We start from the raw sequence: 72089 nt of genomic DNA, 5'->3' as shown, positions 1-72089 counted from the left end.
ATAGAAGAAAATGTGAAATATCTTGTTAGAAAAAACATCTGACTTAGAAAATAGATTTAGAGGAGATAATTTAAGAATTTTTGGACTACTAGAAAGCCATCATAAAAAAAGACCTAGACCTTATCTTTCAAGAAATTATCAAGTAAAACTTCCCTAATATCCTAGAACCAAAGGGAAAAATAGTAATTGAAAGAATTTTCCAATCACTTTCTGAAAGAGATCCCTAAATAAAAATTTCCAAGAATACTATAGACAAGTTCCAGAAAAATCAGGTTAAGGTGAAAATACAGCAAGAAGCCATCACATTAAGGATTAGAAGGTTTGGACTATGATATTCTGGAAGGCAATGAAGCTTGGAATACAATCAAAAATTACCTGCCCAGCAAAACTGAGCTTAATGCTTCAGGGAGAAAATGCACATTCAATGGAGACCTTTCATGAATTCTTCATGAAAAGACCAGAGTAAAACAAAATATTTGACTTTTAGATATAAGACTCACTAGAAGCACAGTTAGGAGAGCAAGTTAGAGAAAACATAAGGGATACAATAAGGTTAAACTGTTTACATTCCTACATGGGAGGATATTTGTTTGTATGTTGTTACTTGCATTGTCTCCCCATTAGACTGTGACCTCCTTGAGGGCATGAATAATTTTTGCCTTTCTTTGTATTACAGCATTTAGCACAGCGTCTGGCCCATGTTGTTGAATTGCTTTTCAGTTATGTCCAATTCTTCGTGACCCATTATTGGGATTTTGGGGGTCAAAAATCCTAAATTAAGGGATGAGAGAGCATTACACTGGAAAAAGAGAAAGGAAAGGGAGAATGGGGCAAATTCATCATTTGACAACTAATATGCTATACTAATAGAATAATAAGGGGCAGCAAGGTGGCATGGTGGAGTCAGGCTGTGGAGTCAGGAGGACCTAAGTTCAAATCCAGTCTCAGACACATAATAATTACCTAACTATATGACCTTGGACAAGTCACTTAACCCCATTGCCTTGCAAAAAAAGGGATAATAATTGTGCCATTTTATTCATTTAAATAATAGTATTGGTCTTTAAGTTAGGAAGATCTGAGTTCAAATCCTGCTTCAGATATTTGTTTGTGACATTGGGCAAGTTATTTAACCTCTTTCTCATCTTCATTTTTTATCTTTAAAATGTGGATAATAATAGCACTTACTTCACAGAGTCATTTTGAGGATAAAATGAAATAATATTTGTAAAGCATTTTTGCAAACATTCTTGATTAGTCACTTCAGGCACATTCAACTTTTCATGACCCCATTTAGGGTTTTCTGGGCAAATATGTTGGAGTGGTTTTATCATTTTCTTTTCTAGCCCATTTTACAAATGAGGAACTGAGTCACACAGCTAGTAAGTATCTGGTGCCGAATTTGAATTCGGGTCTTCCTGATTTCAGGCTGGGTACTCTATCCATTGCATCACCTAGCTACCCTTTTAACCACCACAAACTCCAAGACAACCCCCAAAAAGGATTATGAAGAGTAGGACATTACTCAAGATGACTGAATAACAACAGTGTTTAGAGTACTAACCTGGAGTCAGGAAGACTTGAGTTCAAATCTAGGCTCAGACACTTTTTAGCTATCTTACACTGTTATCCTCACTTTCCTAGGGATAATAATAGAAACTGCTTCCTGGAATTGGGATTCCTGGAATTGCTGTGAAGATCAATTCAGAAAACTTTAAATCACTTAAGACAGTGCTTGGAACTTAGTACATACTATGTAAATGTTAGGCATCATTATCTTTTGTTATTATGTTGTTATTGTCATAGCATAGTTCTGCTGTCAATGTGAAATCTAGTTTTTACTACCAATTCTCTTATTATTTCACTTTGTGAATTGGTCCAATTGCATAACATCCTTGGGCCTCAGTTCCTTCCTTTGTAAAACTAGGAGATTAGATTAGAGGAGCTTTATTCAATTTATCAGCTAGATCATTGATCTTAGTGCAATGTGAGGGCTGGAAAGGACCTTAGGATCATTTAGTACAACCCCTTCATTTGATAGAGAAGCAAAGTGAGGCTTAGAGAGAAAAAGTGGTTGTATATTTTTTAGCTCCTTTCAGCCTTAACACTGTTATTCTATAAAATAGTGTGAATAAGAATGACCAAATTCTTCCCAATATGTAACCTAAGGTCCTTCCTAACAATTTTTCTTTTACCCCAGAGAGTTGAAAACAGTAGTTTGGGCATTGTAGAGTATCACAGCATTATCACTGGTATCCTCCTCCTCCTCCTCTTCCTCCTCCTCCTCCTCCTCCTCCTTCTCTTCCTCATCAGGTACTTTAAGGTTTGCAAAGTGCTTCACACATGTTGTCTCAGTTGATCCTCATGTTAATTCTGGGAGGTAGGTTCTTTTAGTATAATATTTTTTATAGATCAGGAAACTGAGGCCAAGAGAGGCTAAATGACTTACCCATGGTCTTTACACAAGTAGGTATCTGATGAGGCAGGTTTTGAATTCCTATCTTCATGGCTCCAAGTTCAGGACTCTCTACATTGAACTACCTATCTTTATCAACTATTTCTTTCCTAGCCTAAATAAACCTGGGGTCAAGTGTAAAGTTCTGTAAATAAAAATGTTAAATAATTGATTAATTTTTAAAAATTAAAAATAAAGTCATGGTAAATCAAACATAGAATTTCCAATCCCTTCCTTCCCTCCCTTCTCAACACTGGAAAGCATCCTTCTCTTCTGCCACTGGGGCATAACATTCAGCCCATGTGGGTAAGTCTTCTGTTAATATAACCTTCTGTTTCCTGGTGTCTTGTAATTTTGGATTTATTTGACTGACTTTGGTCATGGTCAATTGTGTAGAGAAACTAAGTAGATTTGTTCCCTATAATCTGTTAACTCTCCTTTCTTTTCTCATATGGAAGGCAAAATATCACAGCCATTAGCAATGAACAGTGAGAGCCCCATTTTGTCTTTTTATGTTAACTGAAAATTTAGCCAGTTGTTTAAAGGTGTGCTTTATGCTACAAGCGAAGGTTTCACTTAATGTGAGTGTGAACAAATGTGTGTGTATGCATGCATTTAGCCAGAAGTCTTACCACTGTCATCACTAAGCATAGTCTATCTCCTTCCAGCAGCTGGAATGTCTGGTTAATATTTGAATCACTACCCAGGGCTTCACAGATGGCTTCTTCATTGCAGAAACCCTTGAAAAAAAAGACTTCAATATTCTGTTTTTAATGGGCTAAATTGCCTTAGTTAGACTATTGTATGCTGTTATATTTTGGACCTTTGTTCAAGGATAATGAGCCTGATTCTTCCACCCCAGTGGTGAGCATGGGTTTATAGAAACACTTGGGTTCCCCAATGCCTATTTACACAGTAGGGAAAGAATCGCTTCCCACTCTGTACATATCTAGCCTAGCATGTGCAGAAACAATAAGCAGAATGGTTTAGACTATGTCAGAAGATAGAACTAATAAGCACAACCCCCTCTATAATTCTCTGGTTTACCTAGGCTAACTAAATTGGACTTCTGGGTAGAAGGATAGGGCACAGTACTGAAGGGATTTTCCTAAGGTGTAGATCTGACCTCCCCTCAAAAATAAATAAAATAAATAAAAGTGACTTCCTATACCTCCAGGATCAAATAAAAATATTATTGTTGATATTGTAGATTCTTTAAACCTGCCCCCTTTTTATATTTCTGGTCTTCTTAAGAGTTGACTCTTCCATGTACTCTATGATCCAGCAATATTGAGTTCTTGTTATTCCTTGTACATGTTACTCTAACTCCAGGAGTTTTTACTAGTTGTCTCCCTATGTTTAGAATGTTTTCCTACTTCACCTCCATCTCATTCCCTGGCCCCTACCCCACCCCCCAGTTTTCTTCAAAATTCATTTCAAATCCTACCTTGTACAGGATAAAGGTACAGTTCTCTGACTGCTAGAGGCTTCCTTCTGAGATTATCTCTAATTAATTTTGAAAATTACTTGTTTGTACATTGTTGCTTGCGTATTGTCTCCCCATTAGACTGTGACCTCCTTGAGGGCATGAATGGTTTTTGCCTTTCTTTATATTACAGCATTTAGCATAATGTCTGGCCCATGTTGTTTAATTGCTTTTCAGTCACGTCCAATTCTTCATGACCCATTATTGGGATTTTAGCGGACAAAAATCCTAGTTTTCCTTTTCCAGCTTATTTTTTCAGAACTGAGGCAAATCGGGTTAAGCTAGTAAATATCTGGTCAGATTTTAAACTCAGGAAACTAAGACTTTCTGATTCTAAGCCCAGTACTCAACTTTTTCCATTAAGGTAGGAAAGCCACACTACGGTTAGTAAAATAGCAAAGAGTGAGGAGATGAGTGTGGTGTCTGAGGAACAGTAAGAAGATTTACTGTTAAACAAAGTACGTTTGGCATAATGTGATCTAATGAACCCATACTTGCTCCTAGTGATCACTATTAATTTTTTCCAATTGCTTTTATTATAATGTAGCTCTCTGCTCTTGCAGTCAAGTTGATGAGTTGAAAAGTATTACAATCAGGTTCAGGGTCAAAACCAGAAAGCTGCAAGGTGTGTGGTATGTACTGTGGTGCAGTGTGTGTGTGTGTGTGTGTGTGTGTGTGTGTGTGTATGTGTGTGTTTGGTGTGTTTTAGAGAATATACTATTTTAAGTTCAGATTTGAGTTTCAGATTGCAAGTATTCAATGCTGGATAGTAGATAAGGAATTGAGGTAGACAAGAAAGTAACTTTGTTATGCAGTTGAGGGTGTCAGGGTTCAGTGCTAAGTTAAGTCTGACCATGTGCATATCAGCTTCAGCAACAGATTTTCCTCAAATTTTTGTCAACTAGAGATTTCCTTGTGCCAATATTGTTTTCATTTACTTCCATAGAATCTGTGGGACAGAAGACAATTTACTACTTTCATTCAGGCACTTGACTTCTGGAAAACTGCCAAGGGGATGGAATTTGAGTGTTCCTAAGAGATTCAGAGGTATTGTGACATTTTGTGCATTTCAGTGTATGTGGGAGGGAGTGGGATGAGGTCAGTAAAAGGAGTACAGGATGACAGGAAATTAAGTTTCTGCTCAATGAATGATTCTGCTAGTATCATGTGTTTGGCAGTAGGTGGATCACTGACCATGGTACTGAACCAACTGAGCTCCCTGGGCTTTGATGAAAATGAATTTCAGTGTGTTTTCTCTCTCCATGAGTTCCCCATCTCCCCCCTTGAATCATCTACAAAACTCAGCAAAGGCTTCTAACTCTTTTATGGTCATTATTAATGTTCGCACTACCTCCCTGTGCTTAGGAATTTTCTCCATAATAGCAGAGTCATAACCCACCAAAGCAGAGAGCCAACATGCTAGGGTTGAATCAGTATCCAGGCAAATTCCTCAAAGCCTTGTTGACACAAGGGTTTCATCAGAGTACCAAAATCCAAGCAGTAGAGAAGAAAGCATTGCTGTAGTAGAATCAGGAGAGGAGGTCAATCCCAAATCAGGAGATGAGGTATCATGTGTATAGGCCACTCAAGCTATCTAACTTTTCATCTTTTCCATTTTTTTGGTGATTGTATGATCTCTGAACTAATGTGTGGTTATGATCATGGACTGAGTGCGTTATTCTCTACTTCCCTAGCTATACTATTAAAATTATGAGCTGATAAGAATTCCCTCACAATTCTTTCTTGAACTTAAAGGCTGGGTTTCTTAGCATTGGAAAAATCCTCTAGCAATTTCAGAGCTAGAATTTTGTATGTTCTCACCTTTGTCCTTACTTTAGGCCTATGACCTTGTCAAACATTTGTTGTTGTCCATCTTTTGTTTCCAAGAAGGACCAAAGACTTCACCGAGTGATAACTTATCCCTGGATTGTTCAAAAATGTGTATTATATGTATAGTTCTTAGATAACCTTAAAATGTAAAGTGAATGTTTGCTATTTTGTCATCTTCATCAACATTTTAATATAAAATTGTAGAGTTGTTGCTGGTGTTGTTGGCCCTTTATTTGCAAAGAGGACCAAATGATATCACATGTCTTGACTTGCAGGGGAATTGGATTTAACTGAGGTAGAGGTGCACAAAGTCATCAGTCTCTCTCTTCCAAAGTCCAGTGACAAGACAAAAATCAAGATTATTGATGTTGGCCTAGATTGCAGTGGATAACCTTGGCATCATCAATGTCTAACAAAACTCTAAGCATTCCACAGAATCTGTTTCAGTTGTCTTCATGATCACTTGTACAAATTATTCTCATCCACCCATTCCACTAGGAGAAGTCTTTACACACTTGGAGTAGACAATCCTCCTAACTCAATGACAGTTTTGAGATCTGTTGCTTACCCTCAATATGGTTTAGCCTGTCTGCTGAAATGTTTGTGCTTTTTTTTAAACTGGGGTATGACTGCTGTACATGTTATAGCTTCTTGGAGTCACAGTTGAGAGTTGAATGATAGCTGGACCACAAAGGTGAAGAGGTAGTCCTGAAAAGGACTTGGGTAAGCCCTTAAACCAGAACTACTAATCCTTCCAGAACACTTCATATACCCTGTGAGTCCATTAGGAGCTGGAGAAAATTGTGTTCATAAGCTAAGGAAATCCTAAAATATATTTTAAAAATTACTGATGATCTTAAATCCTACAATGGCAGCTCCATCCATTTTAATAGATATATGAGCACTTGCTACATTGTGAGCAAGAGAAATAAACTACCCCTCCTTAAAAAAACTAACCCCCAAACAAAACCACAAATATAGGTAAATATGTGTGTATTCATTTTGTTTTGGACTGAGCTTGTGGTTTCATTTATATAGGGAATTTGAAATAAGGGATTTTCCTCCAGCAACAGAGATTGACATCTGTTATATAACTTATAATTTTAGCAAATTGCCTGGAGCAGTGGTTTCCAAGCTTTTTCATTGTGAACTAATATTCTTCTTCTTATTCCTATTTTATAGATGAGAAAATCGAGGTTGTCAATAAAGAAAGGAGAGGAGACTGAATGACTTATATGGTCACAGATTTGAAGAGTCAGTAGAAGACTTGAACCCTGACCTTTCTAAAGTCAACAAGCATTTATTTTTATTTAACTTTTATTTAACAAGCCTACTATGTGCCAGGCATTGTACTATGTGCCAGGCATTGTCCTATGTACCAAGGATACCCCTCCCAAAGACAATGAAAACAATTCCCTATTCTCAAAGGATTCAAATCCAAGACTATTCCTACATTGCCTCTACAAAACAGTATGCATGCATAGGGTGTTCAGGGAGGACTTGCACCTCTAGTGAGTGGTTTTGCCAAGCCCTTTTCAGGGCTGCTTATTCACTTTGGTTTCCACCTATCACCCAATTCTTTGCTGTAGCTGCAAGAAGCTGTAGCATGAAGAGCAGCCATCCCCTCTTAAAACCTCCACAGAGGCTAAACCAGGTTGGGGGGTAACTAACAGGTCCAATCTCTCAATGAATTAAGGGGATGTCAACCCCAAGCACATGAAAACTTTTCCCAGTGAAATGGGTCAATAGAACAATTTGTTCCAATGTCCAATGTCTGATGAAGGCAGCTGAAGCAGGCTCTTGGGGAATGTTTAGAGTTTGGTTAGACACCAGTAATGCCAAGATGAAACATTGAATCCTAAAGGGCCTTTGCTAGTCATGCCACCGAACTTTGTCTAGACACTGGATTTTGATGAAACTGGAAGAGAGAGTGAGGCCAATGAGACTCTGTGCAACTCTGCCTCACAAATCCAATTATCCTGCAAGTCAAGATATCACTAAATATGATGCCACTCTTTGAAAATAAAGGACCCAAAACAGCAATAAGCCTTTACATTACACTTACAGTAATTATCCCATTTGATTCCTACAACAATCCTGTGATGTGGGTATTATTATCTCCATTTTAGATATGAGGAAACTGAGGTTTCACAAATGTCAAATGATTTACAAATGGTTATAGGGTCATGGTCATAAAACTTGTAAGTATCAGAGGTGAGACTCAAACTCAGGTCCTTCTAACTGTTAGTCCAAGACTGTTTCTTCTGAACTCTTCTGCCTCTTGCTTCATAGACAAATATGCATTCCCTAATTTTACCTATTTATATCTTGTATAATATTTTACTCTAATGGCTTAGTTTTTTTCCTTACTCCTGAGGACCACAAGCATCATAATTCTAGATTATTATTGATTTATAAAAGAAAAAGCCCTGATACTGCCAGGACCCTGGATTACTGCTCTGTAATTATATTATGTTACATAATTGTTCTGTTGCAGGAATATTTATCCAATTCCATCACACTTGATTATTTCCTCCTATTGCCTTATAAATTGGATAAAGCTGTTATCAGTATTCACTCAGCCTTGGAAAATGGCCTGAGTTTTGCAGACACTCACATCATATTTAAAAGAGAACATAAGAGCATCTAAAAAAAGAGGCGCCTCTATGGCATTCGTAGATATCCTTTATAAAATCGGTACCCTTGTGACCAAATTACCCGCAGGCATAGGTACCTAAGAATAATAATGAATGAAAATACATAAAACAGGAGCAACAATGACTGACATATATTAGAATCAACAAAGCATCAAACTGAAAATGCCTGGGGGTCTAGCAGCCAAAGTCTCTGCTTATTGCTGGTAAGCAAAAAGTCCCACCAATCAGGGGTTTCAGTGGAAAGGGCTCAATTTTAGAATGAATTGAGCAATTGCTGCCTGCTAGATCTCCTTTAGAGCTGTGGAGTACTTTAAAGATTACAAAGTGCCTTACACATCTCATATCTGATCTCCCAACTCACTCATTCTTGGGCCTTCCCCACTATGCCTCAGCTGCTTCTCTCATTGGTGAGTCATTCCCAGAATCTCCATTTTGGTGAAGGACCCAGATCAGTTATCCATTCCTCATTCTTTGTACTTCACCACCATACCTTTGCCATAGCTCTTCCCTCTCCCCTTTTTAACTTCCTTTTTAAGTGTTGTCTTTCCCTTAGAATTTAAGCTCCTTGATTATTTTTCCTTCTTCTAGTATTAGTATTCCATAGTAAGTGCTTGCTAAATGAATCTTGATGGGCAGTTAAGTAGCGCGGTGGATAGAGCAATGAACCTGGAGCTATGAAAACCTGCGTTCAAATCCAGCCTCAGACATTTTCTAGCTATGTAACCCTGGTCAAATCATGTAAGCATTTGCCTCACTTTCCCCATCTGTCAAATGAGCTGGAGAAGGAATGGTAAACCATTCAAACAAAACCCCAAAATGGGGGTCACAGAGAGGCAGACATGACTCAACAACAATAAACATGTTTCTTCCTCCTTCTTTGTTTTCCTTTCATTTTTTTCCACCTTCCATTTGCCCCCTCCCTAGGGGCATCGTTATCCTTGTTGATTTGATCACCCTGTCAAGAGGATGAAGCATTAACATTTCTATTTTTACATTTGAGGAAACTAAAAGTTGAGGATGTTTAAATGACTCACTGAATGACAGCATTTCAATAAGAGCAAGAAAAGACACTAGATTTGGAATGAGAAGACCTGGATTCTAATCCAGGCTTTGTTGCTTACTATCTGTGTACCTTGAATGGAGTAGTTTCTCTCTATGTGTCTCAGTTATAAGAGGAGGATCTGAATGTAATCTCTAAAGTACCTTACAATTAATCTTGTGATGACATAAATCAAGACTTGAATTATCTGATAACAAGGCCATTCGTATCTTATTAGAATCCACATAGTAGAGTGGTCTAAGCTCTGCACTTGATGGATGAGGTCAGATAATTAATTGAACCTCTCTGAGCCTCAGTTTCCTAATCTTACAAATGGAAATGCTGACAATCATAACTCTTATAAGGTTGCTGTGAGGAACAAAAGAGATAATGTATATAAAGTGATCCTTAAACCTTGAAGGGCTATGTACACCCGAACAGCTGCTATTCAGCTGAATATTTAGAATTGGACTTGGAAACAGATAGCCAGATCCTACAGTGGGGAGTTGGTTAAAGGATGGTGACCAAATATTTATTAAGTCCCCATTATGTGCCAAGTATACTGCTAATTGCTTTACAGAGATTATTTCATTTGATCCTCAAAGTAATCTAGAATGTAGGCTTAATATCAGTACATATTACAGATGAAGAAATTAAGGCAAGCAAAAATTAAATGACTTGCCTAGGTTAATTATGGATTTGAACTCAGGTCTTCTGACTCCAGGTGAAGCAATCTTATCTACTGAACCATTTTGTTGCCTCTAAAAAGCAACTTCCCAATGGAGAACATCATGTATCTGTTGACTTGTGTAAACTGTGGCCGTGAAGAAAGTCCTATAAAGGGAACTAGAGCCTTGTGCCAAAGAGTGGTGCTATGATCTTACTCGTGTACATACACCTTTCTTTGATGCAGATTATAGCCCACCCTTGCCTACCTGTCTTGGGTAACTCTCTCCAAGTCTTTCCATGAATCTACCACATTAGCCTCCATGCAAGGAAATAGAGGCTTTCCTTGAGTTCTCTTGATGTTTTATAGTATTGTAAACTTAATAATTTAGGGTTAAAATAAAATGACCTAAATATAAGAAAGGACTTGAAACCTATGGGTGGAGACCTTTTAGAACAATTAATAATAGGAGAGATAGAAATTCTAAACTTATAACTCTTAGTTACAGATTTGAGAATTTAGACTCTGATCAGTAGTAAAAATATTAATTTTGTTAATATTAATGAACTGTGTGGGTTATCTATTAGTTATCCCTTCCTTTTTACTAACTGGAGAGCCTTTTCCATTTTCAATAATACCTTCTCTGGTATTATGTTTCTGCTTGCTTATTCTTCCTTTTTATTTTGTTGTAACCTGCTCAGGCACTTTTCTTTGGATTATCCTCAGCCACATATACTTTCAGACACCAATACAGCTAAGCATGAAGAGGCTTATAATCGTACACTGGTCTATTGATTATCATTTCTTTGGTTACGTCAACCATAAAACTGAAAGAAAATTCAATGACAAAAAACAAGAAAGCATAATTTAAGTTTTAAAACACCTTATTGTCTACTTTAGCAAAAGCCTATTGTATTTCAGAAATGATCCAGTAGACTTCTTTTAGAGTGTCACTAACATCACATTAATAACATTAATAGTTTCTAAATATGTAGCAATTCTGTAAGTTCCCCTTTGCTCATCTCACTATTTTCTCTTTATCACATTTAACTTACTATATAATGAAAATTTACTCATTGCTTTAAAATGGGGGACATATTTATTTATCTATCTTTGTCATACTATGTCCTTTCTCTTAGCAACACTACTGTTGCCCCTTCCCTCCTCCCCAACCTCCACCTGCACCCATCCATACCAATTATAGGCCTTTGGGTACCATATATATCTCATATATTTCAGCAGATATTCCCTGTATGGTCTATTAAAGATATCAGTACACTCTGTTCTCCCCCTCTCCCAGTGTTTTTCAATATAAGCTTATTTGAAAGCAATTACTCAAGCAATACTACAAAGATTTTGACAAACATGTGAATACTTCAAGGCTACCAATCTTCTATGACAGGAAGAGACAGTTGGAGAACAAAAGACCTTGCAGTATTAGATTTCATTCTTCCTTCTTTTAAGTTTAATTTATCAAAGAGCTAACCTGACAGGGTCAGAGTCACTTCAGCCAAAGCAGGGCACATGAGGCTGAAGGAGTTCATCTTTTTTCTGTAGACTTCAGAAGGACTTGTTTTGAGATCAGTCCTGCCAGTATGAATTTTCTTTAAAATGGGAATTCTGCTATGTGTTTTGGTGCATGCTTGAAATTCTTGTTATTAGGGAATCTGAGTCTGGTGACTTCTGTGCTTGGACATTCTGAACTACAGTGGAACTAAAGCAGATTGAGTAGCTATACTGTCTGGCTCCACCAGTGTGATGAATTGCTGGGGGCCACCACAGTGCCTAAGTGGGACAAACCAGCCCAGGTGGGAAATGATCAGCAGTGGAATTGGGCCTCTGAGAAACTGATACAGGCTGGGAGATATAGGGAGAAGAGAGGAGAGAGAGAAGGGAAGGAGGCAGGAAGAGGAGAAACAGAGATAGAGACAGTCAGACAGACACAGAAGGAAAGAGAAACAGAGATGGACAGAGACAGAGGCAGAGAGAAACAGAAAACAGAGACAGCAACAGCAACAGAGAAGATGGAGGAATCTGCTGGATATCTTTAGCATCTCTCTTAATCCTTAATCACTGGTTAGTGGATCTTTCCTCTTGTACACAGTTGGCTCAGGCACATGAAGTAAGACCACTTCTTAGGTGATTGTGATTCTCTGTCCTGATGCAAGCTCAGAACCTGCCTCACCATATATCCTTTATTTTTCTGCATGCTGATTTTTGTAGGTGAATTCATGATATTTCTCTGAGTTTGCATTTTTTTTAAAGAAAAGATGAATTTCTCAAGTTCTCTTACCTTTTAAAATTTCTACATTTGTTAGCAAATGTTCTTCCCAGTGAATGATTTTGTAGTAAATCCGTGTCCATTCTAAGGAAAAGGAGAGACATGCAAAACTTTTATATACAAATAAGACTTATTGAAGGATTTTATTTATAGTCAAAGCAAACAGGAGCTAAAGCCTATCTCCAAATTTGCTTCAGCCATCAAGAATGTGTTTGTGGAGGAGTGGCTGGTGGGAAAGGAAGAGTTGAAATTTCAAAGATGGCTTTCTAGGTTTTCCCCTTTGTATAATTAAGGTAATTGGTGGAGAAACAAAATACACTCTGTTAACCTTCCCTCCCAGGTAAATAATTTGGGATCTTTAAGTATTGCATTTGGCCCTTGGGGTGAAAATGGAGAAAGGAAAATTGGGGAAAGTCTGATAGCTTCTGTGGCTGTCTTTAGATCTCTGATAGAGACAAGGAGTTGTTTTATGTCTTTGTCTAGATTCTGAGAAATTATCCCAGTGTGCAAGAACTGATTTTTCACACAGGTAGAAAGCCATTAATTCATAATAGGCCTTTTGATAAAAGAACAACAAAAAAAGAATTTCATTAAGTTTGTTGATGACTTGAATTTTTGATTAAATCAAAATTCCTTTGATTTATCTATCTATTCTAAGGCATGCTATGTGTGCTGCAAGGAGTCTAATATTCATTCAGAGTTCATTACTTATCCCTGGACAAAAGGTGACTGGCTTGCACATAGGATATTGTCCAATGGCATTGGTTAGAATAGATCCTAATACAATTGGATCTTCTTGGAGGAAGTGACTAAACAAGAAGCATTCTCTTATTCTGACCCAACTTCTCTTTTTTACTTTTCTTTCTTTTATTCCAATCTTCCCTTCTGATTTATACTGTTTATTTACTTGGGTGCTCAAAGCAAACTAATAAACTAGACCACTGCAAGTATATGAATTGGATAAGAAGTGACTTACAGATAACTTTCAGGATATTTGTTTGGGAAATGTCTTCCAATAGGGCAAAAATGGGTGTCAAAGTAAAAGGTGAAATGAACTAAGTCAACAAGTCTAAAAGTAATTTTTAGATCCTTACTTCTTGCCAGAAATTGTGCTAAGAATATAAATATAAAAGAAAGGAAATTCCTATCTTCAAGGAGCTTAATGGGGAAAAACATCACATAACTGGAAATTGAAAAGTTGCTGTTTATGGGGGTGGTGAAGAAATTCCTGGGCAGGGAGGTCTACAGGACTCTTGCAGATGGTAAGCTTTGAAATGAGACTTGGAGCAAGCAATTTGGAGATAAAGAAGGGTATTCTAGGTACAGAGGACAGCCAATGGAAATGCCTGAAGTCAAGAGATAAAGTATCTTGTTTGGAGAACATAATAGGAAGGGAACCACTTTCTACATGGAGGGGAATAATGGATAAAAAACTGGAAAAGTAGGCAGGGAACAGGATATAAAGAAGCACTGAACGTCACACAGAAAATTTCACACTTGACCCTGGAAATAATGGGAAGACATTGGAATTTACTGTATGGAAGATGACATGGAAAAACCTTCACTTTAGGAAAATCATCTTGTTAACTGAATGGAGGATGGACTAGACTATAGCCTTGAGTCATGAAGACCAATTAAGGCTGTTTGTAATTCTAGACATGAAGTGATGAGTACCTGCCCTAATATAGTAACAATACCAGAGGAGAGGGCATATAAGAGATGTTAAAAAATTTTATGTTCAGTGACATATTCTTTGATAAAATATTTAATTGCTCTTATGCAGAGCTAAGAACAGAGGATTTTTTTGAAAGTTACCAGATCCACTAGTATTCTGATGTCTTTCTCTTAGTTACCATATTTTTTTTCTCCATCTATCTTTCTGCAAAGTACCAAGGTGTACCATATACAATCTCTGCAATAGGAAGGGATGATCGAATGCTCAATGTTCGGGAAAATGGGTATTTAAGTGAATGACTTACTAAGTTACTTCAGTAATGCTACAGTTTTAAATACCATTAGCAACTCAAATAGGCCTACTGAATGCCTGTCTCTGCACAGCATGATGGTGTAGAAAAAGCAGTGGCTTAGAAATAAGGAGACCTGGTTGATAACACCTTTAACTCCTCAAGGAATGGCACAAGTGGTATTTTAAACTAAGAAATAGCTCCTGGATGAATTTGTGTTAAGGGAGACTAGCATAAGCAATGAATAATATAATGGAACTCCCTTATAAAAATAATGTTGATACTCAGGTCCAATACATGTTACTTGGTTGTTAAACTTTTCCTGTGCTGATATTGTGGGACATGTTATTTAAACTACATTAAAATATATAAAGTTATTTATAATATATATATATATAATATATTCCATTAAATACTAGACCATATTAACATGAATCTTCCTAATATTTAAATTTCATGAAATATCTAGATTCTCTTGAAACATCTAGAAAATTCTAGAAAATTATTTTATTTGATATCTTCTAATCTAGTTGTTTATTTTTTATGTCTACCTTATGTCCCCCCCCCCCCCCAGAAGCCTTGCTTTTGGCAGCATTGAGGGCAACATATCTTGTGTTCCTAATAGCTTTCTAGAATCTTCCAAATAGAATGGTTTTACATGTAAAACAAATTTGACTCATGTGGGCCAATGCTCATGTCTTGTATATGTAATTCAGGGAGATTAGAAATCTTGATTCTTTTTATTAAGAATGAAAGAATCCGGGCGGCTAGGTGGCACAGGAGTACCTGGGTTCAAATCTGGTCTCAGACACTTAATAATTACCTAGCTGTGTGGCCTTGGGCAAGCCACTTAACCCCATTTGCCTTACAAAAACCTAAAAAAAAAAGAATGAAAGAAAGAATCCTATTTTCACTTTTGTGTGTGTTTTTTCTTTTGTTCTGTTGCTTTTTAATAGCATGACTAACATGGAAATATGTTTTACATGATTGTACATATATAACCTATCAAATTGCTTACTTGTTTGAGGGAGGGAGGGAGAGTGGCAAGAAGAAAATCTATATTAAAAATTTTATAAAAAATGAATGTTAAAATGTTTTTCAAATGTAATTGGAAACATTAAAAAAATCTTTCAAAAAAAAGAATGAAAGAAAAACTGCAAAAATCAAACTTTGTCCTAAAGAAGAGACATTTAAAAACACTTCTTTCCAAAACTTTCCACTCTTTGGCAGAGGTAGATGACTTTGAGTGGGGGGGAAGGTAGAACAATTTATATATTATTATTATTATTATTTTTTCTTTGTATTTATTTTGCTGACTTTTTCTTTTTCAAAAATTTTTTTTGTTAAAGGGTAGGGCTTTCTAGAAGAGAGGAAGGATATGGGGAAAATTTAGGTCATATAAAAACAAAAGATCAATAAAATTGATTTAAAGAAAGAATGGAGAGTGGAGAAAGCATGGTCAAAACATTGCTTTTAGGTTATAGATTTAAATGTCTAATTTGCTCTAAAAATTAAGATTATTTTGGAGGGGATCACTTTGCTCCCTATACATGGTGTATTGTATTAAAAAGGCATAGTATCAACTTGTTTATGTTGTTTTTTGATTTGCATTGTAGTTTATCTCATAGTATCTATATAACAAGTAGATAGTAAAAATACTATTATTCCTTCCCTATGGAAATGAAGAGATCCAGGAACCTGTTCAAGGTCTCACGGGGAAGTCATCTATTTGGGATTTAAACTCAGGTCAATAGAATCTCCAATCTAGAACTCTTTCTACCACCCCAAACTTCCTCCCTCAGGAATAACCAGGAGGATTTTCAGGTCTTTTTGGCTGACATGTATACTTTTATTTATTTTGAGATATTTAACTTTCTTTTCTTTTCTGAGTCCTCAACATTTTGGTAACAAGAACTGCACAGGCAAAGTAGCTCTCCACGATCTATTGGGAGAGAGTAAAGGGTATTGTTTAAAAGGATTTACAAGGTGATATATGAGAGCAGTGATGTCAAGTAGAAAAGGTAAGTGTTTGATATAGGACTTTGATAGAGGAATGGAGTACTTCTGAAAATTAAATAATTAATGTAAATAAGAGAACAACAGAGAAATGGAATTTCTCTATATTTCCCTCACCTCCCTTTCCAAAAAACACATACTGTTCAAGTATAAAATTAACAACTCAAGAAGACCTGAAGAAAATGTTTCATTCATTTCATTCATTCACACCATCAATCATTCTTTGTTTTTTCTTAGAACTTAGGTATAAGATCCAGATGACTTTTGTTTCTTTGTGGCTGAACCGAAGACCAATTTTCAAGAGGTAAACAATAAATAACTCAAGCATCATCACCTTTACTTTTTGCTCTTATTAATAAGAGCAAACAAAACAAAAAACAAAATTGTTTGTTTTTAATTAGTCTTTTCTGCCACGATTAGTTCTTCCCTAGTCATTTATCATTCATTCATGTACCATTTTCTGGTACTGTATTTATTGAAAGAAAGTTTCAGGCTATTAAGGAGTAATTGTTGGTGCTGATAGATAGGGATGAGAGGAAATAAAAGACTATCCATACTATCAGAGTATGGTGCACACAGAGGAAGGCACTCAAATAATAGCCTGAAACTTTCCTTGAACCTATCCAAGCCTTTTTTTTTCTTTATTTAAGGCAATGGGGTTAAGTAACTTTCCCAAGGTCACACAACTAGGCAATTATTAGGTGTCTAAGGCCAAATTTGAACTCATGTCCTCCTGATCCACTGCGCCATCTAGCTGCCCCAAGGTTTTTCTTCCTGTTGTGATTCTTCTCCATTTCTTGTTGAAGACCACTGGATCATAGGAAGTCATTCACTTACAACCAGAAGGGACCTGAGAAACCATCTGAGACATATCCTAATTTTCAGGAGAAGAACCTCATGAAAACAACTGTGGTTCAATGGCTTGCCAAGGGTCATAGATCATAAAATTCAGATCTGAACCAATGTATTTTTGACTCTAAGAGCAGTTAAGTGGTATAGTGGAAAGACTACTGGATCTGGATTCAGGAAGACCCAACTTTCTGAGTTCAAAGCTGGCCTCAGATACTTACTAGCTGTGACCCTGGGAAGCTAGCTCAACCCTATTTGTCTCAGTCTCCTCACCTATAAAATGAGTTAGAGAAGGAAGAGGCAAACAAAGAAAATCTTAAATGGGGTCACAAAGAGTTTGACACGATTGAAAAAATAGTTGAACAACAACAAACTTCTGACTCAAAAATCTATCACTGTACAACTAGACTGTATCCCCACTCAATTTGATACATTTGAAGACTTTAAAATGGGGGAAATTTTAACTGCAATAACACATTTATTTTGCTTTACAAAATAACAAATGACAGTTCTCTGATTATATAGAGTGTATTAGTAGCTTCACTGGAGTTACCATGATTCAACTAAACTCCATGCTTTAGGAGAGGAGCACAGGAAGAGAAAGGTAAGAAGGCAGGTAAAATTAGAATTTAAGAATGTTAGAAAAGGAGAAATAATAAAGTCCAAGTCTCGAATAGCTTGTAGCAGTTCCCAGTTGAGGCAATTAGGTAGCACAGTACAGTCTTGGGTCTGGAATTAGGAAGACGTAAATTCAAATCTTGTTCAGATACAATGTGTGACTGGACAAGTCACTTAAACTGTCTGTTTCAGTTTTCTCAATGTCAGTATAGGTATTATAACAGTACTGATCTTCTAGGGTTGTTATGAGAATAAAAGAAATAATATTTGTAAAGGCCTTAATATCAAACCTGCCAGAATAAGCACTTAATGTTTGTTCTCCACACACAGTCCCATTTGTCTGTCCCTGGGTCTATTTAGGGCATGTAAGGATATATCCCAACAATGGTATGAAAATTTGGTGGTGCAAACTATCTCATTTGTGTGAAAGAAGTTTTATGAAATAGATATATCTATGAGAATCTGTATATGAGAATGAGTTGAAATGAAAAGTTGAAATGAAATATAAAATGTTGGAAAGTGGTATCTGTGAAAGAATATTTGAAGGTTTGGGACTCCAGATTAGGGATCTATTCAAAGGACTTTGTCCTAGAGTGAGTGCATGAGTATCAGGGGTTGTGGAAGGAAGTCTTTTTTTATTTTAAAATATTTATTTCATTATATTTTCATTATATATATATTTTAATACATATTTAAATATTTATTTCATGTATATATAATTACATTATTAATTGTACATTTTAAAATATGTTATATATATATTTATTTTATTTTTAAATTTTTTAACATTTGTTTTTAAAATGTTGACTTTCAAATTCCTTCCTCCCTGCCTTGAGAAGGCTAGCAATTTAATGTAGGTAGTACATGTGCAGTCATGCAAAACATTTCCATCTCAATCATGTTGTGAAAGAAAACACAGATTTTTAAAAAGCCAAGAAGAATAAAGTAAAAAAGTATGTTTCAATCTATATTCAGACTACCATCAATTTTTTCTCTGAAGCTGGATGACATTTTTCAGCATAAGACCTTAAATTGTCTTACATCATTATCTTGATAGGAGTCACTAAATTATTTACAATTGCTCATCATACAATGTTACATTTCTATGTACAATGCTCCCCTGGTTCTGCTCACTTCACTCCTCATCAGTTCAGGTTAAGTCTTTCCAGGTTATTCTGAAAGCATCTTGCTTATCATTTCTTATGGCACAATAGTATGGCATCACAATCACACACAGCAACTTGTTTCACAAATGATCAACATCCCCTCAATTTCCAATTATAGGGCTTGATATTTATTCTGAATATGTTTCATCTTACTATGTTTTCTCCAATGTTTTGTCAAGATCTTTCATATTGTCAGTCATTAAACATGTATTAAGTGTATTTTGTCTCAGACAATGTGCATAGAAAGGTAAAAGACTTTTCTACTCTGTAGAAGGAGTTCACATAGGGACATATAAACAACTATGAAAATAAAACACAATCTATATACAAGATAATTTGGAAATAATAGAAAAAAGGAAGCACTGGAATTAAGAGAAATAGGGAAATATTTCCTGTAAAAGGTGAGATTTTAAGTGAAAATTGAAAGAAGCCAACAAAAATCAAGAAGTAAGCATAAGTACAGAGAACATTTTAGTTATAGAGGACAGACAATAGAGAGTCTGGAGATGGAATGTCTTGTTTAAGGAACAGCAAAAGAGACCAGTGTGACTAGATAACAAAATGGAGCTACATGTGGAGAAGGTTTTAGAAGATAATAAAACTGTATGTGAGGGAACTTGCCTTTATTTGAGTATCAGTAAGGAATATAGAGATTTCAGTTGCTCATTACTAGGGAGCAGGATGCTATTATTGTTCTCATTTTACATGTGAGGAAACTGAGTTAAGTGATTTATCCAGGGTCACACAGTTAGGCAGGATGTAAATTCAGGTCTTCCTATCTCTAGACTCAGTAGTCTTTTCCAGCAAATCATCTAGCATCCTTTAATACAGGGGCAAGGAAAGTTTGAGCTGCCAGTCTTATAAGACCCACAAAATCATTTTGTCTAGCAACTGAAATTGCCAAAGCAACTGAAGGTGGGACTTGAAATTCAATAGATCTAGGAGGTTTTGAGGGGTGAATTAACTAAATGTCTGACCAACTAAAGCAGGCTAATTTTTAAGTTGATAATTTTGTATGGCCCTAGGAGGATGTTATAAATATTCAATTGACCCTTGACAGAAAAAAAATTCTCCATCCCTGCTCTAGTACTAAGACTTATATGAATGTTTAGGGGATTTTAGTGACCATCTGTTTCAATTTGTTTATTTTATGTTAACAGATATGAACATTAAGAAAGTTTAAGTCATTTGCTTAGAATTATTTATCAAGTTAGTGATAGAACCAGGGTTAAAACCTGGGTCTCTTAGTTCAGGGTTTATTCAATTATATTATTATTGATGGGATCTGGGGTAACTAGATAAGCATAGGAATTTGGGGGCTACTGAAAAGCAAAATAATTTGTGAACTCTCTGGGATGCTAAAACTGTTCAGGATTTTATTACAGCAAATTATTACAAATATACAGGTTAAAACTCTAGAAAAGCAGTAACCACTTTAAGTTTGAGAGAGAGAGAGAGAGAGAGAGAGAGAGAGAGAGAGAGAGAGAGAGAGAGAGAAGGGCAGGCAGCCATGAGACTTGGCTTAGTCTGACTATATGGCATGGGGGAGGTCCATGGTGCTCCATGTTGCCTAAGAAAGAGTGTGAGAAAAACTCATCCTGCTAGAGTAGAGTCAAAAAATAAGGGGGAAAAAAGGAAAGAAGTGGTGGTGTTTGCTGTTATATATATATATATATATATATGTATACACACACACACACACACACACTCTTCCATGATAGGTTGGGCAAGGGTTGGCACTTGGGGAATGGTCTTACACCTTGGGCCAGGTATCTACTGGTCCTTTCTGTCCCAAGATGCTTGATCCCCAAGTTCAACATGTCATTTCCTATCATTCCAGCCTACAACCAAGGTTAGGTGAAGGAGAAAATGGGGGACAAGATACAAATAGCAGGGTCAAGTGGAGACAAGATACAATCAACAGGGGTCAGTTTACATCTCAGGAGCAAACAACCTTCCACAATTAATAAGATTTTAACAGCATTAAAGCTACACTCATAATTCTCTATATCAATATCACTGCCTCTTATATGTAGAATTTAATATTAATATTGTTTCATGACAGTATTAATTTAGACACCATTAACTAGAATTTGTGAAAATACAATTTAAAATGAACTTTATACTGTTTGTAAAGAAAAGCTAATTCAATTCAATTCAATTTAAAATATATTTAGTGCTCACCTTCTATGAATCAGGCAACATAGATTTTTCCCTCACAACCCCCACCCCGCAAAGAAAATAATGCCTTCCCTTAACAAGCTTATATTTAGGGGGAAGGGAGAGAGACATGACCTGTCCACAACCAAGTGGATACATGTGATATATAGAAAATAAACAAAGTAATTTGGGGCATCTAATTATTAATAGTATTTGTCTTTTTTAAATGAAAAATCTTTAGTAGTTAGCTTGCATGTCCTGAAAAAGGGAGTATTTAATATGTATAAGCACCATTCTTAAGATTGTATTCATCAGTCAGTCAAGAAACATTTTATAAAATTCCTACCATGTATCAGATTCTGTGTGGGCCACTTGGGATACAAAGAGAAATACAAACCATTCTTGACCTCATTTATTGTATGCTAGCCTTAGGTTTTTCTTTCTCCCCTCCTCTCTGTCCTCCATGTATACTCTATTCCAACTGACAAAGTGATTTTATTAAAGTTTGGTCTGAACATATTACTCCCTTGTTTACTAAACTATAGAACAGGTGTGTCCAATCTGTGGTACAGAGGTTACACGAGGCCCTCCAAGTCCATTCATGTGGACTGTGTAGAAAATGAAGGAATGGCTGAGCACCTGCACCAAGGTTGCAGCATCACAGACCAGTTTAACCCTTAACTAACAAATCTCAATTTTTTCTTATAATTGATACTGTGCGGTATCACACACCACTGGAAGTTTTTTTTAATAAAATATATGAATATAGGAATTAGAATCTTTATTTCAAAATGTCATATGCTTCATTGTAAACTTTATTGTATGCAGCATTAATTGCTATTTTGTCAAATGACTTTGAGAATAGATTTCAATATTTTAGAAAACACCAACTGTATTTTAGTATATTTGTTACTCCCTTCTCCATTGATATCAACATGTTGCCTGCAAACTTGCAAATTGAATGTATAGAGTTGCAATCAGATATTCAACTTACAGAAAAATTTAAGTGTCTGTATTGGACTTTTGAAATTGTACCTGCAGAAATAAAAGTATCTAGCATTTCATTAACATGCCTTATTTATGATATCCCTTTTGGGGAGTATGTATATTTTTGAGCAACTTTTTTCCATATGAACCATACAAAAAATAAAAATAGAACAAAAATTTCAAACAAACATCCTGAAAATATTCTTCACATACAACCTCTATCAAACCACATATAGATATACTGGTATTGAAAAACAGGCTCTGTGTTCATATTAAAAATCGCATTTTTCATGTTTTTCTGGCCTATGTTGCTGGAAAACTATGGCCTTTGCTTCATGTGACTGGACTTGTCCAGTCAGTTCTTTGGGCTTCTTTCCTTTCTCTCTTTCCCTCAGGTACTCTCACCTAGATCTCTGTTATTCACTCTGTCTTCAAGCAACTTACTGAATCTCCAGGAAAAAAAGTTTAATCTATGAATTTTGCAGACTTGTAAAATAAAAATCCTGAGTTTTTCTACCTCTAAAAAAATGGCATGTTCTTATTTTTTTGTTTAAAAAGTAAATAATTTAATACTCTACTCATTATTTTTATTTATTATATTATTACAGTATATTATCATACTCATTGTTAATATGGATTACATTGTAGTTATAAATAACTATTAAATTCTACATGTGACTGTTGACAATTTTCTGTTGAGCCAAACAGCTCAGAAGATCTAAATTTGGATACTTATGCTATAGAGCTTATCTTTTTTTTTTTTAGATTTTTTTTTTGCAAGGCAATGGGGTTAAGTGGCTTGCCCAAGGCCATATGGCTAGATAATTATTAAGTGTCTAAGGTCAGATTTGAACTCAGGTACTCCTGACTCCAGGGCAGGTGCCCCTTCCACTGTGCCACCTAGCTGCCCCTAGAGCTTATCTTTTAACTCTGTGATCAAATATAAACTCCCATTCAGCATTTAAACATGAGTAATTAGGTGGTATAGTGGACAGAGTGCTGGGTCTGGAGTCAGGAAGACTCATCTTCTTGAGTTCAAATGTGGCTTCAGACACTTACTAGCAGTATAACCTGGGCAAGGCATTTATCACTATTTGCCTCAGTTTTCTTAACCTTAAATGAACTAGGAAGGAAATGGCAAATCACTTCAGTATCCTTAGCTAAGAAAATTCCAAATAGTGTCACAAAAAAGTTGGACACATTTGAAAATGATGGAATAACAAAAATCACCCTACCTTTCTGGATTTATAGTATTTGCATATTAATATATTATTTTTATTTATTTTTTGCTTTTCTTAGGCAATGGGGTAGTGCCCAAGGTCATACAGTTAGGTAATTATTAAGTGTCTTAATCTGGATTTGAACTCAGGTCCTCCTGATTCCAGGGCTGGTGCTCTTTCCATTGCACCACCTAGCCACTCCATTTTAGTATATTATTACTCTTGGATTCTCCAGTCAAACCAAATTGACCTTCTTGTTATATTCCTTTTATGATATTCCATTTCTCAATTTTATGCTTTTCCTCCATTTCTGGAGAGAATTTCTTTTTCACTTCCACCTCTTGGAATCCCTAATTTCCTTCAAACCCAACTTGTACCCCACATCTTTACATGAGGTTTTTCTTATCTAGCTGCTAGAGTTTTGCCCTCTCCAAATTACCTTATATGTATTTGTATATATTTATATATGAACAAGTTTTTTCCCTTCCATAGGATATAAACTCCATCAATCAGTCAACCAACTTTGTTAAGACTTCATAGTCATGGAAAGAACACCATATTGCTGTCTCTGAATTCATAACTTTTTTATTTTTTTAAATTTTTTTATTCTCATTTTGTACAAATGTTTTTTTTTACATTAACAAAATATTCTTGTTTAAGAGTAAACAAAATACCCCTCCCCCTCATGAATAGATTTGCTTGAGCAATAAAGTAAAGGGGAGAGAAAAAAATTAAAATTAAAAAATAATAGTAATAATTGTAGGTATGGCCAGGTCGCGCAATGGACAAAGCACCAGCCCTGGAGCCATGAGCACCCAAGTCCACATCCAGCCCCATAGACCCAACAACCACCCAGCCGTGTGACATGCAAGCCACATGATCCCCACTGGCCTGCAAAAACTAAAAAGAAGAAAATAAAGACCCAAAATAAAATAAAATAGTAATAATAGTAGGGGTGGCTGGGTAGCGGACAGAGCATTGGCCCTTGAGCCAGGAGCACCTGGGTTCCAATCTGGCCTCAGACACTCAAAGTTCACCCTGCTATTTGGCCCCAGCCAGGCCACCCAGCCCCATTTGCCCTGCACCCCCCCAAATAATAATAATAATAAAAAATGTGCTTCAGTCTTTGTTCCAACACCAACAACTCTGTCATGGATGGATCACATTCTTTATGGTAAGTCCATCGCACAAGTTACTTCCATATTTTTCCAACATTGCCATTGCTGATCACAACTCCCTCCTTTCTTATTTCTCTACTACCATGTACTATATTTTCTCTCTCCTTTCACTCTGACTCTGCTGTAGGGTAGCTGAGTGGCGCAGCAGACAGATCCCTGGTCCTGGAGCCAAGAGGCCCTGAGCCCCCATACCACCCCTTAGGCCCAGAATCTACCTGGCCCCATGGTCCTGGACAGGCCTTTCAATCCCAGCCATTTGCAAGAAGTAAAAAAGAAAATGTGTTATATCTGACCACTCTCCCCCCATGGTCCATCCTCTCCTCCTTTATTCACATCCCCACCTCTTCCCCCTGCTCCCCCCTCCTTCTTACTCCAGATGCCTATACCCCATTGAGTATATATGCTGTTTCTTCTCCTAGCCACCTCTGATGAGAGCAAAGGTACCCTCATTCCCCCTTGCCTTCCCCCCTTCCATATCATTGCAATAGCTCATTGTAATAAAAAAATCTTATTATATGAAATATCTTGGCCTGTTTCTCTTCTCCTTTTTCTTTCTCCCATTACATTTCCCTTTTTTTCTATTGACTCCATTTTTACACCATATTTTATCTTCCAATTCAGCTTTCTCCTGTGCTTCAACTATAAAAGCTCCCTCTACCTGCTCTGTTAACTGAGAAGGTTCATATGAGTATTATCAGTGTCATTTTTCTATGCAGGAATACATCATCATTAAGTCCCTCATATTTTCCCCTTTTCCTCCAATCTCTGTGCTTCACCTGAGTCCTGTATCTGAAGATCAAACCTTCTGTTCAGCTCTGGCCATTCCAAAAGGAACATTTGAAATTCCCCTGGTTCATTAAAGTCCATCTTTTTCCCTGGAAGAGGACATTTAGCCTTGCTGGATAGTTCATTCTTGGCTTCATTCTAAGCTCTTTTGCCTTCCAGTATATTATATTCCAAGTCCTACGAGCTTCCAATGCAGTTGCTGCTAAGTCCTGTGTGATCCTGACTGCAGCTCCACGATATTTGAACTGTGTCCTTCTGGCTGCTTGTAATATTTTCTCTTTGACTTGGGAGTTCTGGAACTTGGCTATAATATTCCTAGGGGTTGGTTTTTTTGGGGATCTCTTTCTCGGGGGGATCTGTGGATTCTCTCCATTTCTATTTTGCCCTCTGCTTCTAGAATATCAGGGCAATTTTCCTGTAGTAATTCTTTGAAAATGATGTCAAAGCTCTTTGTCTGATCATGACTTTCAGGTATTCCAATAATTTTAAAATTATCTTTCCTACGTCTGTTTTCCATATCAGTTGTTTTTTCAATGAGATATTTCACATTTTCTTCTAATTTTTCATTTTTTTTTTGTTTTGAAGTATTGATTCCTGATTTCTGGTAAATTCATCTATCTCCCTGAATTCTATTCTTTGTCTGAAGGATTTGTTCTCCTCAGAGAGTTTTCTTATCTCTTTTTCCATCTGGCCAATTTTGCTTTTTAAGGCATTCTTCTCCTCCATAACTTTTTGAACTGTTTTATCCATTTGACCTAAGCTGGTTTTTAGCATGCTATTTTCTTCAGCATTTTTTTGGATTTCCTTGACTAAGTTGCTGACTTCATTTTCATGTTTTTTCCTGCATCTCTCTCTTTTCTTTTCCCAGTTTTTCTTCCAACACCCTCATTTCATTTTCAAAGTCTTTTTTGAGCTCTGTCATGGCCTGAGCCCAATTTCTGTTTTTCTGGGAGTCTTTAGATGCAGGAGCTTGTGCTTCTTCATCTTCAGACTAAGTGTTTTGATCCTTCTTGGCCTCATATGCAAAATATTTCTCAATGGTCTTCCTGCTTGCTCATTTTCCCAGCCTGAGCCTGGTTCTGGGGTGCTTCCTGAGCTTTTGGGGCACTCCCACAAGGGTCTCAGTGTGTGAGGCTCTATCCTCCCTCCTGGTCTGTGAATGACCATAGGCGCCCCCCCCCCCCCCCCCCCACGGGGCTGAGGTGGGGGGGCCCTTCTGTTCTGTTGAGGGGCCTAGACTGCGATCAGGATCTGAATGTGGTCAGAGCCCCAGAGTCTTGTTCCAGGGGCAGAGGACAGAGCTCTGCAATCTCTCTCTCTCTTCACTCCCCTCCCTCAGCTCAATGGGCTCATACCCTGGGGGCTCCTGCTTACTGGCTCTGCCCGCTTCTCCTTCCGAAAGACCATGCTGCTCACTGTGTGCTCTGAGGGCTGGGCTCCATGTGCTCGCTCTGGCAGAGGTCCCCCACTGTTCCCCCCACTTTGTGCCCGGTGCTCCCTGGGGTGCAGCTCAGGAGACTCCCCCGCTGCTTTGAGCTGGGGCTCCCAGTGCCCTGGGTCTGCCTCCCAGAGGCTGAAGTTCTTTCGCTCTGGCGGGCCACCTCTCTGGTGGGTCACCCCTCTGACCCTGGGGAGCAGAGCCTTTCTGCTCTTTTCCAGGTTACCTTGAGTAGGAGAACTGCCTCACAGGATCCCTCTGTGGGTTCTGTCTCTCGAAAGTTTAGTTAGAGCCCTTAGTTTCGAAGTTTTATCAGAGAGCGCCTAAGACTGGATCCCTTCTTGTTGCCATCTTGGCTCCGCCCCCCTGAATTCATACCTTTTAAAACATACCTATAACCTTAGGAAGTTAGAGACATTGGGCAAGTGATTTAACATCCCTTGTCTTTCTTTTCCTCATCTACAAAATGTAGATAGTCTTGAGGTTCTTTCTACCTCTAGATGAATGATTCTATGATCCTACTATGCTCTAAGAGCTAAATTACATGTTGGAGATATGAAGTTAAAAAACTAAGCAGTGCTGATGTTTGAAAGATTTATTCTATCAGGGCAGATAACATGTATACATGCTTTGTTGCAGCTGTTTTAAAGTCATTTTTTTAGTCACGTCCAATTTTTCATGACTTCATTTAGATTTTCTTGACAGAGACACTAGAGTGGTTTGCCATTTCCTTTTCCAGCTCTTTTTTACAGATAAAGAAGCTAAGACAAACAAGGTTAAGTGACTTGCCCAGGATCACACAGCTAGAAAATATCTGATGTTTGATTTGAAATCAAGAAGCTGAATCTTCCTGATTCCAGACCAGGCACTGTATCTACTATGCCACTTCTCTGCCCTGCTACCATATATACTCACTACGTATGTTACTATATACAAAACTGATGCCAAATAATTCTGGTTAATTTTTGACAGAATATTTAAATTGGGGAATAAGGAAAGTTTTCTTATAGGGAGTGGCATTTGATCTGAGCTTTGAAGGAAGCCAGACATTCTGAGAAATAGGCACGTAAGAATATCCTCCAGGTCAAAGGATCAGTCTGGGCTCAATTCACTCTCCACCTACTGCCTTGATCACCTTAGGATGACTCTACCTTGAGTCTTGCTTTCCTGGTTAGTGAGTCAGTGGCTCCAATCACCATTTCTAAAGGGATCACAGTCATGTTACTCACTTTATTCTCAGCAACTGTAAGAGCATCATGTGTGAGGAAGAGCAAATATGATACTTTAGATGAATTGTAGGGCACATGAAGGTGAGTAATTCATAATGTATGTGGAAAGGTAGGTTTGAGATAGTTTGTGAAGGTCCTAAATGTCATAAGAGGAATTTGCATTTGACCCTAGAGGTAAAAGGGAACCATTGGGATTCCTGAGCAGGGGACTGAGGAAGGGGAGACTTGTATTTTTAGAAAATTACTTCGGTAGCTATATGGAAGATAGATTTAGAAGGCTATTGCATTAGTTCAGGTGATAGGTGATGAAGTCCTGCACTAGGTGATAGCTTTGGGAGTGAAAAGGAGAGAATGATTGTGAGAGATTAGATGAAGGTAGAACCCATAAAAATAGGACACTGATTGGATATGTTGGGATATGAAGAATTAAGGATTCCATTTACAACACCACAACATATTCATAAATATATTTAGGAAACAATTTTTTCAAATCTTTTTAGCATATTAATTGCTTGTATGCAAATGTATATTGCCAATTAAAGATGAGTCTTATCTAACTGTTAAAGCAGGTCTAGGGGCAGCCCCACTGAAAACACTTCATTTGCAGTTCAAGTTCACTTATGCACTTAAAATGCAAGCAAATTGTATTTAAAAAAATTTTCTATAATTTAGACCATAGTAATTCTGAATTGCTGAGGTTTTGTTGAACATTTCTCAGGCTGAGTGGGTGAATTAATATATGATTAATCAATGTGGCAAGATGCTATAGAAGGAGCACTGGATCTGGGTTTAAACCCTGTTCTTATTTGATGTGACCTTGGGCAAATTAATTTCTTTCCAGTTTATTTCCTTGTAAAATGAAAGGATTGGATTAGAGTGAGTGTCAGATTCAAATATAAAGGGATTCCTGCCCAATATATATTGACTTAGAAGACTACACAATAACATTATATATTTTTATTTATTTATTTTGTTAAAGATTTCATAGTTGCAGTTTTATTTTTTTGTATAATATTTTATTTTCCCTTAATCACATGTTAAAGCATTTTTTAAGCATTTAAAAAAAAGTTTTGGCTTCTGAATTCTATCCCCCACTCTCTCTTTCCCTCCCTTCTCTCTGAGGTGGTAAGCAATCAGATTTATATTATATGTATGTAATCATGTAAAACATTTCCAAGTTGGTCATTTTGTACAAGAAGACTTGAATAAAATAAAAGAATGAAAGTGAAAAATAACATGCTTCGGTCTGTATTCAGGCAGTATTAGGTCTTTTCTATGGAAATGGATAGATGTATTCACATGAGTCCTTTCTTACTGTGTTGTGTTTACTTCTTACTGCAGAGAAAAACCAAGTCATTCAAGCCCTGGCTTCTGCATTGTATAGAATTGTTATTACTGTATATACAACTATCTCTTAGTTCTGTGTACTTCACTTTATTCATATGAGTCTTTCCAGGTTTTTCTGAAATCATTCTTCTTGTCATTTCTTAAAGTACAAAATAGAGTTTCTTTAAGTCATTCCCATTTGATGAGTATCCTCTCAATTTCTAATTCTTAGCTACCACAAAAAGAGCTGCTATAAATATTTTTGTACAAATAGGTCCATTTCTGTTTTTATGTATTTGGGAATATAGAACTAACAGTGGTACTGCTGAATTAAAAGATAAGCATAGTTTTATAAACCTATGGGCATGTGTTATACATATTTACATATTAATCATTTTCAAAAAAAGAAAAAGAAAAAATCTATGGGCATAATTTCAAATTGTTCTCCAAAATGGTTAGATCAGTTCACAAGTCTACCAACAATGCATCTGTGTCCCAGGTTTTCTATATCCTCACCAACATTTATCATTTCTTTTTTTTTTGTCACATTAGTCAATCTGATAGGTGTGCGGTGGTGCCTCAGAGTTGGTTTAATTTTCATTTCTCTAATTATTAGTGATTTAGAGCATTTTAAAATCTGATAGCATTCATTTCTTTGAAAACTGCCTCCTCATATCCTTTAATCATTTATTAATTGGGGAATGACTTACATTTTTAAAAATCAGACTCATTTCTCTATATATTTGAGAAATGAGGCCTTTATCAGAGATAATGTTGAAAAATCCTTTCTCTAGTTTCCCCCACTCCTATCCCACCCTCATTTTCTGCTTTCCTTTTAAATTTGGTTGCATTAATTTTTTTTTTTAGGTTTTTGCAAGGCAAATGGGGTTAAGTGGCTTGCCCAAGGCCACACAGCTAGGTAATTATTAAGTGTCTGGGACCGGATTTGAACCCAGGTACTCCTGACTCCAAGGCCGGTGCTTTATCCACTACGCCACCTATCTGCCCCTATTTGGTTGCATTAATTTTGTTTGTGCAAATACTTAAACTACATAATCAAAATTATATGCTTCCAATTGCATTTTAGCCTGCTTCCAGTATACTCATCTTCAAATTTTATACCTCTGGAATAGATGATATCTCAGGCCTATTCCAAGTTTTAAATCTGCAGTCTTTATTTAGGGATTGCTATATGTTTAAAGGCAATTAGATGGCTCTATGCATGGGGCTGAAGTCAAGAAGACCTGAGTTTAATTTAGGCCCCAGATACTAACTGACACAACTTTTGTTTACCTAAATCCACTGAGAAGTAAATGGAAAACCATTGTGGTATCTTTCCCAAGAAAATCCAATGGACAGTATGATTCACAGGGTCACAAAGAGTCAGATATGATTTAATAACAAAAAACAAATCTGTGTAGTATTGTAATAATAGTAGTAGTAGTTGTAGTAGTAGCAGCAACAACAACAGTAGTAATATGTGTTTGTGTGTGTGTGTGTGTGTGTGTGTGTGTGTTTATATAGAGGAAATATTGTCCTAATAAATTTAAAATTTATTTTAACTGGAAGTTTTTAAGTTAAGAAGAGTAGTTGAGAGAAGAGAGGAAGAGTTCAGTGTATTAGACTAGTCTAAGTTTCATGAAGGGAGTAAAATTTGTTTTGGTACCTTAAGGGTTGGATAAACTCTAGAAAAGTGGCAATAAGAAAATGTTATTTATTTTTATTTTTTTTTGCAAGGCAATAGGATTAAATGACTGCATACAGCTAGGTAATTATTAAGTGTCTGAGGCTGGATTTGAACTCCAGTCCTCCTGATTCCAGGGCTGGTGGTCTATCCACTGTGCCACCTAGCTGCCCCCAGAAAATGGTATTGTTAAGTCATTTTTCCAGACATGTTTGACTCCTCATAACACCATTTGGGGTTTTTTTGGAAGAGATATTGTAGTCATTTGCCCTTTCTTTTTTTCAGTTCTTTTTACAGATGACTCTAGGTCCAGTGCATTATTCGTTAAACCACACTGCTGCCCCACCCAGTGAGGAGATTTCCTTTATGTATTTTTACTCTCAATTAAAAAAAAAATCCATTAAGCATCAGTTTTGGTCCAGATACTGTGCTAAGTCTAGGGGGGTAGGAAAAAAAGTAAATGAAGTCCCTGTTCTCAAGGAGCTCATAGTCTAATGAGGGAGAAAACAAATAAATAAGTACAAAGAAACTACATGTAAGATAAATTAGAGATTATCATCAGAGATCTTCAGTTTCATCACAAATTTTCCTATTTTCATTTGTTTAGTCAAACCTCCATAAAAATGTCTCCTGACATTTAACCTTTAATCTTTGAGAGTTTCATTATAAATTGGATAGCAATGAGGAATGCAATCACATCCATTATGGTGGCCCTTTGCTGCTGTTTCCAGTTTTGAGTACTCTCTTTCTTTATGCAAACACACTAAAATTATCCACCTTCCTTAAGATTATTCAGCATTGACCATTTCCAAAGATGGTACTAATGGGGTCTCTGATTAATGAACCCCCCCAATATTCTGATCTGCTTCATTTCTGATTAGATCCAAACAGGTTGACCTGCTCAGGATCCTTTCTGGGATTTCAAGCTATGACTTAATTGGCTCTATTGCCCCTGCCCCTGTCCTTCTCTTGTTCCTTCTCCTGCCCAAGGTCTTCAAGGTCTTTTTTGTCCTCTGATTATCCCTTATCAATGCCCTCTGCTACTGATCTGCTAAGGGCTTTCTTTGTCCTTTATTTTTTACTTGAGAATTGGGGTCTGTGAGAGACCTAATTACTTATTATCAGCACCTGGAATCTTCTTTGACATCCAAAAGCCCTCCTAAATAAACACTTTTAGGACAATATCAATTCTGTCCCTTCTAATTATTTGACATCCAGATTAAATTAAATTAAACTTTAAAAAATTTTAAATCTCTATTTCCTTTTGCTTCACCCTATATAAATGAGCAGGTGCCAGATTTCTCTTTGCAAGAGTATCTCCCAACTCTCAGCCCACTGTGCCATTGCAGTGCCAACAAAATGCCTACTTGCTTGGGAGAGAGCCCATGTCTCTTGAATTCTTCCTCAGATACCTTATGCCAAATCCCAACATTTCTTAGTGTGAACCCCATCAGTACTTAACAGTTCTTGTTATGATAAATATTCCAACATTCAGCAGGGTAGTATAACAACAGCTAAAACAATAATAACAACAATAACTGATATTTACATGGAACTTTAAGGTTTCTATAACATTTTATATAGATCCATTTAATCTATTTTTTCAATACCTCACTTTATTATTGTAACAGGTTCTTTACTTATGGTAAGATTTATCATAATGATGTGTTAAGGACTAAGTACTTCATTTTCTCACCATTTTATGAAAAAGATGCTAATTTAAACTCATCTGTAGTGATGCACCACTCACAGTATGTGTTGTACATTATGACATGAATGGAGGTATCCTTTTAACTTGATTTCAAAGAAAATTCCCTTGCAGTTTTCAGTGTGTTTGCTGTTGAGTTCATGGGGCAATTAGAGTACTTTCCCATAATTAATTTAACACCTGCAAAATCTGTGTTTGGGTATTTCAAAACGATTGAATGCAGGTTCTATTAAAGTCATACTTCTACTCTTTTCAGCAATTTGGTTTCATAATAGCTTATTAACCAAAGTATTAGAAAAAGTCACATCTGATCAAAATATTTGCCAATGAAAAATGTTTTGGGACCTGTATTTTTATTCATAAAGTTAAACAAGGAACCGAGGCAAATGTCTGGGTAATCTGTATGGAAAAAACAACAACCACCTTATTCTTAATATATCCAAATTATTGAGATACAAATAGGTTTGTTTGACATGCTATATTCAAATAATATCTACTTCATTTAGTGTGATCAGATGGCTTCATAAATAAGAATCTGAGTCTTTTAGGAATACCCTGACTTTAAAAATGGTTAAGATGAAGATTTTAGATTTCTATATGGCTGGTTTATAAACTGTAACTAGAATGGGGCAAAAAAGGCTTTTCCCAAAGGTGCTAGCATCTGACTACTATTTCTTCTTGCTGGAGTATTTCTCTTCTAGAATCAGTTTTTCTTCTTCAATTCACATGAGGATAAGAGTCAGATCCTGAATCTTGAATGTTTGTCTGGATTGTTCAATTTTTTACCTCTACCTCAGAAGAATCACTTCTTTTGAGATATGGCTCAAACAATTTAATCTTTTCCATTAAACATTACCTAGTCACTCCAAATGTTAGGGTCCTCTTTCTAAGACAGCTCTGTATACTGTGTGAATTATATGTATTATATATTACATATATATTATTGAATGTAGCTGACCTTGCCTGATCCAAGAGTTGTGAATTGCCAGATGATCAAATTCAGTTAAAAGAGAATCATCAAAACCAATTTTTAAAAAGAAAAGAGCCAGTTTCTGATTAGAAGTCACTACTCTAGAGCCTCCTCCTCTCCCCCATTCCTTCTCTCTAGACTTTTAGTTGTTATGCAAAGCAACTTTTATAACTGTTTCTAGAGGTTGTTTCTCCTATCAGACTCCCTCTGTTGAAATGTATTTAACCCTTGTCCTCCTGAGCAGTCCTGTAATTTGGTACTATACAGTAACCCCAAGTCCCTTGTTTCAGTTAAAAAACTATATTTTAATGTTTTGGCAGCCTTCTTTATTTCAGTTTGATATATATATATATGTGTATATATATATATATATACATATATACATATATACATATATATGATAGATACATATATTCACACACAAAGAAATTTTATGTGTGTATTTGTGCATTTTATAGTTTGACTGTATATATTTATGTACTTATCTCTTCCATCAGAATGTAAATTTCCTGTGGGTAGGGATCATTTTGAAGATGGGAGGAAATGGGGCTCAGGAAAGGGGCTTAAAGGTTGGGTTCATTGTGGGGTAAGAACTCAGCAAAACTATGACTCAGGGAGGTAAGAAATTAAACTCTAATTCACAGATTATTGCAAGTTCACAGATTATTGCAGAAAGTTCATAGGTTACTACATAAAGCTCATAGGTGACTCCAAAAAGTTTACAGCTTGGAGAAGTCACCAAAGACTCACAGTTTCTTAAAGAACTGACTGATTAGCAGAAGTTGAAGTTAAAAAAAGGCCAAAGCACTTAACTTAAAAAGGAGATAAGGAAAGAAAAGAAGCTTAGATCAACATAGATCCAGCTACATGAAGCTGGGGCCATATTCACAATTACAAGCTGGGAAAGGAGTAGTCAAGTTACAAAAGGAAAAGGGAGTAGAAAAGAAGCCTAGAGAAGAGGAGAAACAGATGGCAAGGAGTCCAGGAGAGAAAGGAAGAGAAGAGAGAAGAAGAGAGGCTTTAGATCAATATAGATCCAGTCACATGGAATTGGGACCATATTGTACCAGCAGCATGACCGGACCACATGGATCCAGTTTAGAGAGAGGAAGCAAGTGGCATCTTCATGGGAGTCTGGGAGTGAAAGGGAGAGCTTCTGCTGGGCTTAAGTCCACTCAAATTCCTTTCGGTGGGTAGGACAAGGGTGGTGCTTGAGGAGTGGTTTAACACCTGGTTCCAGATAGTCTTCAATACTGATACCACAGGGGTGGTCCCCAATGACTAAGACAGCACTCATTGCATATGAGTGGCATTTTACTTACTTTACCTTCTCCTGCCCCAAAGGGCATAACCTAAATTCCAACATGGCTTAGGAAGTGGAGATCACAAATAGTCAACACAAAATGATACAGAAAAGTTTCCCTAGTACAGAAAAGTCTCAAAAGATTACATTTTCTCAGAGCTATGTTTCAATTTCATCCTTTGTTTTTGGTTCCCAAGCATCTAGCTCAATGCTAGGCACAAGTGTTTAACAAATACTTGATTGATTCATTCACTGATTGATCCTTGGTGGTGGTGGTGGGGGCTGACATACTCCCCCCCCCACAATTACATATGTGTTGGACTCCCTTCTGTTCTTGCTATTACCTGTTTTTCTCCTTCCTTCCTCTGTCTTCTGTGCTATAGTTTTTCTCCCATATGTTTTTTCCTCAGATGAGAGAACGAATTTTTTAATTAGATTTAAATAGAATGAAGGTGGGTTAAGACTTGTCCATGCTATAAGCTCCATATGGTCAAGGGATGTCTAATGCCTGCTCCTTTGATCAGTGTTCTATACCCCTTAGGCATAAAAGGCATAAGATATCTATGTATTGTAGTGGACCAATGAGTGCAAATCTTAAATAGTCTTTATCCTGATCTCAAATTTAACAGCTCTGTTGAAAAATAAGCTAGCATATTTTTGTGTGATAAATATTTGACTGAATTCCAGTTTAGCATATATCCCACTACCCAAAGTGGATCACAGGTGGTGTTAATGTACCATGATGCATTTTTTATCAGCCAAAGCACCAAAAGAGAATGGCATTTTGAAATTCAATGCTAATGAGGCTTACAAATTACAGAAAGCTATTCTCATACTTTTCTGGGATTGTCCTCAAATTATGTCAACTTTGGTTACAAATGAGAGCAACAAAGCAGGAATTGTCTCAGGGGCAGATCACAATGAATACAATCAATGCTGTATGAAAGGAGCAACCCCAAGAGTGTAGTTTGCATTTCATTCAGGTGTCTTTTATTTGCAATGACCTTTGAAAAGAAGAGGCTTCTCTCCTTGCTCAGACCTTGACTAGAGCCCAGATTTAGGAAACTTCTATAACTCCTTCCTCCTCCAGCAATTCTCTCCTCAATGCCTGCCTTCTAAAGAGAAATCTACAGTCTCTATGATATGAATACCATTCTGTACACTAAACTACTGAGAAAATGTCCTGAGGTTTTGAAACCAAAAGAAATGACACATTTGAAAAAAAGATTAAGTATTACTGGGGAAAAACACATTTCCGCTAGTTTTAGAAACAGTGAATAAATATTGGAGGAAAATGGGTGATAATCTATTTATTTACAGGCAACTTTTATTTTGATACAATAACTGTCTCCAATAAACATCCAAACAATTTTTCAAGAAAGTATATTATTCCAAAAGAATGAAGCAAAAAGCCTTAAAAGTATTTGGGACATATAAGACATGTATTTTGGGAGTCTACCAGTTCTTAACAGAAAGGCAGGATGTGTGCTTTAATTTAAACAATTTGGTCCCAATATTGTCTCTTTGGTAAATTATATTTAAAGACAGCCGAGTAGAAAAGAGTTGTTTTAGGAAAAATACTAATGTTATATTGGTACAATATTCCAAGCGAAACATATTCTATATCTTTTCTATTTTGGGTAGAAATGATTCAGACTCTTGTAAAGTTCATAGAAAAAGTGGTTAATGAAAATCATATCTTTTAATAAAATCTTAACTAAAATGGACCATTATTTTTTCTTATTATCCCCATTTCATGGACTATTTAAATTTGAGCTCTTTCTCTGTTGTATTTAGCTGAATTCTGAGTGGGCTTCTGAATACAATGAAATAAAAGAGCTCCAGACTGCAGCACATGCATGTAATTCACTGTAAGTATAAACATGTATGCCCAAATCACTTTTATGGGTTCAGGACTTCTTATTCTTTTGAGGTACCCTTAAGCTAGGATCACACAATCCTAGATTTAAAGCTGTATAGGAGTAGAGAGAATTCATGTTGGGGGGCGGGGAGGAAATTGAGGCTCTTGGAAGTGAAATGATTTGCAAAAGATTACACAGATGAAACATTTGATCCCAGATTCTCTGATTTCAGAGTCAGGGATCTTTCCATGCCCCTTATATTTAGATATGAAGAAATTAATCGCAACTTCTAGTTGAGCAATTGAAGAGATCTATTGGGATGAGTAAAAAATGTTTCATTCTGTAATTTTAAAATGGTTTTTGTACCTGTACCTATAGACATTTTCCTTTCTCATTAAGTAATTATTGAATAATTGACATGAGTTGGATACTATGCTATGTGCAGTGGAAATTAGGGAATAAGGTGGAGCCAAGATGGCAGCATGAAGGCAGCATTTCCTGGTAACTCCATTCCTGCCAAACTCCAAAAGTCAACAAATTATGACTCTAGCCAAAATTTAAAGGGGTAGAACTCACAGAAAGACTAATTGATACATTTTCCCAGTCCAAGATAACTTAAAAGTTCCACAGGAAAGGTGTGTTTCACCAGGACCAGGGATTGGGTAAAAAACCACTGCCACAGTACTGCCCAGCTCAGCCCAGCCCAGCCCAGAGATCACCAGAAACAGCTTGAAGGGGTGGTGAGAGAACTCTTCTACACCAGAATGAGTGTGGAGTGAGGAGCACTGGCTTCAGAATCTGCAGCGAGAATCTGGAGATAGCAGCCTGCACCCCCAGAGACCGTAAGGGGTCAGGGAAGACTGCAGAGATTTCTCTGCTCTACCTCAGGGTAGGACTCTGCTGCTAGCCTACACTCAGAACTAGGTAGGAGTGAGTTTGGGCTTCCATACTAAGTAGCCAAGCTGGATCCCTCCTTATAGCTCCAGGGCAGAAGGAAGTATGGGGGCCATCTACATATCAAAGTACAGGCAAGAGAACATAAGACCTTGGAGGAATTAAAGTCCCAGTGGGGTGTCTCCCCCCCAAAACAAAACCAAACCCAAATCCTTGGAAGTGCTGTCTTGGGCTGAGGAAATGAGTAAACAACAGAAAATGAAGAATCTGACCATAGAGAATTGCTTTAGTCCCATGGAAGACCAAAACACATACTCAGATGATGACAAAATCGAAGCTTCTATATCCAAAACCTCCAAGAGAATTGGAAAGTGGGCTCAGACTATGGATTAACTTAAAAAAAAGACTTTGAAAAGCAATTAAGGGAGATGGAGGATTGGGAGGAGAAATGAGAGCAATGCAGAAACATTATGAAAACCAAATCAAAAGCTTGGTGAAAGATATACAAAAAAATACCGAAGAAAATATGTTCAAAACCAGTTTAGGCCTAATGGAAAAAGCAAAACAAAAGGTAAATGAGAAGAATGCCTTAAAAAGCAGAATTGGCCAGCTGGAAAAGAAGATTAAAAAAAGCTCTCTGAAGAAAATAACTCCTTCAAATGCAGAATGGAATAAAGGAAGCTGATGACTTAGTAAGAAATCAGGAAGAAATAAAACTCTTTCAAAAAAGCCCAAAATTAGAAGAAAATGTGAAATATCTAACTGGAAAAACAACCAACCTCAAAAACAGATCCAGAAGAAATAATTTGAAAATTATTAGGCTATCTGAAAGCTACAATCAGGAAAAGAGCCTAGACTTCATTTTTCAAGAAATAACACAGCAAAATTGCTCTGAGATCCTAGAAGCAGAGGGTAAAATAGAAATCAAGAGAATTCACTGGTCACCTCCTGAAAAACTTCCAGGAATATTATAACCAAATTTCCAAACTCCCAAATCAAAGAGAAAATTCTAAAAGCTGCCAGAAACAAACAATTCAACTACTGAGCCTCAATAGTCAGGATTACACAGGATCTGGCAGCATCCACATTAAGGACTTGTAGGGATTGGAATATGATATTCTGGTTTGGTTTACAAATGAGAATCAACTACCCAGCAAAGCTGAACATCCCCTTTCAGGGGAAAAGATGGACTTTCAATGAAACAGGGGACTTTCAAACTTTCCTACTGAAACAACCAGAGCTGAACAGAAAGTTTGATCTCCAAGTACAGGATTCTGGTGAACCATAGAGGGGGTGGAAGAGAAAGACTAACTATGAGGAACTTAATGATATTGAACTGTTTGTATTCCTGCATGGGAAGAAGGTATTGATAACTCATATGAATTTTCTCATTTATAAGAGCTGTTAGAAGGAGCATATATAGCCAAGGCACAGGAAGGAGTGGAATATTATGGCATAATACAGTAAAAAGATGGAGTCAATGGGTGATAAAGGGGAGGGAGGGAAAGGAGATGAAGAAGAAGCTAAGAAATTTTACATAAGAGTCAAGAAAAAGCTTTTTCAGTGGAGTGGGATGGGAAGGCAAGGGGGAATGAGTGAGCCTTCATTCTCTTCAGAAATGGCTCAGAGAGGAAATAACATACATACTTAATAGGGTGAGGAAATCTATCTTACCCTAGAGAAAAATGAGAAGAAAGGAATGGGACAAGGGGGAAATGAGGTGAGGGAAGGGGGGAATAGGTGATCGAAGAGAGGGAAGATCGAGAGAGAGGGTACTCAGATACAACACACTTTTGGACAGGGCCAGGATGAAAGGAGAGAGAGATATTAGAATAAATGAGAGTGGGGAGGAATAGAGTGGAGGTACAGCTAGTAATAGCAACAGTGGGAAAAATATTGAAGCAACTTCTTTGGTGGACTTATGATAAAGAAAGCAACTCACTCCAGAGACAGAGCCATTGGAATCTGAACACAGACTGAAGTACATTTTTTTCTCTCTCCCCTTGAGGTTTCTCATCTTCTTGGGGGGGGGGGTTATGTTAACTCATGTTTACTCTTATTACACATTTAATTTCAATCACTATATAGCATGGAAACAATGTAAAGACTATCAGACAGCCTTTGGGGGGGGAGGGAAGGGACGGTGGTGGAAAAATTGTAAAATTCAAAACTTTACAAAAAAATGAAAGGTAGATAGTATTGGATATAATTGGAAAACAAATAAAATATTAACAGAAACTAGGGAATAAGAATAAACTGAATATGCTTCTTGAATCAGTCTCCAAGTAGAATAACATAAATGGACCAACAAAGATAAAAAATGTTCTAAAATTCTTAGTGTTGGTGTGAACTTTAATCTATAAATCTACATAAGATTTCTGGAACATCCTGTATAGGGAAATACTTGGGTAGCAGTCATTGTTTAACCTTCATGATAAGGAATATAAAATACAGTAGGAATTCAGAAAATATTAATATGTGAGCTTAAACTGAGATTTGAAGGGTGCTTAAGACTTGATTGCATAGAGAAAACTGGAGAAGGAAATGGCAATCCCCAGTATTTTTGCCAAGAAAATCCCAGATGGGGTCATGAAGAGTTGGACATGAATGAACAACTGAGTGACAATAACAGGTAGAGAAAGAAATATTCTATGAGAAGAGGACAACATTAGTGAAAACCTGAAATTGCATTTCCAGGAATTGAATTAAAGAATGAAAAAGCATTAATTATGTACTATGTTCAAAACTCTATGCAAAACAATGGAGATAAAAACAGAAAAATAATAATTTTACTTTGAAAAAGTTTACATTCTAATGGTGTGACAACACATATGGAAAGGTCCCATAGTTATTAGCGTGTAACAGCAAAGCAAAGAGTAATATCTCTTCTTTAATATTCTTTAGTGATCTTTTAGATATTATTTGCAATGACTCAGCAACCTTGTCTGCCATATTTTTGGTACTTCATGATGGGGTTTGTCTTGACCAGTTGATATGAATTCATCAAACACAGAAAAATGTTTTCTTATCTTTCTAGTTATTTTGGGTTTCAACTCTATTAGCTGTCTTCATTGCCTTTCAAGTATAGTGATTATTCTCCTTAGCAAAGAAAAAAGAAAAACCCAAACCAAAAAATTATGCTTATGCAGAGCAGATCTGTCTTTTCTCCATTGTCATTGATGGAAGAAACAGAAATGACTTTCTTGTGCTGATTTCCCCTCACTGCATTTCCCCAGCAATATTGTTTCCCTGGGGAAACAACTTCAATCTAGATAGAAAGATCTTGGAGGTTCCTATTTTACCTAGTAAAGGAATGGAAATGAACTCGAGAGAATTCCCATGCTTGAGGCTAAAAGGGACCTTTATTATGCCAATCTTTGAAATGCTTTATCTCCTGTTAAATGTAAGACAGCTACTTCACCATGCTGTTCTTGTCTTTCTATATTCTATCCTAAGAAGATAGTTCTGCTTCTAATTATTTTTTTCCCAGTTCTTCAGGGGATTGAGCACTGTCAGTTGGCTTTTCACCTATCCTTTTATTCTGATTCTACTTAATTTACACAAATGTGTATTGAATGTCAAAGAACAGAGGGATTTTTCTTTTGATTTAGCTCTTATCCAGAACCTCTGAGATAATTTTGGATTGAGGAATGGAAAGAGAATCTATGGAAAAATCTAGTGAGTCTCTTTTTAATGACAGATGCTTTAATTGGCCTTTTTCACATTCTAGCCTCACATATCCATGCCTCAATTAGATTTGAGATCTTTTATATTCAATCTACCTTGGACCCCCAGTATGACCAACATTTAGACCCTATGGTTTCAATTCACATCTACAGTATTTCTACAATGCTTTTTAAACCCATTTCCATGTTGTCATTCTAGATGAAGTCCCCATCACCTTTAACTTGAATGATCCAACAGACTTTAAAAATTGTTTTTTTAAATTTTTTTAGTTTTTGCAAGGCAATTAGGTTAAGTGACTGGCCCAAGGTCATACAGCTAGGTAATTATATTGTGTCTGAGGTCACATTTGAACTCAGGTCCTCCTGACTCCAGGGCCAGTACTCTATCCACTGCACCACCTAGCTAGCTTACTAATAGACTCTTTTTTTTTTTTGCAAGGCAAACAGGGTTAAGTGGCTTGCCCAAGGCCACACAGCTAGGTAATGTGTCTGAGACTGGATTTGAACCCAGGTACTCCTGACTCCAGGGCCAGTGCTTTATCCACTATGCCACCTAGCCGCCCCTACCAATAGACTCTTAATTGAACTTCTCTTTCCTTCTTTCAATTCATCCTGCACATGACCACTAGGTTAATCTCTTTTCTTTTCAAAATGGTTCTTTATTGCCTACCGATATAATTCAATTAAATTAACTTTTATTAAATGCCTATTACGTGTACAATATCATCCTAGACCCTGGGAATAGGAAAGAAAAAAAATCATTATTCTGGAGGAAAATATACAAAGATAAGTGAATAAAAATATGTATCAAACTCCTTATCTTCTATTAAATGTACTGAGAAGGCAGGAAATAACATATATATATATATATATATATATATATATATACATATGCAAACAAATAAGTAAATACAAAGCCTATAATATTTGAGTTCAAGTCTTGCCTTTGTCATATACTGGATGTTTGATTGATCCTGGGGAAGATACTTAACTTCTTAATGCTTTGATTTAGTTGACTAAGATTAAATTGCAGGAATCAGCAATGGTAGAAACTTCTTCACCAAGAATTTCCTATACCTATGTAAGTACAAGTCCATTCTCTAGTCCCTATAATAAAATTATTTATCTGTAGGTATAAGTATATGTATGTTGAGTGCACACACAGGTCTGGATAATTAATTCCCCTAAATAAGTTAAATCATAAGATTTTTGGTGACATATGTGTGTCCTCACATGTCTTTTTAGCTACTAGACTGTGTTTGCTTTGTTTAAAATGGGATTCCTGAGTTTTTTATTCAACTTAAATAGTATAATCAAGAATAGTAAATCTAATTCCCATTGAATGAGAAATGGGTATACACTACAGTATAGATTACGCTATAGCTGTGGGGTGCTTAGAAAGCATATTGTTGACTGGGAAATAAAAACCATGTTATTTGTTCCCATTTTTCATGGCCTATTTCTGACAGTTACAAGGAAAAATACTCATAGACCAAGGTAATGGGGCAGATTCCTATATTCAGCTCTTTATGTCCAGCAATATAATTCAATTGGTAAATATATTTTGCATGATTTTCCCATAGAGCATGCTGAATTTAATAGTGTCTGGCACATCCAAGTCCCACATTGCATGCCACATTGCGTATCATGAGATGTTTAAATCCTATTGAATACTTTGTAAAAGCAATTTCCATTCTGTTGTGTGCTTTTTACAGATGGTGATCTGAAACAGTTAACAGATAGCACTCCTCATTTTACTTATCTCTGACTTATCTCTGTTGCACATGAAAAAACAATGTTTATGGATCAGTGTTTCTATTCATTCTTCTTGAGGCTGAGTCCTTTTCTGACAACATCTCAAATATCCTATTTGGATCTCGAATGTCAAGTGGGAAATATGCTCTCTCTGTGTAGGAAGAGATGTGTTTATATACTTACTTGATTTGTATCTTCAATAGTAAAATACTATTACATGCTTTACTTGATAATAGCTGCCACCTCCAGGGACCAATGGATTCCTTTTTTAAAAGTAATGGATCCAATATAAATATCATTTAAAAGCAATGCTGTTTTGCCTTAATTTAAAATCTACCTGGCCAAACCAAGGGAAATGTGCCTATTTGCCTGCCTAAATCCATGTTATCTATCATGGATGAGTTAGAAAGTGAGAAAATCGGTCACTTCCCCCCTATTAGCATAGAGGAATTTTATCAGTAGAAAAAGAAATGAATAGGAGAATACTGAAAGAATTGGGAGCCAAAGTAGGAACATAGCATGAATCTCTCTGCCTACAGTGATTCAGAACTGAATATGGAAGGGAAGGTTTAAACCTATAATTTTCTCTTCATAGTATCAAATGTCTTCTTGTTCTGGACTTCATCAAAGATTTTTTTCCTCAATTTTCCATAATGTGTGAGGGGAGGACTAGGATGAAGGTGACCAGTCATGGATAAAAATTATTGCATCTTCTCTCAGACTTTACCTGCAGCTGGTTTGACTGGAAGAGACATAGGAGTTTCCAGTTCTACTCTATCATAACATATGGGCCTCCCACAAAATTCTAGGTCCTCTAGGAATGCTAACTTCTTGATTCCTTCTCTTTCCCAGAGGTGAGTTGGAATAAGTCCTACAAGCCCTTGGATAGTGCTTACTCTTCAACTCCTTATTCTAAGTTTTTTATTCTTACCCCCGACATGGAAATAGGAAGATTTGGATTCAAATTTGCCTTTAATGTATATGAGCACAGACTTAAGGAATCACTTAAGCTCTTATGCTTTGCTAGTTTTGATGTGCTAGTACCAAATTTGGAATGAATTCTCATCTCTCATATCCAACTTCAATTGTTGGTCTTTCTTCTCTTTTGATGACCAATTCATTGGAATTAATCAACTATTCAAGTTACTCAGCTATTTTGGCTTCAGTCTTTCTCAAACTCTGCCTCAACCCCAACTGAAAGCACTTTCTCAAATTTCTCAGGATATTTTTCTAGTACCTCTCTCTTGCACTTAGTTTACAGTAGAAGATAAACTCCTAAAGGACAAATCTTTTTTTTTTTCCGCAAGGCAAATGGGGTTAAGTGGCTTGCCCAAGGCCACACAGCTAGGTAATTATTAAGTGTCTGAGACTGGATTTGAACCCAGGTACTCCTGACTCCAGGGCTGGTGCTTTTATCCACTGTGCCACCTAGCCGCCCCCTAAAGGACAAATCTTATAGGATTTTTTTTTTTTTTTTTTTGGTCTTTGCCTTTCACAAAGTAGACATTTATAAATATCACAGTTATAGCAGTTTCAGGCAGGGACTTACCAGTCATTGAGCTGGCCTCAAGGTAGTCATCCCGGGTAGCCAGGCAACTGATAAAAGTTAGCAGTATCGTTGCTCCATCAATGGGACCCAGGGTGGAACCTTCAGCTGAGTTGAAGAACTTTGAAGAAAAATTAGGACTCTGATAGGCATATATGAGGAAGAATAGTTAATATAAATATCTGGAGGTCAGAGATAGAATGCAAGGTTTGGAAGAACTGACATTCTATTTAGTTTGGCTGGAATAAGTTGTGTCTGAAAGGGAATAATGTGAAAAGAGCCTGGAAAGGCAAGTCAAATGTGGCGTTCTCTTTGAGTTCATGATTATTTATATTATTTTGTCTTGTCCCATTAATAGTTTGTAAATTCCTTAAATGCAAGATTGGTGATGTATTTATCTTTGTATTCCTGCCACTTAGGATAATGCTTTCTATGGCAGTAGGGGTTTAATTAATATTTTCAGGATAGATGAATGAATGAGTGAATCAATAAATGAACATAAAGATAATGTGTTATTCTTATTTGGTATAAAGTATTTTGGAAATCTTTAAGCACTATGTAAAAACTAGTTATTATTATAAGTTCATAGATATTGACTTAATAGGAAGGCAGTATAATTAAATTCAGCATCAAAAGAGTAATCAGAATCCTTAATCATAAAGCGGTAGGGGTTAATAATAAAGTAGTTTCCATGAAGTTATATGAATTGTTAAATGATGGTTCAGCAATGAGGGAGGTACCTCCCAAAAGGGGCATGAGGTATATCTGTCCATTTTTGTTTTTCACTAATGGATTTATAACACTATACTCATCCATGGTAGGTATAAATGCAGGACAGAATAAATCTCAGCACTGGTGCTCCTAATTTACAAGCTAAACAAAAGGAAGAATATGGGGATCCCACTGGGCTGGGGAAAGCATACCTTGGTATAATCACTGGGAAAGTACAGAATGGCAACAAGGGAAGAGTAATGCTTCAATCACACTTCAATACGCATAGAAAAAAACAGGCACTCAGTATGGGGGAAAAGGGATGGGGTGGTAGTGGGAGGCAAGCAACATGGGAAAGAGAAAGGGGACAGAACTGGGCACAAAAAGTCACTTACATAACCGAAGTTCCAAGGTGAGACTGTTTGGGCATGTAGCTTAAGGGACAGGGGTGTAGGGGGTTCTCTTTTTATAGGACTTTGTGGAGGAGGGACAGATGGACTCTACTCCAGTCACCTTGGACTTAGTTCATTAACATACCAATATCATCCCAAAGTTATCAATACTACCTTAGAGTTAATTCATTTCCTTAATACTTTGCTTCTTCTGCTACATAAGTCTATTGTTTATCAGCAGTTTTCAGACCTGAGGGCAGCTAGCTACTCAGGTTCTGTTACTTTGGGACCTAGCTGGCTTCCCCTAATTTAGTCTCAGGATGTGACCTCAGTTAATTTATGAACCAGTTGACAGAGGCTCCTATGCTCCCCTAATTTACAAGTAACTGTTATGTTCCTTTAATTTATGAGGCAGTTTATAAGTGACTTCTATGTTCTCATTTCCATTCTTTCTTCCTACTATTGTTACCTTATCCTAACTACTTACAGACTTACCATACTAAGTAGAAGGAGTCTTTAGAAGGATCAGAACAAGATACAATTTCAACATTTTATCCAAAGTCATTAGTCCAGTAAAACTGGGAAACTCAGTATATATAATAGGGACTGATATAAGAATTGATTTGTCTTTTTTTTTTCTTTTTGTTTTTTTTGGTTTGGAGGATTAAGGTACTTGACCAGTGTCACACAGCTAGGTAATCATTAATCTGAGGTCAGATCTGAACTAAGGTTCTCTTGGGTTCCGGGGCCAGTGCTCTATCCACTGCCCCACCTAGCTATTCCTGGTATCTGATTTTGAATGTCAGCCCTCTTGGACCTTTACTGCAATGTTCAGTTGTGGTTAGTCTCCTACTAATACAGAGAGTATCCTAAAAGTTTTAGTGGAGTTTTCACTCTCTTTTGGGATACCCTGAATGCTTGTTTCTTTGTGCTCTGTGAACAAAGCAAAATTACAGGAGCTCAAAAGAAATATGAAATATGCACATTTAGAGACATCTCCATTCCAAATGTTCATATAAACTATTTGATCCTGACCCGTGGAGAGCCTTCTGAGATTGTGTCAGCCTGATGAGCCACAGGTGGACACAATCTATATTGATCCCACTATCATGATGTTATTTTGGTCCTTTTTGAAATGAAGGACAAAAATGAATGAATATTTGCTTCTAGAAAATAAGACAAATGATATGTGTGTTCTGTCTGAATAATTAATCCTAAACCTATGTAGCAAGTAGGTAGAAATAGAGATGGTATTTATTTGAAAGATAAATTTAGAATTAATCCTCTTCTTCATTGTTTAAGATCTACTAATTTTTTTGTGAATGGTTCTTTATTAGGTCTTGAAAATATATCAATTATCTTCCTTTTGGAAGTAGGTAGATTTATATTTCTTGTCTGGATTGGGCACTTAGTGCCTTTAATATAAAAATAATGTTTTCTTCTGTGGTTCAGGAAATCTTTATTTTTGAATGAGCTTTTATAATTATACATTACTCAGGTTTGGATATAAAAAAGATAACTGTTTCCTTCCCCACCTCCCACCCCTTAGTTCATTTCTAATATTGATGCATCACCTTTCCTTGGCATTTAGTATGATGAAAACATAGATGGGTCCTTAAATGAAGGCTATGCATGAGGAATGCTTATAAGGAAGATGCTGAGTAGCTCTTTTTTTACATTTCTTTGGCAATCACATTAATTTTTATCTGGTTATACATAGACATGCACACAAATGCACCTTTCCTGATTGGGGAAGTCTGGTAGGCATACCTACCCACAACTATTTGGTTTTATAAAAATTGGATACTAGTTAGTCAGTAAACTTGTTATTTTTTCCTTTGATGACTTCTAGAATGTTCTAGACAGTCATTTTCCTTGGCTCTGTCTCTAGCTCAAAGCTGCCTATCATCCAACATATCTGTATAATATTTACCTATTTCTCTTTCAATGAGTATTAGATTTACCATGCTTACTTAAGCAATGTTGACTGAATTAGAGACCTCAGGAATATTTGCAGCTATTGTGGCCTTTGTATTTGACTGGAGAAAGGGAAAATGAGTCCTTATCAGGTGACTGTCCCACATATCAGAAAAATATGGCTATCCACAAATCAGAAGTCAATAAGATTAAACAGCTGAAAGAACTTTTGGAACCTACAATAAACCACAAAAACATACTTTCTGGATTGTGCTCAATACTTCACAAGTGAGGGTAAACCAACCTTTAGAAATATGTTTTTAATGACACAAAGAATATCCATGGGATTCTAGAGTAAAACATCCAACTGAATAAGCTCTGGCTGCTAAAATAGAGCCGTTTGGCCAAACTCGATAGAAAAGTGTTTATGGATGGCACTTTCCATAAGTCTATGCCAACAATTATTCCATTGGAAATGAGACTTCTTTTGATCTTAAGCTGTTGTGGATGTTTCCACCATGTCAGAATGTCACTGTTCTGTGACCACTTGGCAAGTGGAAACCAGTGGAAAAACAAATGTACTGTTTAGCAGGGAGAGTCAGAGTAGATGTATTTGTCCTACTGGACAGTGAAAAATATCAAGATGTAAATTACCTTTGGATTTAGCAACCTGGCCACTTGATTAGGAAAAAACAAACCACTCTTTCTTCAGTTGTGACTGCTGATTTTAAAGATGCATGCATTCAATCATGTATAAGGTAAAAAAATTATTAACAAACATGAAAGTTGAAAGAATGAAAATCACAAAATGCCTCTAACTTGACCAAAAGTTCCACTTATGGAAGGAATCATTGTTTCTTTGCAATATTGTCATCAGCATAAAATCTTTTTATTCTTGTTTTTGAAGTAATGAAGTAATTTTTTTGGTAGTAATTTCTTTTTGGTTTGTTCTTGTTTTTGGAAACCTACAATTTCATCCCTTATTTCCTTCATCTATAGTGTCCAAATCTGAGTGTGGTAGCTTCATAGTCTACTCATCTTTGTCACTTCTTTTTTTTTAATGTTTCCTTTTTTTTCTTACAAAGTTGAAGCTAAACTTAAAACTGAACTTTGACTGTCTTCCTTAGCTACTTTTCTCTCTTTTTCCTTTCTATCCTTCTGCCTATCCAAATCTCATCCAATTGCCAATCAGTAAATATTTATTAATCAGCTTTTAGATCTAGGACCCAGATCTCAGTAAAAGACAGTTCTACTCTCAAGGAGTACATAGGCTAATGGTTCTAGGTCATTTGACATCTCTTGCAGGAAGCCTGCCTTAACTAATTTTGCCCCCTTGATATTTAGAGGACTTTTGACCTATATCAAAGTAATAAGTACTTAACTATACATTGCTTTGTATTGTTCACTGTTTCAGAGATATTAGTCTGGCCTTCCCTTGAAAGATAAGACCATATGTATTTTATCATCCATAGTTAGGTAATTAGTAGGTGCTTGTGGGTTACAATGTTGATGTATATAAGAAAAGATATGTATGGCAGCACACATTACCATGGTGTATCCTGCTCAGGTATACCTTTGGGACTGAGATCTGGGTTCTAGATCTAAAAACTGCCTTAAAATGACTGCTCTCTCTGGACCTGCAGTCAATCATTAACACATTTACGTAGCTCTCTAAGATTCATAGTTCTTTATATACATGATTTCATTTGATCCTTACACCTATTCGGTAAGGGAGGTCTATTCTTCTTCTCATTTTACAAATATAAAAGGGACAATAGGGCTTACTTAGCCTGTACCCTGCTTCCAGTCTGAGGGGAAGCTCCATGAGTTCTTAAACTCTGAACAGAGGGAAGATAAAAAGGGTGGATTCATTTTTCTTTTTTATGTTTTTGCAAGGCAAATGGGGTTAAATAGCTTGCGGAAGGCCACACAGCTAGGTAATTATTAAGTGTCTGGATCTGAGTCCTGACTCCAGGGCCAGTGCTCTATCCACTGCGCCACCTAGCCCCAGGATTCACTTTCTTTAAAGGCTAATAGATTGATTCTCTTTGAACCCTCAGTTCATTTCCTCAGTGACATAGATGAAGAAGTTAAAACTCAAAGAGGTTAATGGCTTACCCAGGTTACTCAGTGTTGAGGGGAAGATTCGAACCTAGGCTTTTTTGACTCCAAATCATTGTAGCTCTTTCTACTACACCATACTGCCTCTTATGACATGAGTGGGATGGGAGGAGGGATAAATAAGTAAGTATACATGTAAACATATGTATATATTATATACATGTATAGACAGATAAAAAGCACCTATTATAAGCCAGGGGCTTTGCTAAGCATTTTATAAATATCTCATTTGATCCTCATAGCAACCCTGGATGTAGGTATTATTATTTTTATTTAACATTTGAGGAAACTGAGGCAAATAAAGGTTAAGGGTCTTGCCTAGGATCACCCAGGTAATAAGTGTCTGAGATCAGATCTGAACTTGAGTTTTCCTCTCTTCAGATCCAGTGCTCTATCCACTGCACTACTCAGCTATTTCTAAATAAAATAGGAAATAATAAGGGCATACTTGCAGGTCCCTTTAGACCTGAACAACTATGGAATTATAGCAGAATCTCTTCACATATATGTACATGTGTGTTACCTATACATATGTGTATATTTATGTATGTGTTTATGTCTCATTTTATACCTGAGTATGTGAGAATTTGTTTTAAATGCTCCTACAGGAGGATTACTGTGAAATGCCATGGGAAACATTATATCCAACCTCAATAAAAGGCTCTCTGTTACAAACCCATGACTGGTGTAACAATTCCACTCTAATTAAAGCACCAAAGCTCATCCTGCCAATAGCAGGAAAGGACACACCAATATCCCAAACACCTCTTTCTCCCCAAAGAGACGTTACTTTGTGCTGTAGACTATTCAGAAAGAAAAAAAAAACCCAGAGAAATAGACCCAGGATTTGGGACCTTCCATTATAGCAGATTAGTAGGGGGTGGGGGAATGGTAGTAAATGGAGGAGGAGCAGAGATGTTTTTTCCCCTACCTTCAAATAAAAAAAATAATATGGTTTCACTCTTTGTAGTAAGTAATATACCAGTGAGGTTTTCTCTGCCTGCGTTGATGTAGTCTATGTTCTTTCCTCCAACTAGCCTGCAGTACTTGGTATAACCTAAACAGCTTCTCAGAGCACTTAATAATTCCAGAAAGAGGCATATAGGGGAGTCTTTATAAATATATAATAACCATTTTTGGATAATACTCAAACACTTTTGCTCCCAAAGACTGATGCTCTTGTGAGGGCCTCCACTTGGACCACCAGAAAATGGACCAAGTATCTATACTGATGATATGGAAATGGTAAGGGCAGGAGCCTGGGTCCCTTTCACATGAATATGTCAGACCTCTCTTCATCAACTATTGATTTGATTGCAAGGGCCTTTAGTTAGTGCAGGAATTCCACTGGTAATAATTAAATTTTCAAGAGATGGGCCAGTAGGAGTGAGGAGGGGCGTCGAGGAGGAACAGGCAGCATGTACAGTGAGTTCTAAGAACCTTAATGACTGTATTAGAGTTACATAAAATTAACAGAAATTAGATCTATGGTTACTGAAGAGCCCCCTTTATTTCATGAGAAGCCATTTAAGGATAATGGTTGGGGATTTTGGTTCGGTGGAGCCTTTTTTTAACTGTTCATTTGCCTGCTTCACTTATCACTTCGTGGGATGCTTTGGCAAATTTGCTATATTTTAAAAATGAAGACATTTCCCCTTTTATTTGTGTTCCTCAGCTCTGCTGTGCTTTCTGGAGATTGTCACAGTGGGGATCGTGTTGGAAGTCACCCTTTACTATGGTGAACCTTGCTTAAATTAATAGTTAACTGTTTTTCCCAATTTGTCTTGATTTCTGTCTAAAAGGCTCATTTCCTTTCCCCTCCCCCTATCATGTTGTCTAATTTGAGAGTAGTTTCAGTATTTCCTTCCTACAAGGCCCCACAATCACTATAAAAAGGTTACAGCAATCTCAACATGCATTATCTCAAAGTAGAGGCACCAGGTATACTGCTTTGATAGGGAAAAGGAGTATTTAGAGACAGGAGAGCAGTGCCTGCAATTGACAGGTCCCTCCTCCTTCCCCTCCAAACATTTTATATGCTAATGCATTTTTGATGGTTGGGTTTGACTTCTGCTTTTAACTGCTGCTTGTTTTAACATTGATTTCAGAAAGGGAGAGGGGATTCCTTTCTGAGTAAAGGGTTGAACAGTGGAGTGAATTCCAGTCAGTTTCATATGATGCTGTCTTGGTGAGAAAGAGTTAAGATTCAGTCCATTGTATGAAACATGTGTAGTTTTTGGAAACTGGGACATATAGACTCATACACTGGGGGACAACTGATTTCACTCCCTGCTGTCTGGCACAGGAATGAAATTGTAGCCGTGTTTGTAGCAGAAGGTTGGATTATGTATTCTATTGCAGGAATTAAATCCCGCAGAACAATTTCTGCACAGTGTGGATGGTAGAAAAAATGCTGGGAAGATGAAGGGTTTGAGTCCCAGCACTGCCACTCAATAGCTGGGTGACCTTGGGCAAGTCTCTTCACCCCACTTAGCCCCAATTTCTTTGTAGAAAAGGTAGATAATGAATGATACTTGGACCTCCTACCTTGAAGGATTGTTTATCTGGAAAGCACTTTGTAAAGTGAGATATAAGAATGGGAACTGTTATTACATGCAAATGCAGTAGAACTTGGCACATCCACTATAGAACTGCAGAAAGGTTAGTGTCATTGAGACAGATGCCAGAAGGGCTTTAATGCTCCTAACCCAGGTCCCTAGATGATTTGAATAATGTAGCAATCCTTTCCTAGGTGCTTTCTATACCATTGTGCTAGGCACTGGGGAAATACACATGGAAAAAATGACAATGAATATGTCTGGTGGCCAAAATATAGTACAAAACCAGGGTTTTTTTTGGGGGGGAGTCAAATTTTTTGTGACTGAGAGTATCCATAATAAAAGAAAGAATATAGTCAAAAGGGCAAAGGAAAATGACTCTGCCTTCTTTCTGCAGCTATTGTTTTTGTTTAAATATATTTGCAAGACCATCTGGAGAAGATCTTGAGAGCAATTTAAACTTTGATAACTCATGAGTTTTAGGAGTAGAAGGTCCTCATAAGGGATACAGCTGGAACTACAAGAAAATTCTGACCCTATCAGATGGTTGATGAGACAATGAACTTCTATTCAACACCAAAATTAAAATAATATGCTTATTTTAACCTGGCACTCTGCTCAAGGTCTTAGCTCTTAGTAGAGAAGTGTGAAGAGGCTTTTCACTTGAGCAAATAAGATGCCCAGTAGGTGACCCTGAAGAAGAGTTCAAAAGATAGTAGCATAAAGAAGACTGATGAGCACAAAAAGACAAGGTGATATCTAGTGTAAGGCAGAGACATTAATTTATCAGGAACTATGGAATAAAAAGGAAGAAGAGGTATTTAGCAGAAAACAATGTTATGTCATCTCTTCCCTCAATCACATTCATACACCAGAGAACATTGGCAGTATTTGAGATGTAAATTATTCTGGACTCTGGTGTTCCTTACGTGTGTGCTTGCCTAGAACATAGTTTTTTGGTCTTCCTTGGTTGTATGAATTTCCTATGAGTATGCCTTATGATAATCCATAGGAAAATTTGCTGTCTGAGGATGTGGGAGATCTTTTGTTTATTTGTTTATTTGTATGAGTCTATATGTCCCAGTTTCCTAACATCTTTTCTATTGTTAATTTCTTATGTTATTTGTATGAGTCTATATGACCCAATTTCCTAACACTACAATGTATTTTCCTCTTTTTTTTTTGACACTTGACTAAGCAGTAATCTAGCTGGGTCAAAGGGCATCTACTGTTTAGTTACTTCTTATGCATAATTTCAATGGTTGTACCCATTCTTTTGTCTACTAACAGTATATCAATGAGTCTGTTTCCCTACAGTCCCTTTAAAATTTGTTATTTTCCCTTTTGTTCTCTGCCACTGTGATGGGTATGAGGTAGAATTTCAGAATTACTTTAATTTGTATTTTGCTAACTACTAGTGATTTGGAGCATTTTTTCATATGACTGTATATAGATAACCTGAGTTTCTTTCATTATATAATTCTTAAGTTTATCAATTGAGGAATGGATCTTTTCTTATAAATTAGTTTCTCATATATCTTGGAAATAAGACTTTTTTTTCAGAGAAACTTGTGGCAAAGATTTTCCTCATTTAATTGTTTCCCTTTTACTTTTACTTTTATTAGAACTTATTAGAAATATAAAACAATTTATACATTGACAACACTAGAGTAACAACTTTTAAAACTATAAAGACTATGATCAATACAGTATGTATTTTATATATAACCATTGGGGGGACTTTCACTTCCTTATGCCTATTTTTTCTTTTTTTTCCCCTAATGGGATAGAGGGCAGAAGGGAGAGAAAGTAGATTTTTGTTCATTTGAAAAGATAGAGATGGGTGGGTGATACAGATGTGAAATGTAGTGTATAATTTTAATTGAGGTTATTGTTTTATTTAGCTGTTTTACCTTGTTGAAAGTAAAATAAAAAAACTTATGTTTGATTTAGTGTTAACCTGAATACTTGCATGAGATTTGGGGATCATTTTACTTTTTCTTTAGAACATTAGGTTACAAGCTAAATTCTAATGTTTAAGGGAAACTTGGGAGAGATGGGGCATAGTGTAAAATGAAAGTATTTGTGAACAAACCATCAATATGGAACCTAATTTGCATAAACCCAGTGCCTCTGTTCAGAATGATGTGATACATGTATAATAGGGGAAATGTTCTGATTACAAATGCCTTATGTATTAATGCTGGTGGGATTTTGAGAACTTAATCTTGCTTTCCCTTATTTCTCATTTTCCAGGATTGCTAAACCTTTCCTATATCTCATACAGGAATCAGCAGAACTATCAATTATTTATATTATTCTTTAAGGCTTAGTGGGAACTTTCCTTACAATATCCCAGTAAACTAGGGATTAAGATTGACAACATCTTTATTCTGTAGATGAGTAAACTAAAAATCAGTTTAGTTAGTTGCCTATGGTCTGTTATTAAGGGTCACTAGAACCAGAAAAGTTAATCTCTTCCATTTTGTTCTTGATTACACTATACAAACAAGTCTTCCCAGTTATTGATACCACTGTCCCCCCCACACACACACACCCCACTTCACTTATGAAGGGTGAAGTGTTAAGTTGAGATCTCCCCTATGAGCCATTATGTTCCAAGGGGAAGAAACTTCCTGAGCCACTGCACCTTGACATGATTAATCAACACATGTTCCAACACATGATTGAACAAAGCATGGGAGTTCTGGGAAAAATTCCTAGTAAAAGATGTTTTGGGGTCCACACCTTGGTGTTTACTGAAAGACACCTGGAGAAACTGAGAGTGCTTTGATGAAAACTCAGGGACCATTGAGTTCAGTTGAGAGAGCCCATTGATCACTGAGTTCAGTCCCGTAAATCCTTGAATCCGTGCCACTTTTATGTGAGCACCATAAAGGTCTTTCTTGGGAAAATGGGCTTTGGAAGTCACCTCCTCTGGAGAGGAAGTTCTGCAGAAGGTACTTTCCCAATCGAGACCCTGGAGGGTGTGTTGTAACTCAACTTCCCTAGGTAGCCATATTTCCAGGCATTGGAACCTCTTCACTTGGGTAATTCTTTTTCTTATCTCTCACCTTTCCTTTCCTTTATCTATGCTGATGTCTTTCTTCATATATGCATGTATGGAATAGTATATCTTTGGGGGTATAAGTATAATAATCTTGGGTTATGGTCTTAGTTCATAAATCATATATGTAATTATGTATAATCTTAGTTTTAAGTATAATAATCTTGGATTTTAAGAATATTAATCATTAAATTCTCATTTAAAGATTTAAGAGAGAATTTGTCATTATGGGTCAGATACGAGCTAACCAAATTAAGTCTGTGCAGCATGTAACCCTTTCTGTTACAACCTAATAGTATTTTATTTTTTCTAATTACACCTAAAGATAGTTTTCAATATTCACTTTTAGAAGATTTTGAGTTCCAAATTTCTCTTCCTCCTTCTCTCCCCTAACTTCTCTTCAAGACAGAAATCAATAGATTATATGTGTACAATCATATCTCCACGTTAATCAGGTTGTAAAAGAAGAATCAGGAGAAAAGGAAAAAACCACAAGAAGGAAAATAAAAACTAAAACAAAAGTGAAAATGTATGTTTTGATCTGCATTTAGTCTCCTGTAGAGTCCCACTTCTGGACTCCCTTATCCTTTTCCCAGGTGAGTGTTGGAGGAGTGGGAGACAAGGATTACAAAGGAGACAAGTACTCCATCAAGATCTCCAAGTGCTCATTTATTCACCAAAACAACAGTGCCTAAATGCCTTTCCAGTCTCTAATCCACTCCCACTCCCATGGTACTTAGTAGAACAAGGTTCTAATGTTCAAAGACACCAAGTAAAGATAATTTACAATGTTCCTATACACAATGGTTCCCAACAGACTCTATCCATTCTTTCTCTGGATGTGGATAGCATTTTCCACCATGAGTTTTTCACAATTGTCTTTGACCATTGTACTGCTGAGAAGAGCTAAGTCTGTTAAAGTTGATCATCATACATTGTTGCTGTTACTGTGTACAGTATTCTCCTGGTTCTGCTCATTTGATTCAGCATCAATTCATATAACTCTTTCCAGGTTTTTCTTACATCTGCCTACTCATCATTTCTTTTTTTTTTAGGGTTTTTTTTTTTGCAAGGCAAACGGGGTTAAGTGGCTTGCCTAAGGCCACACAGCTAGGTAATTATTAAGTGTCTGAGACCGGATTTGAACCCAGGTACTCCTGACTCCAGGCCCGGTGCTTTATCCACTACGCCACCTAGCCGCCCCTACTCATCATTTCTTATAGCACAATAGTATTCCATCATAGTCATATACCACAACTTGTTCAGACATTTCCTGATCGAAGGACAGCCCATCAATTTCCAATTCTTTGCCACCAAAGAAAGCTGCTATAAATACTTTTGAATCTGTGGGTCCTTTACCCTTTTCTTTTGATATTAATATCACTCAAATAAATACAGAAGAAAAAAATGGTTGAAAGAAGAGTGCTGAAATATGTAAAAAGGCAGAAAGCCTGAATCAAATATTGTTTCTGGATTGATTGCAATACAACCACATTCTGATATTTGTATCATCTTTAAACCCTTCTCTTCAGCAGTAGTGACCAACTACTTAGCTACTATTATGTCTTATCTACCAGGACTGAGGGAATTTTTGCATTGTCACAAATCCATCCATTCTGTCTCCTGTAACTTCAGTCATCCCCTTGATTGGTAGGGCACTAAACAGGTAGTGTAGTTTTGGTAGAATTGTCATTTTTATTATATTAGCTCGACCTATCCATGAGCAGTTGATGTTTGCCCAGTTATTTAAATCTGATTTTATTTGCATGAGAAGTGTTTTGCAATTGTTTTCAAAAAGTTTCTGAGTCTGACTTGGCAAATAGACTCCCAGGTACTTTATATTGTCTGAGGATACTTTGAATAGGATTTCTCTAACTCTTTCTGCTGTATCTTGCTAGTCATATATTAAAAATGTTGAGGATTTATGAGAGTTTATTTTATGTCTTGCAATTTTGCTAAAGTTGATAATTATTTCTCATAATTATTTAGCTTATTTTTTTGGAATTCTCTAGGTATACCATCATGTTATTTGCAAAGAGTGAGAGTTTTGTCTCTTCCTTCCCAATTCCTTCCATTTCTTTCTCTTCTCTTATTGCCACTAACATTTCTAATACAATATTGAATAGTAGTGGTGATAATGGGCATCCTTGTTTCATCCCTGATCTTATTGGGAATGCCTCTAACCTATTCCCTTGCATATAATGCTTCTTGACGATTTCAGATAGATACTGTTTATTATTCTGAGGAACATTCCATTTATTCCTACATTCTCTTGGCTGGAAGTCAGATTCTGCCTTTTCACAATGAACTTTGTGTCCCAAGGAAGTACCTTCCCAGGTGCTCAAATTGTTATCAATAGCTCTGTTCCTGAGATTGCTTTTTCAACACAGACTAGCTAATTTTGTCTTATTATAGCATGAGTTTACCTCAACTGAGGAAGAAATCAGGGTTTTCAGTTACATATCTTTGAGAACTTGTTTAACCAGGAAACTTTTCTTCATAGTTTGCTAAGACTCTCTTTTCAATGTGTTCATTTTAGAGCTGGAAAGGACTTGAAAGGTGACCAGACATTAGATTTAGAACCAGAAGGGGATCCTTTGCTCTCACTTTACAGAGTCAAATGCTCTCATTTTACAGATGAGACAGTTGATGTCCAGGGAAGATAAATCTTGAGAAAGGAACAATTTGCTTAAGATCATTTGATTGATTTGTCATAGATCTAAGCCTTGGACTGAATTTTATAGGAAGAATTGTATGGCAGAAGGCGCATAGGATTTGAAATCAGAAGTCCTGACCTTTGATCTTTATTAATTGTGTGATCATGGGCAAATTAAAGAACTTCTCAGCCTATTTCATCATCTTTAAAATAATACTGAATATTACCTTGGAATAATGCTGATATTATGTAGTGGCTCATTGTGAGGAAAACCACTATGTAAACTTAGTGTGCTATGTAAATGGGAATTTTTGTTTTCTCTTGGTTCTCAGTCAGTGATGTACTAGAGTATTCTCATATTCTGCCAATCATTAATTTTCAATGTGAGCATTTATGCTTTGAAAACCAGCAAACATTATCAGAACTTGATTTATTGTTTTGTTGATTACCCAGACAAGAAAATGATGTAAAAATATTTGTAAGGTAGAGTCAACTTGAAAAGTATGTCATAGTACATTTTTTCCCTACAGAAGCAGATGTTAAACATTTACCAGCACACATCTATACCAGTTCAGTGACCTGATACATCTGTCTAAAGCTATGAAACTTAACTCTGTGTCTTGAGAAAAGACTGAACTAAGTCAATTTGATTTATCATGATATTTGAATAAACTTTGAGGACTTAATGAGTTTCTTCTTTCCATTCCTTCTAAAAGGAAGAAATGATTAAGAAGGAGGTGAAGTAGAGAAGTCTTCCTTTAAAGAGATAACAGTAATGAATAATAATTATAATTATAGCCAACATTTATGATACTTTCATATTTGCAAAACATTCATAAATATTTTCTCATTTTGTCTTCATAAGAGTCCTAGGAAGTAGATGCTATTATTACTCAATTTTATAGATGGGGAAACTGAGGTAGAAGTGAAGTGACTTGCCTAGTGTCACAGCTGGTATGTTTCTGAGGTCAGATTTGAACCGAGGACTTCCTGATTCCAGGTTGCACTAACCATTGCATCACATGGATGACCCTATCAATGTTTTGCCAAGAAAACATTTAAAAAATATTTATTTATTTATGTTTATTGATATTTTAGATTTACAAATTTATATTATGAAAGTTTTTCAACATTCATCCATATGCATAGGTATATTTTTGAGTTACAAAATTTCCTTCCATCTTCCTTTCCTCCCCTCTCCCCTCAGTGGTGTACAGTCATGCATATTTGTGATAAGCATGCTTACAGATCAGTCATTTTCAGTATGAGGAATTAGGATTAAAGGAGAGATACATAAGAGATATTTTCTTATAAAGTGTTCATCAGTTTCTGAAGGATTTAGAAAATTTTTTTTTGGATTTTATTTTGTTTTTCTTCCCCTGGATGGAGATAGCACTGTCCATAGTTAGTCTAATACAGTTGTCCTAGGTCTCTGAACTGCTGAGAGGAGCTGCTTCCATCAAAGGTGATCATCTCACAATATTGGTGTTAATGTTTACATTGTTCTCTTGGTTCTGCTCCCTTTGCTCAGCAACAGCTCCAGTAACTCATTCCATGCTTCTCTAGAGTCTGACTATTTATAATTTCTTTTTAGAAATTTTTTATTTATTTAAGACAATGGGGTTAAGGGATTTGCCCAAGGCCACACAACTAGGCAATTATTAAGTGTCTGAGGCTGGATTTGAACTTAGGTCCTCCTCACTCCAGGGCTAGTGCTCTATCCATTGCACCACCTAGCTGCCCTCCATTTATGGTTTCTTATAGACCAATAATATTCCATAATATTCATGAACCATATCTAGTTTAATCATTCTCTCATTGATGGATATTCCCTCAATTTCCAATTCTTTGCCACTACAAAAAGAGTTGTGATGAATATTTTGGAACATGTGGAACTTTTCCTATTTTTTTATGATTTCTTCTGGTTATAGGCCTAGAACTAGAATTGCTGGGAATGAATAGCTGTATTGCTTTTTGGGCATAGTTCTATATTGCTTTCCAGAATGGTTGGATTATTTCACAACTCTACCAGCAATGCATTAATGTCCCCAATCCCCTCACCACCTCTCCAACATCGATCATTTTCTCTTCTTTTTAATCAGCCAATCTGACAGGTATGAGGTAATACCTCAGAGTTGTTTTAATTTGCATTTCTCTAATCAATAATGATTTGGAGTATTTTTTCATATGATTTTATATAGCTTTAGTTTCATCATTAGAAAATTGTTTATTCATTTCCTTTGACCATTTATCAATTGGGAAGAATAATAACTTACAACTTTATGAATTTGATGTAGTTCTCTATATATTTCAGAAATGAGACTTTATCAGAACTCCTGGTTGTGAAGATTGTTTCCCAGTTTTCTGCTTTTCTTCTGATTTTGGCAGCATTGATTTTTATTAATGCAAAACCCTTTTTAATTTAATATAGTCAAAATTATTCATTTTGCAGTTTATAATGCACTTCTATTTCTTGTTTGGTCATAAATTTTTCCCCTTTCCATATATCTGACATAATATTTCTTGGACTCTTAATTGGTCTATGGTGTCATACTTTATTTCTAAATCCTGAACTTATTTTCTTATAGGGTATAAGAAGTGGGTCTATGCCTAATTTTTGCCTTACTATTTTTTAGTTTTTCTCAACAATTTTTGTCAAATAGTGAGTTCTTATCCTAGAAGCTAACATTTTTGGGTTTGTCAAACAGTAGATTACTGTTTTTACTAGTGTTTCTTTTGAACCTATCCTAATTTACTGATCCATTACTCTATTTCTTAACTAGTACTAGGCAGTTTTGATGACTGCCTTATAGTATAGTTTTAGAACTGGTAGAGTTAGGCCACCTTCCTTTGTGTTTTCTTAATCAGTTCCCTTGCTATTTTTGATCTTTTGTTGTTCCAGATGAATTTACTATTTTTTTCTAGCTCATTAAAATAATAGCAGTAGTTTGGTAGTTTGATAGGTAGGGCACTGAATAGTGTTTTAATTTGGGTAGAATTGTCATTTTTTATTATATTAGCTTGACCTAACCATGGACAATTGACATTTTCCCAATTATTTACATCTGACTTTATTTGGGTGAGAAGTGCTTTAGAATTGTGTTCATACAGTTTCTGGGTTTGTCTTGGGAGGTAGCTTCCCAAGTAGTTAATATTGTCTATAGTTATTTTAAATGGAATTTCTCTTTCTATCTCTTGCTCTTGGGCTTTGCTGTTCATATATAGAAATGCTGATGATTTATGTAAGTTTATTTTATATCTTGCTACTTTGATGAATTTGTTAATTATTTCAAGGAGATTTTAGATGATTTTCTTGGGTTCTCTAAGTATACCATCAAATCATCAGCAAAGAGTGAAAGCATTGCCAATTCTGATTCATTCAATTTCCTTTTCTTCTCTTATTTCTAAAGTTAGCAATAGTATTTCTAATACTATATTAAATGGTAATGGTGATAATGGGCATCCTTGTTTCACCCCTGATTTTTTTAGAAATGTTCCAAGTTTATCCCCCTTACATATAATATTGGTTGATGGTTTTATATAGATACTATTTATTGATGTTTTTAAATAACTACTATTTATTATTTTAAGGAAAACTCCATTTATTCCTCATCATTCTAGTGTTTTTAATAGGAATGGATGTTGTTGTATTTTATCAAAGCCTTTTTTTCAGCATCTATTGAGAAAATCATATGATTTCTCTGGTTTTGTTATTAATATGTTCAATTATGTTGAATGTTTTTCTAATATTGAATCATCCCTGTCTACCTGGTATAAATCATACCCGATCATGGTATATTATTCAAGTAATAACTTGCTGAGTCTCATTGCTAAAATTTTATTTAAGATTTTTGCATCAATATTCTTTAGGGAGATTGGTCTATAATTTTCTTTGTCTGTTTTGGTTCTTCCTGTTTTAGGTATCAATACCATGTTAATGTCATAAAAGGAATTTGGCAGAACTTCTTCATCTATTTTTAAAAATAGTTTATGTAGAGTAGGAATTAATTGTTCCTTAAATGTTAGGTAGAATTCACTTGTAAATCTATCTGGACCTGGAGTTTTTTCCTTAGGGGGTTCTTTTTCTGAAATGAATTATTTAAGCATTTTATTTCCTCTTCTCAATCTGGGCAGTTTGTAATTTTGTAAATATTCATCCATTTCACTCAGGTTATCCAATTTATTTCTATGCAGTTTGGCAAAATAGGTCTGCATCATCTCTTTAATTTCCTCCTTACTGGTGGTTAGTTTACCCTTTTCATTTTTGATATTGCTAATTTATCTTCTTTTTTTTTTTAAAAAATCATATTAACCAAAGGTTTATCTATTTTTATTGGCTTTTTCATGAAAACCAACTCAGTTTTATTAATCTCTCCCTTGATTTTCAGAATTTCTAATTTGGTATTTAATTGGCGATCTTTAATTTGTTCTTTTTCTAGCTTTTTTAGTTGCATACCTATTGATCTCTTCTTTCTCTATTTTATTCATATAAGGCATCTCAAAACTGCCTTGGTTGCATCCCATAAAATTTGATATGATTTCTCATTGTAATTTTCTTGGATATAATTATTATTTCTATAATTTGTTGTGTGATTCAACCATTATTTAAAATTAAGTTATTTAGTTTCAAATTGGTTTTTGGTTTATCTTTCTATTACCCTTTATTACATGTAATTTTTATTGCATCATGATCCGAGAAGTGTGCATTTTTATGTCCACTTTTCTGCATTTGATTATAAAGTTTTTGTGCCCTAGGACATGATCAGTTTTAGTACTTTTAGTTTAGTTTAGTACTTTTAGTTTAGCCATATACTGTGAGAAAAGAGTATATTCTTTTCTGTTCCCATTAAGTTTTCTAGAGAGGTTTATCATATCCAAGTTTTCTAAGATTTCATTCACCTTCTTAACTTACTTCTTATTTATTTTGTTACTATATTTATCTAGTTCTGAGAGAGGGTGGTTGAGGTCCCCCATTATTAAAGTTTTGCTATTTCTCCTTGTAATTCACTCAGTTTTTCCTCTAGGAATTTAGAAGCTATACCACTAGGTGCATACATGTTTAGTAATGATATAGCTTCATTTCATTTCTTATCCCTTTTAATGGGTTCAATTTTTGCTTTTACTTTATCTGAGATCAGGCTTGCTACCCCAGATTGATTGCTTGATTGTTTGATAAACAGCATTGTCTCAAAGCTATTTTTACCCTTCCCACCAAGCCCATTTTCTCTGGCACTTCTCCCCCTTCCATATTTAACCCCTTGTTAAATAAGGAAAGGATTAAGTCTAACCTTGATTTAATTAACTACAAGAATCTCAAAGGGCTCTAAGTACTGGGAAGCTCTGAAAGTCTCACTTGAGAACTTTACAAATGATTGTGAGTTATGGGAGACACTGACTCAGGATTGCCCATTTTATGATACCCTCATCAGAGAAAGTGCTAAGCTTTATCAGTATAGCAGAATTGGGTTAAAGAATACTGAGACACTTAAGTTTAGAGTTACTACCCCTACTTTTTATCAGGGCTTTTTTGCCTCAAACAGAATGATATCATCTTGGCCCTCTTCAATGGAGAGAAAAGACCCAACTATACCCATATCCTTAAATCCAATCTCTTCTATTTTATTTGACCCTTTAATTTAAAAGAAGTGAAATTCTCAAGAGTTAAAGTGTTATATCTCCTCTTTTTGGGTTATATGCAATTTGATAGTCTTGACTAAAATTTGTTTTGTTTTTTCCTTCCCCTTTTCATTTACCTTTTTGTGCATCTTTTGAATTATGTATTTGGTGATTGAATTCTCTGTTCAGTTCTGGTCTTTGTCTTAGGAAATTCTGGAAGTCCTCTATTTTGTTGAACATTCATCTTTTCCCCTGACAATATATGCTGAATTTTGCAGGGGAGTAAATTCTGGGTTCTAATCCCTGATCCTTTGCCCTCTGATATATGGTATTCCAGGTCCACTGATCCTTCAATACTGAGACTGATAGGTTCCATGTGAGTCTAATTGTTTCCTTTGTATTTAAATTTTTTTTCTTTTTTGCTGCTTGCAGTATTCTCTCTTTTATTTGAGAGTTCTGGAATTTGGCTATAACAACCACTGAAGTTTTTATTTTGGGGTCTCTTTCTGGAGGGGTTTTGTGTATTCTTTAAATGGTTATATTGTCTTGTTCTAGAAGATTTGGACTTCTTAATTTTTAAAGAAAAAATATTATTTTGTATATAGATTTCTCCCTCTGGGCAAATATGAACTTGTAAGAAAAGGGAAACATTTGGAAAAAATTTATTTGAATAATCAAGAGATCTGCTTTTAGCATTTTGAGCTGCTATTATCTCCCTGAATTTATCAAATACTAGAATCTCTAGGCCAATTTTCCATGGAAAAAGTCAACAAGAGCAACTTCTAGATGATTTCAGGCCTAAAAAAATTGCTTTAGCCTAAGTTGTTTGGTTAGGAAGAAAAATAGAATAAAGAGGTCAGTTTTGTTAGGGCTCAGGCTGGCATAGGTAGGCTCATGGACACACACAGACATTTGACTAAAGTGCTCCATAAATTAGTTAATTAAGGGAAGAAATCAGTGCAAGAGTTGAAAGGCACAACTTTACTTGAAGATGGGTCAATAGGCATGAGAATAAAACAATGAAGCTCTTTTGGTTTCCACAGGCTATCTGTGGTCTTTTTTGGGTGGGGTGGGGTGGAAAAGAAGGTATCTATAGATGTCTTAAAGGTCTTGAATATATGTGGGGATATGACCCCTTGCATTTACAATTTTTTTTTAGGTTTTTTTTGCAAGGCAAATGGGGTTAAGTGGCTTGCCCAAGGCCATACAGCTAGGTAATTATTAAGTGTCTGAGACCTTGAACCCCTGCCTCCAGGGCCAGTTCTTTATCCACTGCACCACCTAGCCACCCCTACAATTTTTTTAAAAGCCATATTTTGGTTCAGATTAATTTTTTTAAAATTCTAAACAAATTATTTTTGGAATATTTTACTTAGTTAATTGGTTAGCAGAGCAAAAATAACAAGTTGTCAAAATTTGTAGGAAGGTGGCAAAAAAAGAATGTTGCTTTTTTTTACAGAATAAAACAGAAAACAAATATAGTATTATTTTGCCAGAGGGATGTGGCTTATGTAAACCTCTAAATTTCTGAGATCTTTTTCCCTGAGTTCCCCTAAACCTAGTAGGATTCCTTCTAGGCCTTAATTACTATACTTTAATATGTTTTGAACTTCTCAAATCCAACTTTTATGATATAACTCTCTTTTAAAAATAATTTGTTTCAAATACAAAACTTTTATTCCTCCTTTCTACCTTCTCCTCACTGGAGAGAAAAAAAAAGGATAAAAATCTCCTAACAAATATGTATAGTTTAGCAAAAGAAATCCTCAGGTTGATAATGCCAAGAAATGTATATAACATTCTCCATATTTAGTTTAGTACTCATATAATGAAGAAGGTTGCATGTGCCATCACTTTAGCTCAGAATTCTTGACAGTATTTTCTCATGATGTCATCATACTACTTTTCCTGCTCCCTATTGGTTTTGTATTCATTTCTATTTTTTTATTTATTTTTACAAGACAATGGGATTAAGTGACTTGCCCCAAGGTCATACAACTAGATAATTATTTAGTGTCTGAGACCAGATTTGAACTCAGGTTCTCTTGACTCCAAGGCCAGCGTTCTATCCACTGTGCCACCTAGCTGCCCCTTAAATTTTTTCTATACATATCTTCATTATATAGTGCTATAGGATATATAGTCTAACAATAACAGCAATAGTTAAGTTTTATATAGCACTCTGTGCCAAGCATTTTGTTAAGAAAACGTTTTACAAATATTATTTTATCTGATACTCACAACAACTCTGGAAGTTAGGTGTTATTATTATCCCCATTTTTCAGATAAGGAAACTGAAGCAATCAGAAATTAAATAACTTGCCCAGAGCTAGCTAATAAGTGTCTGAGGCAACACTAGATGTCAGGTATGAAGTTTGGGGTTTAGTTGAAGTCTTTGGTTCTCTCTTCAAGGAAAGAATAGATTCTTCCATGGGAAGACCTAATAAAGGTTGTTTGGTGTTCCCTCCCAAATCTTTGGGAAATTGTAGAAAACCTTTGAAATGGGATGAATTAAAGTCTCTCTTATTGTTGTACCCAAAGAGTGAGACGGAGACCAGAGTTTGATCAGGTTGGAGATCTTTATTCCCAGGGGACTATCTGGGGATTGAGTACCCAAATCAGACAGTACCTAAGTGTTCAGGGGATAGGGTTTTTATAGTGTTTTTTTTGGGGGGGGGGTACAGAGAACAAGCAAGATACAGAAGCAAAGTCAGCAGTTAGATATATTATCTTGTTATACTAATACAAACATGTAAACATATGGCTCAGTATAGATAGGGGTGAGAAGGGGTGAGGGTCTTTGTATAATGATTGTCTGAGATAGAGGGAGTCAGGAATTTACTGTCTTATGGTTCCAGCTGCATCTGGGGAAGGGGGAGGCAGTCCTGGAATTTAACAGATACAGCAAGACAATTAGGCTAACAAGGGTGCTTTGTAAATCTTTAGACAATTTTATGGTATATCCATGACCCCTTGGGTCCTATTGGACTATCTTCAGACCTAAAGGCTCCTAGCCAAAGTTATATTTATAAGGAATTTCTCAGGGCCCAGAAGGATGTCAGGGACCCCTTTCTATACAGGAATTTCACAGACATTGATATTGTACTTCATTATCTTTTGCCCTCTGATTATTTCTACTGAGATGCCTTATTTTCCCAGCAAGATCTTCTCAGCATATATTTCTTTCATTCCCAAATCCTCTTCACCTTCCAGCATCCTTATTTCATCCTCAATTCCTCATTCTTTTACCCTAAATCTAATATGTTGATAAATCATGTTGTGTCTCCTTTCACAAAATCACCCAGCCACCACCCTAGTTCTATCACTTATCATGTATTTCCATCTTACCTTCTAACTTGTCTCCCTGCCTCAACTCTTTCCTCACTCCAATATATCCTCACCAAGATAATTTTTCTAGAATATTGGTCTGAGCATGTAGTCATCCTCTTCTTCCTCCTCAGTGGTTTGGAGTGTATTCCTTTTACCTCCATGATAAAATACAAATTTCTCTGACATTTATAACCCTTCATAACATGGTTCCTTTCTACCTTTCTAATTTTCTTGCCCTTTACTCTCTTCTATGCAATCTGTGATCTAACAAATACTGATCTGTGTTCAAGTCATCCCATCTTCCTGTGTTTGTACTGGCTGTCACCAGTACCTGGAGTGCTCTGCCACTTTCACTTCTTTTTTGTCCTTTTTTTGTACCTTCCATTTTTAGAACAATCAGTTCTTAGATCATAGTAAGTACTTAGTAAATGCTTAATGGCCAACTAATAAATATCAAATTCTTTAAAGATATCAAATAGCTTTAAATCAAAGAACAAGATCCTACAACTTGGCTAATAATGTCTTCAGATTAATCTTTCCATTTAGACTTCATGGTTCAGAGACTTGGATTCTTTTCTTGGTAATTTCACTCTAGTTTATGGTGAGCATTTTATAAATGTATCTTTTTTTAAATCCAAAGTTTATCCTATAAGGCAGATAACAGTTATTTATATAATAACTACCAACAGCTCAGCTGTAGGGTTCATGATACCCTAGTTTTTTAGCCATGGTCTCTTTTATTATCCCATATAGTTGAGGGATAGGGAAAAAAATCTAAATAGAGAGCTTCTCCTCCAGCCTGCCAAAATTCCTAATTCTTTAATATGTAGACATTGTCATTCAAAGTCTGAAAGGGCATATGTGGCTCTCCTTAATTATTAAAAGCAAAAAAGTAATATCATCAAACAGGTTTAATGAATATATATATATATATATATATATATATATATATATACACACATATAGATGGCTATAGATACATGCAGAACAAATTTGAAAAGAAAATGAAATTAATGAAATAATTCAGTTCCTTTCTCACTAATCCATAATTGCTATCAATAACTTATTCTAATTAATTCTTGTAAATTAATTGTTTAGTTTTATTTTCTTAGCCATTATGCCAGCTTCCGTTTTATGAATGATTTCATCCCATTTGCATTCATTCATAGTCAGAGGTTAACTCCAAAGTAATTTGGTTATTAAGCGGAAAGAAATCTTTTAATAATGATAATATTTCAAAATTTCAAGTATTATTTTATCTCTATGAGTACTCCTTTCACACATGAAAATTGTATTTTTAAAAATGTCTTGGCATATTATTCTCATGAATTATTTTGGACAAAAAGAAATTTTTCACCAGGTAGCCAATTGACTGGTGATGAATATCTTTTTATCTATAATAGTCCTAGGGTCAGACACATGCACAGATAAGTCACCAGACCCATATTTAAATCCTTACCAGAGCTTTGGAAAGCCTTCAAAAATATGAAGTCATCTTCATTAAAAAATATAGAATTTAAGTAAGACTTTATTTGACATTATTGGGGTTTTCTTGGCAAAGATACTAGAATGGTAAGCCATTTCTTTCTGCAGCTCCTTTCACAGATGAGGAAAGTAAGACAAAAGTGTTAAGTGACTTGCCCAGGGTCACACAGCTACTAAGTGTCTGAGGTCATATTTCACCTCAGGAGCATAAATCTTCTTGACTTTAAGCCCAACACTCTATCCACTGTGCCACCTAGCATGGGAATGCAAAAGGAGGTAAATGTCTCTGCCTCCAAGGGTCTCACAAGCTGTCTGGGAAATTTCTTATTGATCCTTCTGATCATTTGGCAATGCCACTCCTCTTTGGACCCAGTTAGGGAGATGACTTCAATGGCTTCAAAATCTAAAGAAATTTGAATTAGCAATAATAACTGCAATTAATTAACTACAAATATATAGTTGTAATACCCTAGAGCATGTAGTCAACCTGAGCAGCATATCAGCACAAAAACCTCTCAGTATCAGTTCATTTGGGAGTCCTGTTCTTTACAATCAACAAAGACAAGTGTCAAATTTGTAAAAACAGTGACAAATGAAAAAATTAAAATTAAAAATAGCAATAACAAAAATTGAGAGATGAAGGAAATGAGTCAAAGACAATCTCAATGTGATAACAAGATACAGGATAAGAGAATGCTGGGTTAAAACCCTAAGGAAGATCATAATTCTTGTAAAAATAGAACTAGAGGGGCAGCTAGGTGGCACAGTGGATAGAGCACCCCTGGAGTCAGGAGGACCTGAGTTCAAATTCAGCCTCAGACACTTAATAATTACCTAGCTGTGTGACCTTAGGCAAGGTACTTAACCCCATTGCTTTTCAAAAACAAAAACAGCAACAAAAAAGAATGAAAGAAAATAAAAATACAAATAGAATGACAGAAAAACTTATTTAATGGTGCCAATGTTTCTATGAGAGGTTAGAAGGCCTATTAAAATATCTGAAAGATTATATGTTATGAATCATATAGTTTTGAACCAAGTGGGGAAACCTGAAAAACAGTGTATCTACTGAAAATAGAAATATAAGAAATAAAACTCAAATTGAAAAATCACATATCTATTATCAAAAAACTTGATCTAGAAACAAAATATGGAGAGAAGATTTAAAACCATTTATTTTTCAGAAACTCATTGTAAAACAATGAAACAACATCAAATTTCAAGGATTCTTAGAAAATTTCCAGGAAGTATTGATGCCAGAGGTCAAAATAGAGTTGATAGAAGCTTGAATTACCAGTACAGAAAAATATTGGATTGTGTCATCAAAATTCAGAAAGTCAAGACCAAAGGAAAGATATTGTCTCCAGTCTTAGAATTGCTTGGTAAATGGGTTGGGTGTAACAGCCCCCTTTGAGGAATAATCCCATTATCTTTTTCCTTTCTCTTCAGGGTCACCTCCATCAAAATGAAAGTAGTAGAGTGGGACTGTGGAGTCTTCTGATTTTAAAAAATATATATCTTTTCCACATATTGCTGTGGCTAATGTGGGAATATGTATGCTTTGAATGACTTCATGTCTTCTCTATGGGTAGGGGAAGGAATAAATGGAGGGAAAGAGTTTGAAACTAAAAATTAAAATAATTTTTAAAAAGTCTAAAAAATGACACTGCTTTAAAAACAGGAATTTAATATGATCAAAAGTACATATTTGAAACCAAGAGCGAATATTATTTCTATCTGGAGAAACTGGAACATTCCTGAATAAGTTCCAGGCTAAAGGAGGATGCATATTTTCTCAACTTTTGTTTTATGTAACAACAAAAGTGTTAACAGTAGCAATAAGACAAAAAAAATTAAGGAAATGAACACTGGCAAAAAGAAAATAAATTTTTGCCTGTCCTCATAAAGTGAGATACTTTGAAAATCTCAGAAAAAAATGAAGAACATAACTAAGATGATTAATAACTTTAGTAATAGCTAAATGTCAGGATATAAAATAAACTGAAAATAATCATCATTGCTTATTACTAACCAAAAAATTGAGTGAAACGACAAGGAAAAAAGATCTACTCTGTTATTTAGTTATTTCAATCATGTCCAATTCTATGTGACCCTATTTGAGGTTTTCTTGGCAAAGATACTAACTACAGTAGTTTGCTATTATCTTCTCCAATGGATTTTTACAGATGAGGAAAGTGAGGCAAAAAAGGATTTAATGACTTGCCCAGGGTTATGAAGCTATTAAACCTCTGAGGTCATACTTGAACTCAGGAGTCTTCCAGATCCCTAACTTTCCCTCTACTTTAGTTAAAAAACATAAAATAGGAATTCAACCTGCCGAGGCATTGTCAGGACCTGTATGAGTATAAATTTGATAGATCTGTTATAGAAACATTAAGCTTTTCAAGAGACATTCATTGTTGATTGTTCATTTATTCTGATATAAGAGTAATGATAATACTTAAATTAATGTATGGATTTCATGCTATAGTTTTATAAATTAACAGAATTCATTTGGAGGGAAAACTTTTAATCAAGAGAAATAATGGAAAAAAAGTAGAAGTTTAGAATTACCATTATCAAATTAAAATTTAAAGCAATAAATAGTATTGGTTAAAAATTTAAGATGTATTGGTAAAAAAATTGATAAATGGATCAATATTAACAGATTAGTCAATCAAGAACCAGAAAGAAATGAATGAATGTAAGAGCCAGATTAGAACTTAGAGGTGCCATCTTGGCAGAAGTTTCCAGTGTCATCCTTAAGGGATCTGACCTTGACTCTGTGTTATTTAACATTTGTATTAATGACTTGTTTAAAAATCCTATATGCCATACTTATAAAATCTAGAGGCAATATGAAACTTAGGAGGATAACCAGCACACTGGATAATAGGGCAAGGATTAAAAACTCACAGGTCACAACATGGAATTGAATGAAATAAGGTAAGGTTTCATAGGGACAAATGCAAAACTATACACTTGGGTTTTTGAAAATATATTTTGTAAGTATAAGAAAGAAGAGATATAGTTACACAGAAATTCATCTTAAAAATATTCAGAAGTTTTGGGGTGGCTAGGTGGTGCAATGGATAATGCACCGGCCCTGGAGTCAGGAGAATCTGAGTTCAAATTGGACCTCAGACACTTAATAATTACCTAGCTGTGTAGCCTTGGGCAAGCCACTTAACCCCATTGCCTTGCAAAAACCTAAAAAATAAAAAAAATATTCAGAAGTTTTAATGAAATTCAGCTTAAATCTAAGACAAGAGTATGTTAAGGAGGCAGAGTGAGAGAGAGAGAGGGAGGGAGGAAGAGAGAGAGAGAGAGAGAGAGAGAGAGAGAGAGAGAGAGAGAGAGAGAGCAAAGGGATTGATGGCTGCAATGAGAGGCAAACTAGCTAGGGTTTGGTAGAGCACAGTTCAATAAACTTTGCCCTGTCAAGTTACATCTACTCTACCATGCTTAATTTTGGG

This window comes from Macrotis lagotis, chromosome 5 (assembly GCF_037893015.1).
Source record: "Macrotis lagotis isolate mMagLag1 chromosome 5, bilby.v1.9.chrom.fasta, whole genome shotgun sequence".
Lineage (NCBI taxonomy): Eukaryota > Metazoa > Chordata > Mammalia > Peramelemorphia > Peramelidae > Macrotis > Macrotis lagotis.
This window is presented reverse-complemented; position numbering follows the sequence as displayed.